The sequence below is a fragment of the Cucurbita pepo genome, chromosome LG03 (assembly GCF_002806865.2).
Source record: "Cucurbita pepo subsp. pepo cultivar mu-cu-16 chromosome LG03, ASM280686v2, whole genome shotgun sequence".
Lineage (NCBI taxonomy): Eukaryota > Viridiplantae > Streptophyta > Magnoliopsida > Cucurbitales > Cucurbitaceae > Cucurbita > Cucurbita pepo.
Window position 1 is genome coordinate 7,490,793 of NC_036640.1, and position 72,089 is coordinate 7,562,881.

General features: G+C 37.2%; 5 protein-coding genes across 7 annotated transcripts; 3 read left to right on the forward strand and 2 right to left on the reverse strand.

Moving 5' to 3' along the window:
- Positions 1-12,415: 12,415 nt before the first annotated feature.
- Positions 12,416-13,447, reverse strand: LOC111789827. Its single transcript, XM_023670529.1, has 3 exons — positions 13,189-13,447; positions 12,712-13,105; positions 12,416-12,575 (listed from the first exon to the last, which is right to left on the reverse strand). The coding sequence occupies exons 1-3, from the start codon at positions 13,445-13,447 to the stop codon at positions 12,416-12,418; spliced, it is 813 nt and encodes a 270-aa protein (XP_023526297.1).
- An 11,460-nt stretch (positions 13,448-24,907) lies between these two features.
- Positions 24,908-28,707, forward strand: LOC111790106 (O-fucosyltransferase 27-like). Of its 2 annotated transcripts, none has more exons than XM_023670915.1 (10): positions 24,908-25,285; positions 25,533-25,617; positions 26,317-26,387; positions 26,477-26,565; positions 26,651-26,894; positions 26,972-27,084; positions 27,149-27,239; positions 27,321-27,449; positions 27,526-28,079; positions 28,148-28,707. In XM_023670915.1, the coding sequence occupies exons 1-10, from the start codon at positions 24,959-24,961 to the stop codon at positions 28,611-28,613; spliced, it is 2,169 nt and encodes a 722-aa protein (XP_023526683.1). In that variant the 5' UTR covers positions 24,908-24,958; the 3' UTR covers positions 28,614-28,707. The 2 variants fall into 2 exon arrangements, with proteins under 2 accessions (XP_023526683.1, XP_023526684.1); XM_023670916.1 differs by having other exon boundaries at positions 25,061-25,285; positions 26,361-26,387.
- A 7,844-nt stretch (positions 28,708-36,551) lies between these two features.
- Positions 36,552-39,665, forward strand: LOC111789908 (transcription factor BIM2-like). Of its 2 annotated transcripts, none has more exons than XM_023670625.1 (7): positions 36,552-36,823; positions 36,960-37,065; positions 37,704-37,773; positions 37,856-37,951; positions 38,285-38,715; positions 38,968-39,085; positions 39,188-39,665. In XM_023670625.1, exons 1-7 carry the CDS (start codon positions 36,772-36,774, stop codon positions 39,293-39,295), a joined length of 981 nt encoding a protein of 326 aa, XP_023526393.1. In that variant the 5' UTR covers positions 36,552-36,771; the 3' UTR covers positions 39,296-39,665. The 2 variants fall into 2 exon arrangements, with proteins under 2 accessions (XP_023526393.1, XP_023526394.1); XM_023670626.1 differs by having other exon boundaries at positions 38,288-38,715.
- A 1,057-nt stretch (positions 39,666-40,722) lies between these two features.
- LOC111789810 (U3 small nucleolar ribonucleoprotein protein IMP3) lies at positions 40,723-42,672 on the forward strand. Its single transcript, XM_023670508.1, has 4 exons — positions 40,723-41,008; positions 41,101-41,208; positions 42,039-42,113; positions 42,269-42,672. Exons 1-4 carry the CDS (start codon positions 40,875-40,877, stop codon positions 42,501-42,503), a joined length of 552 nt encoding a protein of 183 aa, XP_023526276.1. The 5' UTR covers positions 40,723-40,874; the 3' UTR covers positions 42,504-42,672.
- A 4,269-nt stretch (positions 42,673-46,941) lies between these two features.
- On the reverse strand, positions 46,942-48,097 carry LOC111791327 (gibberellin-regulated protein 14). Its single transcript, XM_023672618.1, has 2 exons — positions 47,846-48,097; positions 46,942-47,765 (listed from the first exon to the last, which is right to left on the reverse strand). The coding sequence occupies exons 1-2, from the start codon at positions 48,012-48,014 to the stop codon at positions 47,113-47,115; spliced, it is 822 nt and encodes a 273-aa protein (XP_023528386.1). The 5' UTR covers positions 48,015-48,097; the 3' UTR covers positions 46,942-47,112.
- Positions 48,098-72,089: the final 23,992 nt, after the last annotated feature.

Sequence of the window (72,089 nt, forward strand, 5' to 3'; positions counted from 1 at the left end):
CCAATTTGTCCGAGACTGGAGGCCACCCCTAAGATGATTAGAGATAGGTCCCTAAATCATGATTGCATGTGTTTGCATTTGCATGGCCCCTATAGTGGGGCCACTTACTGAGTATTCTTTGAAATACTCAGGCCGTGTGCCACATCATTTTTCAGGTAAAGGCAAGGCGCACTTGTACGGAGGACGGCGGCATCGCGAGCAGAGACTGTGGCACGTGCATAGGGTAGATTCATATTTAAATTTCTAGTCTTAAGTTAGAATAGGTTGTTTTGCATTTCATTGTTTTAAATTATTTTGTATTTGTTTTTGTTTTCTCTAAATTTCAGTATTTCATATTTAAACACGTAAGACCATGGCTGTGTTTTCCAGAGAAGAAGTTGTTTTAAACTTTTTTTTTTTAAGTTTACGTTATCAACTATGTTCATGTAAGAGTTATATTTCCGCATTATAGATGAGCATGAGACGTTAGTAGCGACTCTGAGTATGTGGAAATTTAGGGTCGTTACAGGGAGAGTGTTGAAATGAGTATTTTTAAGACTCACTATTTTTTTCAAAATGTTTTCAGTTAAAGACAAGGCTATGAAACAAAAATATGGAGTATTGTTAGTGTCCCACATTAACTAAATAAGGGGATGATCATAGGTATATAAGTGAATAGAGAAAATGATGGGTATATAAAATGAGGGACATTATCTCATCGATACGTAACTTTTTTTAAAAATCAAAAGTAAAACGATGAGAGCTTATGCTTAGTCGACAATATCACACCAACGCCGAGACTCCTGAATACTTATGTGAACTTTTGGTATTAATAATCTCTCTCCCTCACTTTTGAAAGAGAAAGAAAACAAGAACATGGGAGGCCACGCCCTCGTGTTCTTCAAACCAAACCAAAAAATATTAATGTATAATTTAAATATTGGCATTGATTAATTAAAGACATGTTTATATATAAAACATACATATTAATTTTAATTGTATAAGAAATTAAAAGGGTTTTAGTAATTCGATAAACAATCACTTGCAATGTTTCCCAAAGGCTCTTAATTTGATGCTTTCATTTTGGTTTCCTCATTCCTCGCTCTCTCTCTCTTCCACCTGGTCATCATATTCTCAGTATCCAATGCTTTCTTTCATTACTTTATTAACCTTCTTCTTACTATTAAAATAATAAATAAATTTTTTTTTCTTTCAATATTTTGAGTAATATGGTAGAATTAAGCTGTAAATAGTAAGTTTATGCTTTTTTTTTTCATAGATAATATACCCCTATGCTCTATTCTAACCATTTCAAATTGTTTAGTAGGTATATGCCATTCTCAAGTTGACATTAGTTTAATTTACGAGAGTAATGATCAATACTTTACTTGAAATATAAATATAAGTGTGGGTTCAACACATATGTTTGGAACAATGCATAAGATCACGATTCAATGCTCTATGGTTCAACGCGATACGATTCGGTTCAGTCTGTCATTGCATTTTAAGTTGAATGAAGTATTTATTTTATATTTGCATAAGTCGTTATTTATTTTATATTTGCATAAGTCATTATAATGATAGTCATGAGTTATTGAAACTGAATGATGAGTAATGTGTGATGTACAAATAAGTGATGAATGATATGGATGTCACTAATGTGAGTTACGAGTTATGATATGAGTATATGCTATGTTATACATAATTATTGCACGAACATAAGCTTACTCATAATCATACCTAGGAAGGATTTTGTGGAATGAAATAAATACAAGGTCAATTTTTTTTCCTGGATCCAAGAGAAGTCAGAGACATGTTGATATGAACCAAGACATCAATCATGCAATATAAACTTCAAGACAAATGTGAAGAAAATGTTGCTCAAATTATCACATGATGTTACATTTTATGCTATATTAAAAAAGAATCCAACTTCATTTATTTTTGGATGGTTATAAAACTTGGGGATGTTAACCTATAGTTATGGTGTTTCCATATTGTATTTTAAAATTGTTATTTACTCTAAGATTACATTTATACCGTGACTAAATATAATTACAAAGTATGAAGGTTGTCACTCTTTAAATGACTCGTCAAAGATTAAGAGTTTTCATTAGTTTTTTTTTTTTTTTTTTTTTTTTTTTTTTTTTTTTTTTTTTTTTTTTNTATACCATTTAGGTCAGATGCTTAGAATCATTCAAGCTTGAGATGATCAATACTGCTCGATTCGAACCTCAAACTTGTGTTTTTTTCTTGAGATATTTGATCAGTTTTTTTTCTTAAGATATTCGATGAGATTCTTGGATATATTTAAATCAAATTTTCAAGGGTCGCAATCATTTGAAATGAAATGAAATTAATTTAAGATTTTCTTTTCGCATTTGTGCACGAAGAGCTTGCATATAGGTACACTTGATTCGTTTCAATTGGGTAGGGTTTCCCTCCCTACCACATATTGCATTTATTTACGTTTTTTTATCAAACAGCTGAGACACTTATTGATTAGTTTTAAATATTGAACCTTTTTCAAACATTTTAAGATAAAAGTAGGAGGATCGAGAATGGTTGAGGTGTACTAGAAGCCATGAAACCATTCATTTTAGATAGCTTCCACATTTTAATTATTTTTATGATAAAATTAAAATATAATTAATAGAAAACCCCACTAAGAATATACTTAGAAAGTGATAGGTTTGTGGGGGAGAAAGGAAATTTTAGGGTTGAATAGTAAGAAACATGAACAGCTGTGTGTGTGTGTGGTACCATTTTGAATCACCCAAAAATAAATAAATAAATAAGAAAAAGATTCGGATGCTTCAAAACTAGAAAAGAGGAAAAACAAAGTTTGACCACAAAAAATGGTAACAAAAATATAATTGATTATTTATAAAATTAACGAAGAGCATAGTTAGGTGAGTTATTAGGAAACAACATTCCAAGTTGTGTAAATCTCTGACTTAAACCTCTTCCAACCCATTGACCTAGCTACTCCTATTTTTCCATTTAATAGGGCCCTAAGCTAGCTGTGTTTTGGCTACAACTTGAGATTATACTAATATTTCTCATCATCAACAAACCATATCTCTTCCTAATATATAAAAATTACCTCCTCTTAAATTCAAACACGTGATTCTCAAAAGAAAAAAAAAACATAACTTTTTATCGAAATAGACCCGCTACCATGTGTATGATGTAATCTTTTTATGTAAAAACATTCATTTAAAATACAGTTACCCTAACATAGGTTTCATGGTCTTTAACCCAACATCGTCATCAACCGTACATGGGTGTCTTACCTTTACCTAAAATATAAGAATAGTACAATACTTTGAGTATTTTAAGAAATATCGAGGAGGTGACTCCACTGTTAGAGTTAGAGAATGCTGAAATATAAGAGTAGTACAAGACTTTAGTATTTTAAAAAATATCGAATAGGTGACCCTACTATTAGAGTCAGGGAATGCAAAAACATGCTATATGAATGAGGCCTATCATTTAAAATCGTATTCTCTTAGGTGGCTTTTAGTCCGGGTAAGTCGGATGTGTAATGTTTCTCTACACACGACCCACACGTGCGAGTATGGACCTAGCAGACGGGCTTGCACACCCCTTGGGCGTACTAGTCGGGGCTAACTCCTCTGGACTGTAGCCGGACCCCCAAGGTACAACGATCGTCGTGCACCATGTCAAACATGATGGTCATTTCAGTCTCATAGCGTACTCTGTACTCATCATAAAAAGAGTATTCTAATGCATGTGAACGTACAATTATGCATAAGGTCCCCATACACTTTCTATTATAAATAAATCATGCAAGACAACTACATACATTCCTTATATATTATGTGATCTCATAAATCATTTCATTTATAACATAACTTTTCAAATAGTAGTTTAAGACTTGTCCAATTATTGGGGGTAAACAAATATCTAACATACTTATTCTATCTCTTTTTTTTTTTTTTTCTAAATTGAGTCTATTATTTCGTATTTAAAATTCTTAAAATTAAAAATAACGTGGATTTTGATGAAATCTTTAAAATTGAAAATTATAATTGAATTCTATTAACTTTTTATCTATAAAAAGTTTCGTTAATTTTTTATTATTCTAAAATAAGTACATATTTATAATTTGTCTATATAATTAATTAACAAATTCTATTTTTTTTTTAATTTAGATTTAATATTTATTAAGTGTCTAAGAAATATAATGTCTATTAACCTATTTTTATTAGATACTATAACGGTATAATATGTTTGAGCAAATTACTTATAAAAATATATATTTATTAAAATATTATTTTCATACAAACATTCAACACTTTCTAAATCTTTTTTTTCCCTTCACATTTTTTTTGTTTTTTTAATTCTGTTCACAACTACTTTTGACTTTTGGTTTATTTTAACCATTTTTTTTTTTAATTATGTCTATTCATTCCTGATATATTTTTAATCGATTTTAATTAGTTCTTACTTTTTTTTTTTTTCTAAAAAAGGTTAGATCTGATTTACTTGTTCCAACCTAATTTACCGGTGGAGGAACAAGTAAATTTTCTTCGTATTTAATTTCTAATTAAAATATAAAAAATTATAAAAAATTTAAGATAAAATATGAATACAATGAATGGTAAATTTAAATTCAATGGTTGAAATAAATAAATGTATGTTTCACTAACTACCCTATAAGTTTGATTAAAAAAAATAAACATTTAATAAACGAATCGAACCAACTCAACTTAAAAATTTTATAGTTAAAAAAATTTACGAAGGTGACAACTAAGAACACTCCTATGAAATGAGTGGTATAGATATATATATATATATATACACGAAAGAGAGAAGTATTTCTAAGCATGCATGGTAATACGAAACCCAAGCTTCAAGTTTTGTCCAAATGTATACTTTATTGAATTGAAGACTATATGGAATCAAAGGAGACATCTTTTTTACCCTTTATAAAAATAAAAAAATAAAAAAAGAAAATAAAAAACCCTTCTCATGATTTGTTTTTATAAATAAAAAGTTGGGTTTTGTTTAGATTTTCTAAGCTTATGCAGATACCAAGAACAAAAAAAGTATTTTTTTAGGGTTTTTGTGATTGGAAACCCTAGAAAAGCTTTGACTCTTTTGCCTTTCACCAACACAACACTGTTTATATAAAACAAACAACCCTTCATGGATCTCACTCTTTTCCCCTCCTTCCATCAAACACCCCAAAATCACAAACAATCCATAACTGACCCAAAGATGAAGAACATCACCACCATCTTCTTCACCTTACCCATCTTCCTTCTCTCTCTCTCTCATGCTCTCCAAGGTATTACACAACTTACTTTCTTTATTCTTTCCTTAAAAATCCACTTTTTTTCTCAAATCTCCCGCTTTGTAGATCACATTGATGCACCATTGCTGGCTATTGGAGCTCAATTTTCTGAATCCTCTCTTCAAAAGGTGATTAATTAACCTCTCTTTCACTAATTTTACAATTTCGAAAACCAATACTCTAATCATTTTGTTTTTCATTTTTAGGAGGAAACCCTTGTGGGATTTGATGCCATGAACATGAGGAAAATGGGGAGTGGAAGAATGAGAGTGGCAATAAACAGGATAATGAGGAGAGAGAGTACTACAAATGATGAGAGAGAAGAAGAAGATCAAGAAAGCTCAAGAATTTCAGGTGTCAAAAATTGTAACTTGGAAGATGAAAAGGGTGATTTTGGAGTTGGTAGTGTAAAAAATTGTAAGAATGGTGGTAGGAAGCTCAATGTTGCTGGCTTTGTAACATTTGGTGCAGATTATAAAGGGCCTCTACACCACCCTCCTAAGCATAATTAATCACACCCCCTTTTATAGGATCTTTTTTGGTTTTGTGTTAGCTACTTAAATGGGTCCAAATATATATACATATAATATTTTGTAATATCATCAAACCACAAAAAGAGTACTCAAAATCAATGCTTGTAAGTATTTAGCAATTCATATGGTTTCATGCAGGACAAAACACAAAGAGCTCAAACAAGTTTCATCAAACCTCTCAACTTAACCATCAGGTCTCTCTCTCTCTTTCCCTCTCTCAATTTTGTTTTCCCACTTCAATTCTAAGCTCACATTTGTTGTGCAGGACACTAGTGAGGCAAAAAGATGGAAGAATTCAAGCAGCTCCAAGAGGGTATCGAGGAGGGAGGAAGAAACTCAAAGGCTTGTGAAGGCAGCCAGAGAGATAGCCAATTTGATGCACAAAGATTATAAGGATTGGGGTCACCGCAAGCCACCCATCAACAATCGTGAACCTTTGCATTAAGTGTTTGAAATGGCTTAGCTTAGATTTATAGAAAATTTAGGCCTTAATTTGCATACCCTTTCTTTAGCGTAGCTACAATATGATATAGACATGTATAAGTACAAGTTATCCTCCAGGTACCTTTTTTTTTTCCTTCTTCTACTTAGTTATATATTATATTACATAGAATGCGACACAAGGAACTACAAGAACAAGCAGTATCTATATATTATAATGTATATTAACTTGCCTCTGTGAGTTGTTTAATTGTGTGTGTGTAGCAATATTTCTGTATATTTTGGTTAGATATGATGAATGATTGAAGTTAAATTAAGCTGTGGAGAAAATTTGAGGTTAAAAATTAGAAGTTTGAGGAGTTGTTTAAGTGAACTAAGGTTATTTGATGTTAATTACAAAAATGATATGTTTTTCATTTAAAATTTGAGTTGCCAGCCCTTTCTTGTTTTCATCTCCTCACCCATGCAAGCCCAACACCTTCGATCTTCCGCGACTTCATCCCTTCCGATGTGGGACTGTCGCACGTAATAGTATCGCCACCAGTAAATAGCTCACTCCTCTCGCTCTCTCTCTCTCTCTATATATATATAGTTTCTCAGCCCCTCTCGTTGAGATGTGATTCAAACTCTAACATACCACGCATCTTTAGAAAAATATCAATCTTTAAAGGTTTGCTCATGATATATGCGACTTGATTTTGTGTACGAATAAGAACTATCTTCACAATTCTTTCATTTGACGACTCTCGAGGAAAATGAAAACAAACATTTATATGTTGCTACAATAATTTATAACAGAATTTTTAGAAAATTGAATGGTTGAACTATTATTACAAAAAATTGTAGTAGGCTTGACAGGTACAAGAACGAGTAGCAACAAATTCTGCTTCGGTAGTAGATAGAGTCACCCCAGGTTGTTTTCTTGAAACCATGAAACAACTCCTGTACTTAATAGCCTGAAGTGCTCTTTCCATCTTCTATATCACCAACATAACCACTATCTATAAAAGTACTCAACTCTTCATTTCCTCCCTCCCTATACAACAATCCAAAATTGCTAGTACCCTTCAAATATCTCAACACCCTTTTTTTTTTTTTGCTACTTTTAGATGTTCCATGTATCTGCTAATGAAACTAACCACAAACATTATATTTGGTCGTGTCGTAGTTAAATACATCAAACTTCCCACTATCTGTTTATAAAGTGTGTGATCTATCATTAAACCATTCAAATTTTTCACAAGTTTTGTACGTGAAACAATAGGGTCGGGAGCTGAATTGCATTCACTCATTCCAAACCTCTCCAACACTTCCTATACATATACTTCTTTTGACGAGTAAAAATTCTATTTGAGATTTGCATAACTTCAATATCAAGAAAATATTTCATCTTTTCAAGATTAATCATATCAAATTCATCCATCATAGACTGCTTAAACTTAGCAAACGTATGTTCATCGTTACTAGTAAAAATTAGATCATCAACATAGAGACATACAATAAAAATTTTACCGTCTTGATGAACAAAGTGTGCTCATAAGGACATTTTTCGGCTTGCTTCACAAAATAAGACTCTACTCGACTGTATCAAGCTTTAGGAGCTTGTTCAATCTGTATAAAGCCTTCTTTAGTTTGTATATCTTATGCTCATTGCCTTTCATATCCCGGTGGCGGCTCAACATAAACCTCTTCTCTTAGTTCTCCAATATAAGAAGACTGACTTTACATCTAGTTGATAAATTTTGCAGGCATCTCTTTGCTCTTTAACATATATCTGGTCATCTCTACAACCGTTCGATTACGCCTTTCTACTACGTCATTTTGCTGTGGTGAAAATGTTGTAGTAAGAAATCTCTTCATGCCTTCATTCTCGCAATAGTCTTTAAAAGCAGTAGATGCAAACTCTCCTCCATGGTCGGTTCTAAAGCTCTTAATCTTCTTGCATTTCTCTACCTCCACACTAATCTTGAACTTTTTAAATATCATCCGTGTTTCATTCTTGTTTTTCAACAAAAACACCAACATAAATCGTGAAAAATCATCCACTAGTAACATAAAATATATGTTACCTCCATGAGTCATTGGAGAAATAGGTCCACATAGATGTCAATGGACGAGATCTAATGACTCCTTCACACGATATGTTGTTGTTTGCGGAAAAGGAGTCTTATACTGCTTTCCAATTAAACATTCATCACAGAATTGATTGACCTGAGTGATTTTCGGCAACCCTTCAACCATTCTTTTGTCATTTAATTGCTTTAACGAGTGAAAATTCAGGTGTCTTTTGTCATTTAATTGCTTTAACGAGTGAAAATTCAGGTGTCCATGAAAGTAAAAAACAACAGAAGCGGGAAAGGAGCAAAGACACACAAATTAAACTTATCTCCTTTTCCTGTGGTGTGTCACTAACTTACACAATTTTCCTTATATAATAAAAAAATAACAAATTTCTTGCTACAAATCAGCAACCACTCATGATATCTCTTAAACTAGTTTCACTCTTCCACTACTCCCACTCACGATATCTCCAGCAATTTTTTTTAATGGAGGAATGAACAACAAAAATAAAATAAATACAAAATAGCTATTTTTAACCAAAAACTTACCAAGCAAAATAAATAAATAAAACAAGTTTATAACCAACAATCACTCATCTCAACTTGTTTAACTATGCTTAATCGACTTTCTTCAAGCCAATCTTCTCTCTTAACTCTAGGAACCGTTGTCTTGCTAACGGCTTTGTCAGAATATCCGACAACTGTTCATCTGTGTCCACATATTCCAGTTTAATAGCTTCAGTTTGCACACACTGGCGAATAAAATGGAACCTGGTATCAATGTGCTTACTTTGATCATGGTAAACAAAAAATTTCGTCAACGCTATAGTTGACTTGTTGTCAACATTAAGCTTGGGTTTTACTTGCAGTTGACTGATGTTACTCAAAATCCTGTCCAACCATACTTCTTGACATGTTCCAGGAGTTGTGGCTATATACTCAGCCTCGCATGACTACAAAGCCACCACCTTCTGCTTCTGTGATACCCGGATTATTGGATTTACTCCCAAATAGTACAACATCCAGTTGTACTCTTCCTATCATCAATATGTCCAGCCATATCACTGTCGCTAAATCCTACCAGCTCCACATTCGATAACTTCTTATAAACACAATCGAAACTTAGAGTACCTTTCACATACCTCAATATTTGTTTTACTGCTATGAGATGTGAAGTTGTTGGTGCCTCCATGTATCTACTCATCACACCAACTGAGTAGGCTATGTCGGGCCAGGTATTAACCAGATAGTGTAAGCTTCCAATAGCACTTCTGTAAAGTATTTTGTCAACCGCAGGTTCTCCATTCCCATGTTTGCTCATCTTCATTCTTGGTTCCATGGGAATCGAACAAGGATTGCACTCCCCCATTCCTAGCTTCTCTAGGATTTTTCTTGCATATCCGGCCTGACATAAAGTGATTGATTCACTGCTTTGTCGTACCTCAATATCCAAGTAATAGCTCAAAAGTCCAAGATCGCTCATCTCAAATTTCTGGTGCATCTCTTCCTTGAACTTAGCTATAACTTGTTTGTTTGAGCCGGCTATGATTAAGTCATCCACATATGTGCCGATAATCATTGCTTCAACTCCATTAATTTCCTTGTAGAGAGCATATTCCTGTGGACATCTAACAAAACCAAGTGACTGTAAACATTGATCAAGTTTCAAATTCCAGGCCCTCGGAGCCTATTTTAATCCATACAAGGCTTTACGTAGTTTTAATACCATGTTTGGATTTTCCTTGTCATCGAACCCTTCTGGTTGAACAACATACACCTCCTCTTCTAACTCGCCATTCAGAAAAGTTGTCTTCACATCCATGTGATGTACTTCTCAGTTTTTAATGGCGGCATAGGCAAGAATTAATCTCACTGTTTCTAATCTGGCTAATGGTGCGAATAATTCACTGTAATCTACACCAAACTGCTGTGCATATCCCTTTGCCACGAGTCTAGTCTTATGTTTCATGATTTTTCCATCTGAGTTTTCTTTAATTTGAAAATCCATTTGATGCCAATTGCTTTATGATTTTCAAGTCAGTGAGTTCCCACATTCTGTTCTTTTCAATGGAGAGAATCTCGGACTTCATGGCATTCCTCCAGTTTTCATTCTTAGCCGCTTCTTCATATGAGGTTAGCTCCTCTATAGAAAGAAAACAAAGACCCACTGCTTCCTCCTCACTTCGTTATATCTTTTAGAGGCCTGAACTTTTTCGGCATCAACGAGCTTGATGATGATGCATTTGAGGTACTATCTGGCGTTGATAAAGTTGAGGACGAATTTTCCCTTTGCCTTTCATCTGGATCAACTTCAATTTGTTCAATATTCCTCTCCTCTATTCTACTATGTTTTTCTGAAATTTGAACGGTGAAAGTTCTTCTTTGTTCATCATCACCGTTTGTTATTTCTTCCCAACACCACTTTTTCTCCTCTTCGAATAACACATTCCTGCTCACCATAATTCTGTACTTTTGTGGATCCAATAGTCTGTAAGCTTTTGTTCCATCTTTATATCCCAACATAATTGTCTTTACACTCTATCAGCAAGTTTAGAAATGTGAGAATATATATTCTTGCATGAGCAAGACACCAGAAGATTCTAGAGTGATGAACCTTCGGTATCTTGTCAAACCAAGCTTGATACGGTGTATCATCTACAACTCCTTTTATTGGCGATCTATTCAAAATATACACGGCAGTTTTGACAGCTTCTCCCCAAAATTTTGCAGGCATCTGTTTGCTCTTTAACATACATCTGGTCATCTCTACAACCGTTCGATTACGCCTTTCTACTACGCCATTTTGCTATGGTGAAAATGGTGGAGTAATAAATCTCTTCATGTCTTCATTCTCGCAATAGCCTTTAAAAGCAGTAGATACAAACTCTCTTCCACGATCGGTTCTAAAGCTCTTAATCTTCTTGCCTTTCTCTACCTCCACACTGATCTTGAACTTTTTAAATATCATCAGTGTTTCATTCTTGTTTTTCAACAAAAACACCAACATAAATCATGAAAAATCATCCACTAGTAACATAAAATATTTGTTACCTCCATGAGTCATTGGCGAAATAGGTCCACATAGACACCCATCACAGAATTGATTGACCTGGGTGATTTTCGGTAACCCTTCAACCATTCTTTTGTCATTTAATTGCTTTAAAGAGTGAAAATTTAGGTGTCCATACCTCGCGTGCCAGAGCCAACCACCGTTACTGATATCTGTCATTAAACATACCTGATCCGCAAGCTTCAACTGTGCTACATACAATCTGTTGGATTGTCTGGTCACCATAATAATCAGGTTCCAAGCCTTGTCATATTTCTTCATCACACTGTCCTCTATGACAATTTTATTTCCACTCTCGTCCAGTTGTCCCAAACTTATTATATTGCTTTTAAGTTTAGGTATGTAATAGACTTGCGATAAGATCAAGTGCTCATCGGTTTTGTATTTGAAGAGCATTATTCCTCGACCACAAATGTCTATTACAGATTTATCACCAAAACATATCTTTCTAACAACAGATGCGTCTAGCTCACGAAACACCCTCCTTTGTTCTGACATGTGGTTGCTAGTGTTGGGAATCAACTTAAATGAAAAAAAAAAAGGTAGTTTTTTAATTTCTTTATTTTTAGGAAGGCTTTTGAAATTTGAGTTGTAAAAGGAAGAGGCCAAAGAAAAAATGAAGGGCAAACAATCATTTTAGGAGAGAGTGGGTTATGGGATAGCCAATTTTAGGTTTTAGAAAACCTATAAATTAATAGGTTTTCCCTTGCAAAGAGAAGTTAGGGCAAGTAGAGCAAGAGTTACAGAGTTAAAGTATAGTGTAATAGAAAAGGGTTTTGAGAATTTCTTTGTCTCCTTGTCTCTCCCGTCTTGACACCTCCTTCACAGTTTCGTGAGAGTTATCTAAATGAGTTAGTTTCAGAGCGAGCGTCTATTTTCTACAAGTTGGTATCGGAGCAGATTGTTATTTTCTACAAATTGGTATCAGAGCAAATTTTAATTCTACAAATTGGTATCTAGGTACCAGGAATTTTCAGCTCCAATATTGGCTGGTGGCAGCACTATAGTTTCATTCAACATCAGAATCAGGCTCTTTGTCATGTGTGATTTTAATTTCACACGCCTCTGTCATCCGCAATGAAGACTCCTCATCCTTTTTCATCTCTATCAAGTTGAGTTGTTCGTCTTCTGTGGAACACTCTGATGCGAAGTGTCCCATCTGCTGACACCTGTAACATTTAATTTTACTTTTGTCGAATTTCTTCTTCTGAGTTTATAACTCTCCTTCATCTCCTCGATGCCAGTCACTTCTCCCACGGCCTCTCCATCTTCCACGACCTCGTTCCCTGCCTCCTCTAGAACTACCTTTGATCCTTCCATTCTTTCTTTGAGGATTTTGCATTCTCTCGTTCCTTCCATTCTGCACGAGTGAGGAGAACGGTTTCATCTTTTTCTCCAAACCCTTGTAACCTTTCTTCATGTGCCTTGAGTGATCCAATAACCTCATCAACGGATTTCGTTTTGAGATCACTGAAATCCTTAATCGTTGAAGTGATTTGAAGAAACTTTGCATAGGTGAATCGTAGAAGTTTCTTAACTACTTGGATATCATCCACAGTATTGCCGAGGCCTCTTAATTTGTTGACAATAATGGTTAGTTTTCCAGAATACTCATCAATACTTTCTGAATCACCCATCCTCAACGCTTCAAACTCCCGCCAGAGAGTCTGCGCTCTAACTTCTTTCACTCTTTCCGCACCTAGATTCATATTTTTGAACATGATCTAGGCTTCGTTGGCCGTTTTCTTGCACCCAATTGTAGCAACGTATCTTCTCCAATACTTTGATAAAGAGCTGCTAAAGCCATCTTATCTTTGCGGTTATATACTGTTTCGGGTGACTCAATTGTTTCCCAAACACCTTGTGCCATCATAAATACCTCCATCTTAATCGCCCAAGCTGCATAGTTGCATTTTGTCAATATCAGGTATTTGAATGCGATAGATCCCTCCTTTTCTTGAATCAGTACACTCATTTCGTTTGAGGCATCATCTTCTATCGCACCGATGCTTTGGCTCCTATCTCTCGATTCTTTACTCATTTTTTGATCTCTCTCCCTTCTTGACGGCTCAATCTCTAGGTGAGACATGATTGAAAACAGGCCTTCTTGTAGAGCTCTGAAGGGAGAAGGAGCAACACATTTATTTTTATGGTGCTTTACTAAGACACCATTTTCCTTATATAATAAAAAATAACATATTTCTTACTACAGACCCACTCTAACTAATTTTACCCCCAAAAACTCCACTCTTCCCCTCTTCCTTCACTATGTCTCTAGCCTGTTTAATCTTTTACCCCCAAAAACTCCCCTCTTCCTTCACTATGTCTCTAGCCTATTTTGATTAAACGACTTGGATGCAATCTACCACAAGAATTATTTAAAACTACAAGAATTGTTTGAAACTTAGAAATGATAAAGATGATGTCAAATTTAGAATTGTTTGAAACTTCGAAATGATAAAGATGATGTCAAATTTAAGGGCTCGTTCGAGCTCAATTTCATTCCTAAAAGATCTATCTTTTACCTACCAATTTGTGTGGGTATTTATAGTCCCTTCAAAAACTCCACCATCCATCAAATATCCACTAAAAATAAGTCATTTGACAAGTAACTTCCCACCATTTTACTAGTGATTTATGGAATTAAAATAATTAATACAGTTTTCAAATGTGCTATTTATAGCAACCTCATCCTCCACTCCCATGCAACAAATATTTACTTTTTAAACTCAGAGATGGTCTTCCTTGATGGAATGAGTTTGTAACACAAAAGTTAACTTAGTCTATCTAATTTTATAATAAAGAATGAATACTTATGGATCTTCTTGGTCTTTGATTCCGTAGTAGGTCTAGTCGGAACATTTGAAACACCATGATTCTTATTATCTTTCCCTCTTCAAAAAGATTTATCAGTAGGAAAATCATCGCCAATAGAAAGAGACGGAAGTCAACAACATTGAGAGTAGAATGTACAGAATATTCTTCCAGAAGATCAATTTTATAGCCATTGTTATTAATTATTTCAAGTACTTGGTTAAGGTCATCCCCGTTGAATGTAACTTTGTCTTCCTTATAAGCATCGTTCCTTGCGAAAATGTACCCAAACCCAGTCACTAGGTTAAAAAATGAGTTCCTTCTGTCTTTTGTTAATTCTTGAAAAAAAACTTTGAAATTTTGTTTCTCAATTCTCTCCTCCACCTTTTTATGCAATGTTTTGATCAAATTTGTCTTACTTGTGGCGCTTCATTCACAAAAATATTAGAAGGAATAGAAAGCAAATCTGGAGGCGTAAGTGGATTAAATCCATAAACAACTTCAAGAGGAGAACAATGAGTAGTACTATGAATTGTTCTATTATATACAAACTCTATAGTGACAAACATTCATCCCCAAGACTTAATATTCTTAGAACTAATAGCCCTAAGCAACAATCATAATGTTCTAAACCACCTCAATTCGTTCATATGTCTAAAGATGACTTGTAGTTGAAAATAACAATTTGGTACCCAATTTATCCCACAATACTTTCCAAAAGTGGTTTAAGTGTTTAAATATTTGACATCCCTATCAATAACAATAATTGGATGCCATGTAATCTTACTAATTCTCTAAAGAATAAGTCAGCAACATGCTTTACTTCGTCTGTTTTTGTTGCATACAATAAAATAAGTCATTTTACTAAATTTGTATACAACAAAAGGAATAATATCTTTACCCTTTTTAGGGTGCAGAAACCAAAAACAAAATCTATAGATTAGTCCAAAGTTCATTAGTTACATTCAAAGGATCATGCAATCCATTTGGTTGTGATGTAGACTTAGCTTCTTTACATTTAAAATATTGACTATAAAATTTATAAACATTGTGCTTCATCCTCGGCAAAAAAAAAGTGTTCATGCAACATATTATAAGTTCTATTAATCCCAAAATGTCCCATTAAATTGCCCATATGCTTCTTTTTACGAGCAAATCTCTTATAGAGCATTTAGGAATATAAAGTTTACTTTTCTTAATTAGAAATTCATGGACAAAATGTATAAATAGTTTCAAGGTCTTGGTAATCTCTGTATAACTCTTTAATATGCTCAAATCCAAAAAAATTTGCACGAAGAGGAGTAAAGGGATTGTACCTTCTTGATAATGCATTAGCTACCACATTATCCTTATCTTATTTATATTTTATGACATACGAAAAATGTTTCAATAAACTCCACCTACTTTGCATGCCTACGGTTCAGTTTGTTTTGACCCTTTAGATATTTCAAGTTTTCATGATAAGAGTGGATCACAAACTCTCTACGTCATAAGTAGTATTGCCACACTTGCAATGTACAAACTAAAACAAACAATTTTTTTTTATCATAGGTAGGATAGTTCAAATGCTTTCCATCAACACCTATGCCCAAACAACTTGCATCACATCCAATTTTAAAAGTTTGATCAAAGTTTGGCAAGTCTAGTAAAGATGCATTCATTAATTCTTCTTAAGGTCATTGAAGGCATCCTCTTGCATTTTCCTCCTTTAAAAGCCACATTCTTTTTCAATAAATCATTCAATGATGAAGTTATGGTGCTAAAATCTTATATAAATCTTCTATAGAAGCTAGCTAACCTATGAAAATTTCGAACTTCATTTACATTTTTTAGTGTTGGTCAATCCTTAATTGCTTTGACTTTCTCTTCATCTACTTCTACTCCACTTTTACCCATCATCAAGCTAAGAAAGTTAACTTTTTCAGTGCAAAAGCTACACTTGTTAATATTAGTATAAAGTTTTCATTGGTTAAGTGTTATTAAACCTAACTTAACATGCTCCACATGCTCAAGCAAAATCTTCAAATAAATTAAGATATCATTAAAATACACCACAACATGTTTTCTCAAATATTCTCTCAAAACATGATTCATTAAAAGCATAAATGTACTGGGAGCATTAGTTAGCCCAAAAGGCATAACAAGTCAATCATACAATCCAAACTTAGTTTTGAAAGACGTTTTTCATTCATCACCTACAAGCATTCTAATTTGATGATATCCAGATTTCAAATCAATCTTGGCAAATAGATATGAACCATGCAATTCATCAAGTATAACGTTTAGCCTAGGAATAGGATTTCGATACTTTACAATGATTTTGTTGATGGCTCCACAATCTACACACATGCGCCAAGTTCCATCTTTCTTTGGCTAATAAGACGGGTACAAAACATCGACTCAAACTTTCTCGTATATAGCCTTTCTCCATGAGATTCTTCACTTGCCTCTAAATTTATTTAGTCTCAATTGGTCTAGATCTATAAGTTGGCCCATTAAGAATAACAGACCTAGGAATGAAGTCTATTTCATGTTCAATACCTCTGATGGGATGTAGTTCCTTAGGTATTCCATCTTGGAACACGTCCTCAAATTCCTGGAAAAGAGATTGAAACATACTAGGCAAAGACAAATTATTTTCTCTAGAGACCAAACATCCTTCCTTGTACTAAATACAAATATGATTTTTTTATGAAAAAGTTGCTCTTCTCACCCCTCCAACTCTAGCTAAACAACTCACTTTTTTTTTTCAATTTCATCTCTTATTTCATTATTCTTTCCACTATTTTTTTCTCTTTGATTTTTCTCTTATTTTTTCAATTAATTCATGCTTTTCTCTCTATTCTTTTTCCTCGAACTCCCTTTTTTTTTCTCCAACTTTAATTTATCAGCAAATATCTATTCAAATAACCATCATACATGACCTTCCTATCAAATTTTCAAGGTCGACCAAACAATATATCTCTAGGAAGCATTGGTAACATTACAAAAGAATTTCATCTTTATATTTTTTCCATATTAAAAGATATTAAAGTGTTGATCCAATATTTTACTACGAATCGTGACTCAAAAACGACAATGACGTGTAGTGTGTATGCATGAAAATCAAAGAGAATACATCAATTCAAAAATGATTAATTTCATGAGAAGAAAGTTGCAATACAAGAAATCATTATGTGACCAGTTTAGACAATGAAAACATGAAACATAGTGTGTACAAAAAGAAAGACTGGACTGATGCCCCGGGACATGTTTCCCTATGTGACAATCCATATCTCTCAACATGCCCTCTCTTGAGCTAGCGCCTCACGCACCTGAAGAATGAAGATATAGTAAGGATGAGTATAAAAGTTATACTCAGTAAGGCACCTACTTGTAGACTCTTATCCCATTCTAGGCTTAACAAATAAACCTGGGCTTCTCATTGGCTCTAGTTCGTCTGGTTCTAGTCTTAGCCTCTTGGGGCTTCTTTGGTTCTCCGTCCTTTCATTTAATCCCTAAGAGCTTCTTATGTCGAGCTATAATGACTGGTGTCTCTCTATGAGACGCTACCTCTGCATGGCATTTTGAAACTATATGGTATCTTACCTAGGGGTGTGCAGCTAATGGGTTGTACGATGTGGAAACACGTTTCCCATTCGAAATGGCTAGGAACAATGAGAACTAATCAGAAACCTCTGGTCCCCCATGAAGCTATAGATTTCGTTCACATAACTAGCAGCCTAAGAACACTTCTAAGGTACTTTGTTTGTTGTGACCATCTGTTAAGCTCGTGGGGAAAGGTTAGGTCTAAACTCAGCGACTTGTCACTCAAACCACGAATCCCTAGGCTTATCATAATAACGATTCATAAGCATTATCTTAGTGTGCAAATGTCAAGCATTAATATGGTGTGCAAAAATCAAACATCTAGATACATCATATATATTTCATGCAAAATATGTGCTGAACGTAGAATTCACAAATTTCTCATCCTTCTTTCAGCATGAATAATCTTATACATATTAAGCGAAAGTATAAAGCATGATTAACTTTTCATAATACTTCATCTTATCACCTAAGCTCATATCATGGAAAATCTAGCCATCTAAAGTAATTAAACTAGCATGTGTGCCCAAGCAATTCCTACAAGTATTTCTTCTGGTGACTTACTCGGTTAATGCGTGTTCTTTAATTTAGTGTTTCTATGGAAAAATGGTGTCCAAAAATATTGATTTTCGTCAATTAGGTCGTAAATCACATAAAAATATTATTATAATTGAAATCAGCTGAAAATTGGGCAGACAAAAGTCAAACGAATCAAAAAGAGCCTTACACGTGCTGACCACGCGCCCTCACGCACCGGGAAGAATCCTAGTCGTAGGCGGCATACGTGAGTACAATGCATGGGTATTGTCCGTGCAGTCGCAGTTCATTGGGGTCGGTTCAAGTCAGTTTGGTTCACGGGTTAGCTGGTTCGGTTCGCTTGGATTGGACCGCAGGTTGGTTTAGGCAGGCAGGTTGTTGGTCGAGTCGGATCAATCCGTGGATAAGGAGTTGGTTAGGGTTCAGGCGACACGTGTCATCGTTTCACTAGAGTTGCGTTGCTCCAGCCGACATTTGACGCGTATCTCCTGCCAGTGCCTGTCGCGTGTCATTCGCCTTGTTATGCCACGCTTCACCACTCGACGGTCGACATGTGGCTACGAAAAAACAAATTTCTCTTCCCTCCTGCAGATTAAGAACATATTCCGATTAACTTCCTTATTTTCTCATTTTCATAACTTTAGATCTAGAATCCGTCTCAAGTTGATTTCTTCAGTAAAGTTCTAGATCGTATTATAACCTACGTTCTGGTAATTTTTTCTTGAATTATGCTTAACCATAGAAAGAGTTCTCCGATCTCAGCTTTTCCGGCAAAGTTTATTCACGAAATCAGTGGAGGATCTTCCCTAGATGAAGATATCAAAACTTTAGAACTCTATTCACACAAGAAAACCTCAAATCTAAAGAAGAACATTTGAGACCTTACCTTGCGGATTCCTCTCCGATCTTGACGGAAAAAAGAACTTTGACCACATGAGTCCTCCTTTTCTGTCCCTTTGTGTTAGTCTTGGTCAAGAGTGAACTTCGATGGTGGTTTTCCGACAATATATTTGGCGGGTTACTTTTCTTCTCTCAACTTTCTTTCTTCCATTTTTCTCTTTTGCAAGTGTTCTAGGGGAATTCCTCAAGACCAGTCTGACTTTGACCAACTGTTATGTCTGAAAGCACGAAAACATTATATTTTTTTTAAGCGTTACAAACTCTCCCCTCCTTAGAAACTTGCGTCCCTGAAAGTTGGCATCTCTTAGAAGAGTTCGGGATAGGCACTCATCACGTCTTCTTTCCGTTCCTAGGTTGCCTCCTCATCACGGTGGTTACCCCGTGAGTTAAGGATCTAAATTGAATGTTTTGTTTAAGAATCAAATAACATTAATATAACATACTAAATGAACTTCACTACCCATGAAATTTTAATACTAGGCATATTATAACACGTTAAGGTTATAATGAAATTTGGTGAACATTGGATAAGGTTAACTGATCATGACGCCCCTAAGATAATTTACTTTAGATTCATGGCTCAAACGACCTCCAAATGGCATGAAGCTTATAAGAGACCTTACTTTATGATTTTCTAAGGATTATGCATAGTTTTAGAATCGTTAGATCATGTTTGGGGCTCGAACCAAGTTAAAGGTGGTAAATGACCAAAATGTCCCTACATTCCTAACCGTTAATTTATGAACCAAATGAACTCCAAATGATCTAAAAACTTATATACAACCTATATTCAAGGTTAAAACAGATTATGCAAGATTCAAAAGTGATTGGAGCATGTTTAGGGGCTAAACCAAGGATTAAGGTAAGATGACCTAAATACCTCTGAGATAATGATAACCTATTTCAAGGTCCAAACACCTTTCAAATGACTCATAACAAGGTCCAAACACCTTTCAAATGACTCAGTTAGGAGTATAAATTAAGATTTAAGGGATATGATTAAAATGCCCCCATGGTTAACTCTAGTATTTATGCTTGTAAATTATTTTCAATTGGGCCTAGAAGTTTAATATGACTCATGTTGACTTTAGGGCATTGAATATGATTAAGAATCATGATCAGGGTGTGTTACTTCATGTCGCACTTAGGAAAGTCCAATGTTAAGTAATCCAAAGGTTATCCTAAGTCAAGATGAGCTCTAGGTACATCATTGATTTTTAAGTAATTAATATGCTACCTCATTATAAGTTTTTGGGTAGCCCTTGGTTTCTAGTAACTAGGAGGCTACCCTATCTCGAAATGAGCTCAAAGTTAGCACTAAATTTTTAAGTAATCAAGATGTTATCTCATGATAAGTTTTAGGATAACCATGGGTTTTAAAGTAACTAAGAGACCGTCCTAATCAAGATGAACTCAAAGTTAGCACTTGACTTTTAAATAATCAAGATGCTATCTCATGATAAGCTTTTGGATTGTCATTGGTTTGTAAGTAACCAGGGAAACTCTAATCAAGATGAGCTCAAAGTTAGCGCTTAATTTTTAAGTAATCAAGATGCTATCTCATGATAAGATTTAGGATAGTCCTTGGTTTTTAAGTAACCTTGAGGCTAGCACTAAATAAGCTCAAGATTAGCACTAAATTTTAAAGTAATCAGGGTTCTACGCATTATAAGCTTTAGATACCTTTCGATTTTTAAGTAATCAATATGTTATCCTAAGGCTATGATTCAGGTAAGCTTTAGGTAGCCTTTGATTTTTAAGTAATCAATACACTACCTTAAGGCCATAAATCAAGACAAGTAAGTTTACCACACACCCATGCCCTAAAGTAGCACGATGCAAGCTCCAAACCCAATAAGATATGAAGATTGAGTGGTATCATTAAAGAACCAAGAACCAAGAATCAAGAATCAGGATAAGGACAATGACAAGGACAAGGACTAAGATCAAGCATNGTATATCTGAATTAATTTAAACTAGCCATAAGTTGCACTAAATTCTGACCGCCTCCCTAAGCTTATTTCTCAGAATTACGAGAGCCTTACCAAAATCTTCAAACTTCACTTTGGCAAGTACTGAGTAAATATGGCTGCAACTTGCTCATTAGTATGTATTTTCTGCAATTCAACATNATCAAGTTCAAAAGATAAGAACTAGAATGTGGATCAAGATCAAGTTGAGAACAAGAACAAGAATATAACAAGAAAGAGTTTGGTACCCTAACATACCCTTAAGACATGATTAAGTGCCTAAAAGTAGGCTACTTATTGAATTTTTGTACTTATTCCTATTTTCTCATATTTTCCAAGTGACAAGATGGAGTTGGTCAAGGATGGATGCAAATTTGGAGCGAGAATCGTACAAAACTACATTGTGTTTTAACTGTTTAGGAGGCCAAATNAGTTAATTTGAATTGGCTTATTGAGAGTAGTCACCATTTCTGAATAAGCTTCCTAAGCCACAAACATTCTTAAGTAGCCATAGTAGCAACTACATTCTGCTTCTCTTAAGTAACTGAGCTCATTTTTCAATTTTTCAACAAGGGAGAGTGTCTCTGAGAGTTGGTTCTTAAATAATCCATCTCAACTTGTGCAGACTCAGCTATGTTACTTTGGATTTGGTCAGATTCAGACACCATGTTCAGCTGGACCTTGAGCCTCTGAACTTCATTCATGGTGGAGCCCAATGCAGCATCATCCATTGCGTGTTGCTTCTGAATAGCTTCGAGTTCGGACTCCCATGCTCGATCTCGATCTTGAGAAAGTTTGTCCAGTTCTTGAACACGATCTTCCTTAGAAGCTGAGAGCTCAAGNATATATTTAAACTTTACTTTGGATTTGTAAATAAACGTATTTATATATTGTTTTAAACAATATATATATATATATATATATATATATATATANTACTTTTTGTGTGATTTAGATGCGCTCAGTTGATCACTTGTTTTCTTCAGCTCCTCCTAGAGTTGAGAAAGCCGTGATTCCAATTCAGCCACTTTGCTAGGCCCTTTACTCTTCTTTTGACAATGTGGACGAACATTTGATAGAAGAGTTTCGTTTCCAGTTGCATGATGAGAACAACCAGAATCGACAATCCATTCTTCATCAGTCTATAAAGGCATGAGCATCTGTAAAGATATCATCTTGATGTACAGCTAAAGTCACATTTGTTGGTTGGTCAAGAACCTCAATAGTTAACNTTTTATATTTTCAAATATATTTTAAATCAGTCAATATTTAGGACGACAATCAAATTATGACAATAGTAATAAATAAATAAAAAGCATCACTTAAAAGGCAAATTATTTATCTAAAACATTAAAAGATCAAAAGCACGTTATAATTACCTAAAAAGTGATTCTTTTTAAACAACCAACATGTCTTTATTTTTTAAACATTTTTTAACAACTAAACTTTGTTCATATGGTAAATGTTTCAATGACGGAATCAAACAAAAAAAACAAAAAAAAAAATTGAGTTGAGTTGGTTTGGATTGCCTAACCATTTTTTTTTTAATTTTTATTTTTGATAAAAGTAAAATATTGTTATTTAAAATATCTATTTATTTATTTTCAAACATTTTAACTAAATTTTAATCTATTTTTTGAAAATTTAAATTCTAAATAGTTAAAAGTTNACCAGTGTTCCCAAAATGGATCCAAAGAATTTTTACTTTCATGTATCGCATTTGCTTCTAATTCATGCATTTTGACTCGACAATTTGGCTTAATATGGCCTGGCTTTTCGCAACGATCACACACCACTTTCACCCGACAATCTCGTTTGAAATGGCCAGGTTTTCCACACTTGTAACAAACTTTAAATGGCTTCTTTGATGACTCCTCATTTCTGAATTGATTCTCATTGCTTGACAAAGGCTTTGAATGAAAATTCTGTCTCCTTTGATCTTTGACATACAACACATCTTCTGAATTTGGGGAAAGCTCATTGTTGCTAGTCATTTGCTTAATCAAATCTTCCTGATTAGAAAGCAAATTCTCCAATAACTGTAGGCTGATTTTCCCACCCTTGTATTAAGGAAACAAAGGGCATAAAGTATTTTCGTAATCCACGAATAAGGTAACGCAGTAATCGAGCATCACTCACTAGCTCCTCTGCATCTAATTCTGAAATTTAAGAACACAGATTTTTTACTTTCAAGAAATATTCTTCAATAGAAAAATTACCTTGAGTTACCATAACTAGTTCATTCTCTAGAAATTGCAATCGAGCTATATTTTTCTTAGTGAAAAGTTTTTGAAGTGTTTCCCACACTTGCTTTGGTGACTTTAAATCACGAATATGATCAATATATTCCTTGTTAATCAAAGTTCGCAAGGTAAATAAAGCTTTTCCACATTTGATCTTCCATTTTCGGCGTAATTCAGCATTTTGTGAAGTATCTGATGGAATTTCTCTGTCATCACCTTCAATTAAATCCCACAAATCTTGTTTCTGTAGATAAGATTCCATACATAACTTCCAATAATTATAATTATTGCCAACAAGTTTTTCCATAGCTATACCCATAGAAGCACTTCCACCATTGTTGCCAACCAGCTTTTCCATAGCTATACACATAGAAGCACTTCTATCATTCATCTCGTTGAGTAATAATATCAAACCCTTGGTTACTAACTTGGTTGTGATAGCAACTGACACAATATCTATCACTCAAAAGTGTGAATAGATCTGAAAATATTATTAGTGAAGAAAACAATTAAGAATGAGAAATAGCATTGGGATTGAAGATTGAATGTTCATTGATATTCACAACATTTAAATAGAATATAATCTACCGACTAATATCTACCAATAATGAAAATATAAACTAAATCTTGAGAATAAAATAAAATATACTACTAATCAAATAAGGATTAAGGAAAAAATACTAGGGGATTTACGAATATATAAATATATTCCATAACTAATATATTATCAAAATATTAACTGATTATGAATATCTTCACTAATTCAAACTAGCAATAATAAATTCTAAAAATAAAAAAATTAATTTAGAATTGCACTTTTTATATATATATATATATATATATATATATATATATATATATATATATATATATATATTTATTGGTTATTATAAACTTTTTTCGATTTTATTCATTTAAGATATATATATATATATTACACAAAAATTTATAAATACTCTCAATATGAAATATAACTCTAATTTTCATTTATTTTTAATTTTTATATCACTAATCAAATTCTCTAATAATTTAGTATCTGAATGCCTTCTTTTAACTTCAACCATAGTCTATTAGTCCCCAATTTTCAATTCATGAGTATATTAGATCATTTAAGTGTCTTAATAATTCAAAAATTTATAAAGTTAAGAACCAATATTATCCGACACAAATGTTCATATATATATATATATTTGTTATTTAGGCAATAATTGGTCACTCTACTGAGCTAGTATGGCTATGAGCATTTAGGAATTGTTATGTTTGAAAAACGGTTGAATCCAAAGGGACAGACGAGAAAATCGAAGATACTATAAAAGCACAAAGTTACCCATCTATCGCACGTGAGAGACACAGAAGAAAACATGGGTGGTTTAGGTAATGATGGGACCCTAAGTTCTAATGTTTAAACCCAAAAAGCCACCATTTTTCCCCCATCCTTTATTACTTCTTCGTCTTCTCCAAATCAATCCACCCACGCATTCCTAATTACCCAAAAGGTTAATGAGAACTTGGGTGGTCAACCATTTTATAATTTGTACTCACTCTTCCACTACTGCACCTTCTTCCTCCTCTTCCCTTGGGGGCTCTGCCTTGTGGGGACAGAAATCTGAAGCGGCTATGAAAGGGAAGGGGGAGATGGTGTTGAAATCAAAGATGAAATGGGTTGGCTTACTGGGTATTGTTCTTTCAACTTTTTCCCTCTTCACCCATTTCTTCCTTGCTGGATTTACTACTCAGGATGCCATTTCTGAGCATCAATCCTCTGCTGCTGCTGTTACAATCTTCTCTTGGAGACCCGTCTTTGAACGTCCAGATTTCTCCCCAGCTGTAAGATCTCATCTCTTTCTCTTATTGTTTCTACAGATCTTTCTGTTTTTGGGGATGTGAGCTCCTTGTTTGAATTTGAAATAACATCAAATCTGGGTGTTTTTGTGTGATTTATGTAGTAACATGAGGCTTTTACATCCATTTTTAAGGCTTCCTTTCAAATGGGTATTCTGTTACTTTTTGGCTACATTTTACTTCATTCTTTGTTTCTAGTACCTTATATTTGCTGCTGTTTGTGTTTGTTCAGAGTCCTTTGTTTAGACGGCTTTGGGGCCCAGTTAGGCGGCTGGAAACTTTGCATCCTTATGCAAATCCCAGACAACACTATCCTGGTATGCCTTCTTCTGCAGCTTCATTTTCCTCTTTTGGAGAGCTTCAATTTGGTTGAAATCCTATGTTGCATCATGGATTTACGTGCTATTTGCGTGTCTGTGTGTCTGCTGTGTTAGAAATCACGGTATGATATTGTCCACTACGTGCATAACCTCTCATGGCTTTGCTTTTGGTTTTTTCAAAAGGCCTCGTACCCATGTAGATTAATTTCTTGCTTATAAACCCATGATCATTCCGTTAATTAGCCAACGTGGGATTCTCTCCCAACAATCCTCCCCTTGAACAAAGTATACATCATAGAGCCTCTCCTAAGGCCTATGGAGCCATCGAACAACCTCCCCTTAATCGAATCTCGACTTCTTCTTTAGAGTTCTCGAGCAAAGTACACCCTTTGTTCGACACCCGATGATTCTATTGACATGGCTAAATTAAGGGCATAGCTCTAATACTATGTTAGGAATCACGACTCTCCACAATGGTACGATATTGTCCATTTTGAGCATAAGATCTTATAATCATACCAATGTAGATTTATTCCTTACTTATAAACTCATGATCATTCCGTTAAGTAGTTAACATGGGACTCCCTCCCAAAATGCCATTCTCCTTGATGTATGCATGTTGCCTTTCAACTCAATAAAGCTGACGATAAACGATGTATTTGAAACGATGCATTCCTGAACTAATCATGTCAGCAGATCCCTCATCACAATCAAATGGATTCATCTTTGTTCGTATACAGGGCGGATTCCACGAGATCAGGAATTCGGTAAGGATGCAATGCTTTGATCTTCTTTATGATAATCCTATCAGGTAATGATATCAAATTGAAGGAATTGAAAATGCTTGGCCTTCTAGATATGCGATGTTGTTGTCATTGCTCGGTTACTTAATGCTACCTTAGTAATTCCCGAGATTCAATCAACCACAAGCAGCAAAGGAATCAGGTTTGAACTGTTCCATTTTATATTACTTTTCCATTGCTCACAAAAATACCTTTTTAATCAAAGCTGTTCAATTATGTTCATGCAGCTCCCAGTTCAAGAGTTTTGCTTATCTCTATAATGAAGACCAGTTCATTGCAGCCTTGGCTAGAGACGTTAAGATCGTGAAGACACTTCCGAGAAATCTGAAAGGTGCTCGGAGGAAAAAGGAGATCCCACATTTCAAACCATCTTACTTAGCATCCCCATATTTTTATCGCCACCATGTTCTTCCTGTTCTGAAGAAGCATTCGGTGGTCGAACTTGTCATCTCCGACGGTGGATGCTTGCAGGTAACTTTTTATAACGAACATCTCGGTGGTCGAACTTTTCGAAATGTCATAGATTGTACTCTTTAATGAACATCTAGGCTATCCTTCCGCCTGATCTTGAAGAGTATCAGAGATTGAGGTGTAGAGTTGCCTTCCATGCTCTTCAATTCAGAGTGGAAGTTCAGGATCTTGCCACTAAAATTCTGCATAGGTAAGTATTTGAAATGTTTTGAACGGTTCTCGAAACGGTTCTTCTTACTCGAATTTTTTCGTAGGTTAAGAGCTCCAGGCAGGCCGTTCGTAGCCTACTATCCTGGGATGACAAGAGAGGCCTTGGCGTATTATGGTTGTGCTGAACTGTTTCAGGTACATTATATCTTAACCTTGATTATGCAACTGATACTATCATTTTAGTGATCTATTTTTTAAACTTGAAATGAAATTCAGGATGTACATAATGAGCTCATTCAGCACAAAAGAGTGTGGATGCGAAGGCGTGGGATCGTCAAAGGGAAGCTTTCGATGAACTCCGAGGGGCAACGACTAAATGGTTCTTGCCCTCTAATGCCAGAAGAGGTAAGCTATAGTTGTTTGGATCAAATGGTTAGATGAAAATGGAGAATTTGATGTCATGAATATTCACCTTTTACAGGTCGGAATTCTTCTCCGGGCTCATGGATACTCATGGGACACCATTATATATGTGTCGGGCGGAGAAGTTTTCGGTGGACAACGAACCTTGATTCCTCTCCATGCTATTTTCGAGAATGTCGTTGACAGGACTTCCCTTAGCACCCCATGGGAACTTGGTAGGCTTTATGGTCGTGAGATTAACGTCGGAGGAAACTATCCAAGGTCTCCACCTTCCGTATTGAAGGAGTCGAAGCCTGATACGTGGAAGAGTGACGGTCCACGTCCTCGCCCGTTGCCACCTCCGCCAGCTAGGCTGAAATATCCACATAACATAGAAGGTTGGTGGGGTTGGGTGGCTGAGAGTGACATTGAGCCTGAAAGTACTGTAATGGAGTTGAGAACCAATGCCCATAAATTGCTTTGGGAAGCTATTGATTACTTTATATCTGTCGAAGCCGATGTTTTTATCCCCGGGTTCGATCGTGATGGCAAGGGGCATCCGAATTTCGCAAGCTTAGTGATGGGCCATAGACTTTATCAGTCAGCTTCACTTAAAACATACCGGCCTGATAGGTATATGTTCTATATTGATATATTCGCCGTTGACCCGAGTTAACTTTACGACGCTTTTGTCAATGCAGAAGAGAAGTGGCAACGATCTTATCAGAAACCAGAGAACAGCTATATCATGCAAACTATACATGGCTGAGATCGATTCGCCAACATCTAAGGAAGTCGTTACTCGACGGACTGATAGAGGCATCAACAATAGTGAAATCAATATCTTTTCTATCACATCCAGTTCCTGAATGTTCTTGCTCAAGACAGGACTCAGAAGAGCATGCTTCTTCGAGTCGTTTGACTCATTCGCACGCTCAGGCTGGTGGTGTAGGAGTTGTGCATCGTTGTCCCGATTGGATGCGAAGTGAGTCGGGACTGCGATCGAAAGATAAGCAAACTGAAGAAGATGGCGACGAAGATGAACCAACATCAGAATCATTTTTTGGGTACAGGAGTGGGAACAGGGTAGAGGGAAATGGAGAGATGATGAGTAAGGAAGCAATTCTGCTGAACGATCAAGAGGAACTTGATGGTGGAGAGAGATAAGAAGGAAGTGAGTTGCTTGGAATTGGTAGCAACAGTTTTGTAATGCACACATGTGTCGGCACTAACTAGTTGAATGGTTCTAGAGTGTTGAAAATAGCCCCGCTCTGATACCAATTTATAGAAATAAACGCTCATTCTAAAACTAACTTGTTAAAATAACACTCACGAAACTACGAAGAAGATGTCGAGAAGGGAGAAATAAGGAGACAAAGAATTCTAAAAACCCTTTTCTATTGCCAAGTAGTTTTGGTTATCTACACTTTTCCTCTTTATCTCATAAACCCACCCTTTCTTAAAATGATTAATGGCCTTTTATATTTTTTTTCTTTTGTCATTATTTTCTTTTACGACTCAATTTTAAAAAACTTATTAAAATTAACACAATTAAAAACTACCTTTTTCATTTAAATTTAATCCCAACAAAACTCCCCCCATAAACTTAAATGCACCTGTTATCTGTCATGCCAATTATCTTATTGTATTTGTTGAAAAGTACTTTCGGTAGCGGTTTTGTAAAGATGTCCGCAACTTGATCCTGACTTGCCACATGCAGCAATTCTACGTTTCTTTCCTTCACATGATCTCGGATATAATGAAATCGAACGTCAATGTGTTTGCTACTTTCATGGTTCACTGGGTTCTTGGCCAACTCAATTGCTGATTTGTTGTCAACTTGTATTACGGTTGCACCTCGTTGCTTTAGCTCCATCTTACTCAACAAATTTCTAAGTCATATTGCGTGACACACACACCAAGATGCTGTTACATACTCAGCTTCACACGTCGAGAGTGTCACGATCGGTTGTTTCTTTGAAAGCCAAGTAAATGTTGTGTTGCACATGAAAAATACATAACCAAATGTACTTTTCCGATAGTCTATGTCTCCGCACCAATCACTGTCAGAGTAACCGACTAACTTATAATCTTCTGTTTTTGAGTAGAATAGCCCAAGTGACACTGTTCCTTTGATATATCGTAGGACTCGTTTCATCTTCTAATGTGAATAGATTGGCTCCACCATGAACCGGCTTATTATGCCGACACTTAATGAAAGATCTGGCCTTGTGCATGTAAGATAGCAAAGACTTCCCACCAGGCTCCGGTACCTATTTGCATCTACTCGTTCTCCTTCATCATACTTTGAGAGTTTTGTACCTGGTTCCATTGGTGTTGATACCGGGTTGCAATTTTTCATCTTGTACTTCTTCAAAATCTCCTTTGCATATTTCTCCAGTGATATAAAAATACTTGTCTCTCCTTGTTTAACCTCCAAACCGAGGAAAAACTTCAACAAGTCCAAGTCTGTCATCTCAAATTCTCGTGTCATTATGCTTTTGAACTCTTCTATCATTTCATCATTGTTACCTGAGAAGATGAGGTCATTGACATAAAGAGCGACGAGTATCACATTACCTCCACTCTTCTTTTGTGTAAAGTGAATGTTCGTGGGGACATTGCTTGTACCCGTTCTCCTTGAAGTATGTATCGATGCGAGTTTTCCATGCTTGCGGTGCTTGTTTCAACCCGTAAAGCGCCTTCTTCAATTTTAGTACCTTCTTCTCTTCTCCAATTTTCATGTACCCGGGAGGTTGTTCGAGGTATACTTCTTCTTCAAGCACACCATCCAAGAATGCTGACTTGACATCCATTTGAAAAATCCGCCATTTGAATTGAGCTGCTTTGGAAATGAGCAATCGAATTGTCTCCATTCTAGCGATAGGAGCAAACAATTTATCATAGTCGATTCCCGCCTTTTGCTTATATCCCTTCGCAAGAAGTTACGCCTTGTACCGCTCAATCTTGCCTTGAGCATTCATCTTTTTCTTGAATACCCACTTCACACCTATAGGTTGACTTCCTTCCGATAATTCTATCACTTCCCATGTGTTGTTGCGATGAATCGCTTTAATCTCCTCATCCATGGCAGTTTGCCACTCGTGTCTCGCACCGCCTCTTCAAAGCTGATATTTTCAGCATCTGCCAGAAGACATACAAGGTGTACCTCATTTGTTGAGTCATACAAATCTCGCAAACTTCACATTTTGGGTTGTCGTGGTTTATCTTCATCATCGAAAATTTCGGAGTCTGTTGGTGCACTTGTTGGTGCAGTGACTGATGATTCTCCAACTTCGATATTGACTTCCGTCGAATTGTTCTAGTCTCATTCGCTTGCTTCATTTACTTGCACATCGCGACTCACTATCACCATTTTGCTAATCGGGTCAAGTAGTTTGTATCCTTTTGTCTTCTCATCATATCCAGTAAAGATATACCTTTTGCTTTTGTCTTCGAGCTTCGTTCTTCATTGATCCGGTATGTGAGCATAAGCCACACTACCGAACACTTTGAGATGATAGATTGTATGCTTTTGTCCGCTCCAAGCCTCTTGTTAGATAAAACCTGAGCTTTTCTTTATTTAGATTCACACGATTTCATTAGTTGATTGAATACCTCCGTTTGACCATTTGACAAACACGTCAAATGGAATACCGATTTCATTAGTTGATTGAATACCTCCGTTTGACCATTTGACAAACACGTCAAATGGAATACCAAAGTTTAGATGGCAATTTTGTAGGAAGTGTCACAAATTTAGTTGGCCACTCTCCCGCCATTTTTAGAATAAGTTATATTTAAAAAGGTAAATCTGTTCAGAAGATTTAACTCTGATTTGAAGTAGAGTCAAAATTCCAGCAATTCTCTCCATTTGTTATTTTATGCGTTTTATTTTCTTCCAACAACTTCCCGTCAACGATCTCCTCTCACCGAAAAGAAAAGGATTTTCCTGACCGATTATCGAAAAACAACAAGTGGTATCAGAGCCCGGTTGAAGCCATCGGTGGTATATCATTGCGGAGGAGCCAACCTTATCAATAGTCAAGTTGAATAGCTCAAGTGATTAGAGCGTCGACCTAACAACGCACAGGTTTCAAGTTCGAGTAGAAGAAAATGCAAAGCACGAAAATAAACACATCGTGGGGTCCATCCCGAGTAGGCTCGCTCACACTCCTCCACGCCGCCGCCAAGTGCCGGCTTCTCCATCGCCACCACAAAGAGGTGGACGCCGCGATGACGTGCGTCAAGTTGTCGTTGAGTGAGTGATATCAGGGAGACAACGACCGCCATCATTCAGTGGACCTTGTTGATGCGCGTCAACCTACAGGCGCAAGGGTTATGGCATGCTTGCGCCTATGGCATGCTCTCGAGCCAGAGGAAGGAGAAACAATTGAGTGAGGATCATCGGCTGGCGTTCGCCGCCATATTTATGATCTGTGCGGAATACCAAAGTGGATTTCCCTGGCCGATTATCGAAAAACAACACCTCTTGTGGTGTTTGATCATCTAACTTCGCATGTGGACATCGATTCTACTTGCAGTACTCCTTGAAAGTCGGCGAAGTATACTCGCCACCTCTATCAGATCGTACCAGTTTCCTTCTCCACCATTACTTTGAACTTTTTTGAACACCTCGAATGCTTTTCCGTGAGTAATCATCGATAAAGGAAATGAAATACCTCTTTCCGCTGAAGGACTCGGGGGTAATTGGTCCACATATATCTATATGGATCAACTCGAGAGGTTGTTTAGCCCAAAATTCAGCCTTCTTTTGAATTGAGGTTCTCGCATGCTTGCTGAGCACACATTCTTTACAAAATTTTCCTTCAAAGTCCATGTTTGGTAGCCTATGTACCATATTCTTTTTCGCTAACTCTTTTAGGCCGCCATGATGTAGGTGACCAAAACGGAGATGCCACAGTGATGCCTTGTCTTCTATGTCAACTCGCAAATACTTTTCTCGTATGGTTCTTAAGTTCAATTTGTACATTCAATTTCTTCATATCTCGACTTGAGCAACCAAACGCCCTTGCTTATCCTTCAGGTGTAGCAGGCGGTCCTTTAAGAATATCGAGTAACCTTTCTCTGTGAGTTGCCCCATACTCAATACGTTGGTCTTGAGGTCTGTACGTAATAAACATCTTGGATTGACCCCATTACACCATCCTTTTGCAAGAAATGTATCGTACCTCGGCCTTTGACCTCCACCTTTGACGCATCTCCAAATGACACGTGACCATCATCAATCTTTTGCATCTCTTTGAATAGGTACTCATGATCGCACATATGGTTGCTTGTCCCTGAGTCGAGGTGCCACAGAGTGTCGTTGTTGATGTTCTCTTCATCTTGAGCCATNTATCTTTGTTAATAGTGGTAGCGGCATTTGTCCCATCATGTTCGCTATCGGCTCTGATACCAATTTGTTGATAATAGCAAGCCGCTCTGATACCAATTTGTAGAAATAAACGCTCGCTTTGAANCCTTCCACCCTTTTACCGGCTCGACAAGCTTTTGTAACGTGCCCCATTCTGCCACAATTGTAACATTTTTTAGAGTTACAATTATTTGCATAATGGCCATATTTTTTACATTTGTAACACTAGATGTTGGAATTATATCCTTAACCGCGTTCTTGATTGCGTCCTCTTCCACGCCAATTATCTTGGTTCGACTGTTTCTTCTCCTTATAATTTTCTTCATTTCTGCTGTCTTGACCTCCTCAACCATTCCCGCGACTTCCACGACCTCTACCTTGAATATTTTGAGAGTAGAGTACCTTTTCATCCTTTATTGATGCTTTGGTTTGAAGCGCTTGATCGAGTGTCTTCTCCTTCTTTTTCTTACGTTACTCGTGTGCCTCGAGAGAACAGGCGAGCTCATCGACCTTGAACGTTGCTAGGTCCTTCGACTCTTCTATCGCACATACAACATTCTCGAAGTTGTCGGTTAATGACCTCAAGATCTTCTCCACAACCTGTGTCTCGGGTAACATTTCTCCATTTCAATTTAGTTGATTTGTCACGGTCTGAACGCGCGTAATGTAGTCAGATACATTTTCTGACTCCTTCATCTTCATGCTCTCCAACTCACCACGCAGAGTCTGGAGACGCACTTGCTTGACTCAATTGGTTCCTTTGAACATTTTTTCTAAAGTGTCCCACGTTTCTTTTGAAGTAGTTGCCCTTACACTCTTCTCAAAGCCCAACTCGTCAACAGCCCGGAACAACATGTATAATGTTGCCTTATCCTTTGATCGTAATTCTTTTAACGCCTTGTTCTGCATTGCCATATAACACGTGGTATCCTTCGGTTCTTCGAGACCTTCTTCGACCACCTCCCATGCATCTTGAGAACCGAGAAGAGCTTTCATTTGGATGCTCCAATTCTCGTAGTTTATCTTTGTTAATAGTGGTAGCGGCATTTGTCCCATCATGTTCGCTATCGGCTCTGATACCAATTTGTTGATAATAGCAAGCCGCTCTGATACCAATTTGTAGAAATAAACGCTCGCTTTGAAACTAACTTGTTAAAATAACACTCACGAAACTATAAAGGAGATGTCGAGAGAGGAGAGACAAGGAGACAAAGAATTCTTACCTTCTGTTGTCTATACTTTTGTTTTTGCTCTTTTAATCTGCTTTTTACTCTCCAACACAAATTAATCTATAGGTTTTATAAAGGGGCTCAAAATGGCTATCCTATGAACGGTTTTTTTTTTTTTTTTTTTTTTTTTTGAGACTTAATTTAAAAAACGTACTAAAATTAACAAATTAAAAACTACCTTTTTTTATTTATTTATTTAAGTTTATTCCCAACCTACAGCACTGAGTTCAGCCGTCTCCATATCATTTTTATTTTGAAATCTTCTGAAGCATCTACTCTGATTTGAACAGCCAACAGTGTAATTCATGTAAATTTTCTTGTTCATCCTTGTTTTGAAGGGAAAATCAGGGGCTTCTGGGCTTCTTTCACAGCTGTTTTTGTGGGGCAGTAGTTTTGCATAGCCAAAATTAACTAAAATGGGTCAATAANATGACCTCAAGATCTTCTCCACAACCTGTGTCTCGGGTAACATTTCTCCATTTCAATTTAGTTGATTTGTCACGGTCTGAACGCGCGTAATGTAGTCAGATACATTTTCTGACTCCTTCATCTTCATGCTCTCCAACTCACCACGCAGAGTCTGGAGACGCACTTGCTTGACTCAATTGGTTCCTTTGAACATTTTTTCTAAAGTGTCCCACGTTTCTTTTGAAGTAGTTGCCCTTACACTCTTCTCAAAGCCCAACTCGTCAACAGCCCGGAACAACATGTATAATGTTGCCTTATCCTTTGATCGTAATTCTTTTAACGCCTTGTTCTGCATTGCCATATAACACGTGGTATCCTTCGGTTCTTCGAGACCTTCTTCGACCACCTCCCATGCATCTTGAGAACCGAGAAGAGCTTTCATTTGGATGCTCCAATTCTCGTAGTTTATCTTTGTTAATAGTGGTAGCGGCATTTGTCCCATCATGTTCGCTATCGGCTCTGATACCAATTTGTTGATAATAGCAAGCCGCTCTGATACCAATTTGTAGAAATAAACGCTCGCTTTGAAACTAACTTGTTAAAATAACACTCACGAAACTATAAAGGAGATGTCGAGAGAGGAGAGACAAGGAGACAAAGAATTCTTACCTTCTGTTGTCTATACTTTTGTTTTTGCTCTTTTAATCTGCTTTTTACTCTCCAACACAAATTAATCTATAGGTTTTATAAAGGGGCTCAAAATGGCTATCCTATGAACGGTTTTTTTTTTTTTTTTTTTTTTTTTTGAGACTTAATTTAAAAAACGTACTAAAATTAACAAATTAAAAACTACCTTTTTTTATTTATTTATTTAAGTTTATTCCCAACCTACAGCACTGAGTTCAGCCGTCTCCATATCATTTTTATTTTGAAATCTTCTGAAGCATCTACTCTGATTTGAACAGCCAACAGTGTAATTCATGTAAATTTTCTTGTTCATCCTTGTTTTGAAGGGAAAATCAGGGGCTTCTGGGCTTCTTTCACAGCTGTTTTTGTGGGGCAGTAGTTTTGCATAGCCAAAATTAACTAAAATGGGTCAATAATTTGCATTGACCACAACCACCACCTTTCTTATGTTATTTGCATTGCCACGTAATAATATTCTTCTAGTGAAATGTTGATTCTTCTAGACTATGACCTTTGTCGCTCCGCCATGGTCACCAATGCACACGCTAGTAACATCTCCCAATGTATGACGCGTGCTATAGACAAGTTCCATCTAGAGCATCTTGTAGATTTGGCAGTTCCACATGTTTTTTTGGTGCTGTGAAGCTCGACCATTGAACTCCTCCTCTAGTAACCTATGTGATCATCCCCCTCGCTGGAAAGAGTTTGTGGAAGATTATGAAGAGTGCTATGGTAGCAGCACGTGTCACAAAATTTAGAATCTTATACACCACTGCAGGGTGTACGAACCCAGTTGTTGTTGAGAGTGTTTCAAATTAAAATCTATGACACAATAGACTTGGACATATGAGCGTCAAAGGAATGAAGATACTGGTTGCGAAAGAATTTTTTGAAGGTCTGAAATCTGTTGATATGAGTCCTTGTGAGAGCTGCATTATGAGCCAATAGAAACGAGGGAGCTTCACAAAGGCTACCAAAGAATTGAAGAAAGTGCGGTTGTAAATGGTCCACACAGACATTTGGGGATCATCTCCAGTTTTATCACTTGCCAGATCAAAGTTTTATATCACATTTATCGATGATTTCAGCATGAAAATGTGAATTTATTTTCTAAAATACAAGTGTTTGTCACGTTCAAGAAGTGGAAAAGTGTAGTTGAAAATCAGACCGACTTGAACATCAAATGTCAGAGCTCAAATAATCCAATGGATTAAAGGCCCAAAGGCCCAAAAGCAGGCTTCTAAGCCCAGACTCAAACACAGTCCCAATTGGATGCAACTCTAAGGTCGGTGCTAAATCGGCGCAAATTAGCAGTCGCCACTACCAACAGAAGCCTTGCAATTATTTCAATAATTCCAATATAAATAAATATTAAAAAAAAAGAAAAAAAAAAAAAGAAAAGGAAGAAACATATATCGAGTTCTAAGTCTCCACCCTCTCCTCCAGTTCTAGGGCTTCCATTGCTCTCCAACTCTACTCTCAACCTTCTTCTACTTCTTTTACTCTGCCCTTCGAATACTTCACAGTATCCCTCCCTTTCCATTTCTTCGTTTCCTTACCTTCTTCTTGGAGCTTTCAAATCTAAGGTTCCAGGCATTGTTTCGCCACTGCATTCGGATTACCAATGGTGAAGTCTTCCAAGTCCGTCCACGAACGCTTCCAAGACGACGGGAATGGTATCTCTCTCTCTCTCTCTCTCTCTCTCTCTCTCTCTCTCTCTCTCTCTNTAGTTTCTGGGTTTTGAATTGAATCCTCAGTTTTTTATTCTTAAGAAATGAAATGGTTCATGAGTTTCATTTTTTTCTTTTACAGAGTTGGGAGTGAAAATTGAGGGGAAGAGTGGTGATAGCAAGGCGAGTGGTCATCGGTCTAAACACTCTGAGACCGAGCAGCGAAGGAGAAGTAAAATTAATGAAAGGTATGTTGCTGCTGCTTACTGCTTATACTTCAATTTGTACTAAAAAGTTGTAATGCTATTCTAATTTTATTCTTTTTTAAGGAAAAAAAATAAAAAATTGGCTTTTTGTTTTTCGGCTTTTTGAGCTGATACACATGGCTTTTTGGATACTTCAGCATGTCTGAGGGATACGTGTATTTCTGTTGCCTCGTTTGAGTTATGTTATGTGAAAATAAAGTGAAGCAGATTTGTATGGTTTCTCAGTTAAATATATGGGATCATGGGTATTCAGATGTTAAAGCAACTCGTATATGTTTTTGTCGCGTTTGGATATTAATTGGAATTCGCTTCAAATTTTACTTTGTTCAGGATTGTTGTATGAACAGTAGCACATTGACTTGCCACACTCTGTTTCCAATGAGTATTATTTTATGAAATCATTTTCTTAGATACCCTAGATGCTGCCGCATTTCGCTCCATGAAACGATATGTATAAAAATTTAGTCGACCTTGTGGATTATTTTCTTTTGAAGTGTTAATGGATTAGTTTTCAGGATATTTTCTCTTTAATTTTTTATATGCCCTTTTGTTCTGGGTTTCTTTTAGGATCTTCGTGACAATCTCACGTTTTTGTGAAATATTGTGTTCTGATGGGTCAGATTTCAGATTTTGAGAGACCTCATACCTCAGAATGATCAAAAAAGAGACAAGGCTTCATTCTTGTTAGAGGTATGTCTCGCATATTACCAATTCTAGTTTTGAGATTCCTTGTTAGTTGGATAAATTAATCTTTGACATATTTGTACTTCAGGTAATTGAGTACATTCAATTTCTACAAGAGAAGTTAAATATGTACGAAGGGTCATGCCAAGGTTGGAGTTCAGAGCCTTCAAAATTGGTTCCATGGGTATAATCTTCTTCTTGATTGACTTTTGTTTTCACCTTGTCATTCTCTTCTTCTTGATTGACTTTTGTTTTCACCTTGTCATTCACCAGTTTGGTGACTTTCTTGCTTCTTTTTTCTGGAAATTGAGTTAGGAAGGTCCCTTAATTATGCTTTTCATGTTAGAAATCGTTTTACAATATTGTTCTTTCTTTTGAGATTATGAGAGTCGTGGATGGATAAGTAACTCCCCTTATTAATGAATGAAACTGCGAACAAACACTTAAAAGCTGCCCTGGCATGTTTGTCCTCCAAACTCTGAAATATCTTGTAATTTGTCTAATCGACTTCTGACAGAAGAATTATAGAGCTGCTGAAAGTTATGTTGATCATTCCCAAGTGGTAAAGCGGGGTTCCAATCATGAGAGCGCTGTCGTTTTTTCCCAAGCAATGCTAACAAATGCACCGAATGTGATGAATGCTGACATGGGTCCTGCTGCAGTACTAAATGCGGTGGATCATACCCTTGTCTCTGCTACTCAAGGACTCCCCATGAGCATGCATGCACAACCAATTGTATTTGAACCTGTTGGAAGAGGTAGTTTATCAACCGAGTCTTTGGACGAGCCTGCATCAGGATCAGAGAACATCTCTTCCAAGACCCAGACCGAATTATTGCAGGGTCGAACCCATGCCACTACTGGTTTTTTGAACCATGCTGTTAGTGATCAGGAGGATCTTTCTGTGGAAAGTGAAATGGAGGGTATCTCAGGTGTCTATTCCCATGGGTGAGCATCTGCCATGAGTTTTATATGAATTGTGTCTGACCTTCGTGATATAAAATTTGGAAGATGCTGCTTCTTTCCCTCTGTTAGCTAAATTCAAATATTCTCGGCACAATTGTGAAAACGTGTAGTTGCCTTGTCTGCATGAGGCAGTTCCTTGGTATAACTGTTCTGAATGTAATTTAATCCATGTTCTGGTTTTAGCCCTTTAGTTTTCTTTTGTATTATGATTGACATGGTTTCTGTATTGAGCAGGTTACTAAGTACCCTGACCCAGGCCCTACAGGCTTCAGGCGTTGATTTGTCACAGACCAACATCTCAGTGAAAGTTGATGTCGGAAGACGAGCAAATAGATCGTTGTCCCTTTCAGAGGTTCAAAATCTTCACCTTGGCCTTTTGAAGTCTTTTCTTCTGCTAGCTAGTTGAATTGATGTGATGTTGTTTCTAATGTGATGTGATCCATTATTTCACCAGGATGACAAAAAACAATCTTTGAACAATCAAATGACGGCACAGAGTTTACATGGCTACTTCAGTGAGGACTCAGAACAAGCTCACAAGAAGCTTAGAACAGGGGTGTAGTGTGTTACTCTGAGCTGCTTCTTTATCTTACCCCTGTGCCTTCTTTGTTCTCTTCCATCTTTGAGTGTGATATCATTATTATTTTTTTTTCCTTAAATGGGTGGGTGGGGGTGGTGTTTTGGGGGATAATCTTGGCCATTTTTTTTACAGGTCATGGTCTGTTAGCAGCAACTGGGATTTCTTTGATTGTAGATGTCTTTCTCCTTGGTCCCAGTTGCTGCAAGGATACAAGGTTATGCGTGTTTTTTTTTTCTGAAGTTTAAGTTATGATAGAAAAGCTTGCATTTTGTAATGTATTGTAGCCTGTAATTCTCCAGATTAATGAGATCCCCTGAGAATATTTTTAGTTGCATGGTTTATGAGGTTAAAATATTTGTATCTCTATGATGCTTTTATTTCAGATTGGATATCTAACAGTTCTTAGCGTCTATGATTTTTGTAAGAAAACAACTCTCAGCTGCTCTCATTTAGTTGAGTCACCCATTGTTTCTGTAAGTCCCTGAGAAGAACAGACACCAAATTGTAAGGAACAGATCAAAAAGTGAAAGATGCTAAGAGCTTAGAACTTGGAACATACTTTTTGGTGGAAGAAAAACGAAGATTGAAAGAGCCACAGGAGAGTCTAAATGGCAACAACGAGAAGGCCAAGTAATTAGGAACTTCGGCCGCCATAGTTCCCCTAATGCCATAAGCTGAACAAAACAAGTCCACAGAAGCATTGTTGCCATTGCCCTCGTCTTCCATAGCTTCATTCTCGACCTCGAAACAGTAACCGACAACCTTGTCTTCATCAGAAAATGTAAACTCCATTTCCCAATCATGAACGTAATTACTCTTCTGGTCAGACTCCATTTTTGAACAACCTTTCTTCCCAGCCCCTCACTGATTGGTCTCCAAAGGGGTGGAACCCAGAAGTAACTCAATAAAACACTACCTTATCTAGATTAGATATGCATACGTACATAAACTTAACCCAAATTATACTTTTGTGATCGATTACTAAAAATTATGGAATATTTGTAATGGCCTAAAATGTTGAACTTAATTCAACAAGTCTAACTATCTTGAATTGACCATACTTGAATTGAACGATGACTAAATTCTAAAACTTAATTATTTTAATTTAACTCTGATTAAGTTTCCTTACCTTTGGAGACGTAATTAATTAATTAATTTAAAAATAATTCTAAAGACGCATGAAAAATATATTAGATTTGTTTTGGTGTCACCCATATTTGAAGATAATAATATAAATGAGAGCCAAGTCTCATTTGTGGGCTCATGGCTATGTAGTTACCCCTCCTCAGCCCAATTTCTTAGGCCCACCACATAAAGGTGGGCTCAACAACATACCCTTACTGCCCAAGGCCCACCAAAATGTTTAGGGCTTTTGATTCTTTAAACCCTAAAATTTTGTTATTTTCATCTCTCTGCCGTCGCCCACAAGCTTTTCCTTCCCACTCCCACTCTCTCTCCCTCTTCTGTTCTCCCACGTTCCCTTCTCCGGCGAGACTCCTGTTTGTTCGACACCAAGACGTTCTTGAGTTGCCAAGTGTTTTGAGGTGAAACAGAAGAGCCGATGAGGAAGCTAAAGTTTCACGAGCAGAAGCTTTTGAAGAAGGTTAACTTCTTAGAATGGAAGAGAGAAGGAGGTCATAGAGAAACCCAAGTGATGCATCGCTATCACATCACCGGACGGGATGATTACAAGAAGTACTTTCCGCTTTCTTCTATCTTCTTCTATTTCTACCGTTTTCTTTGTGTTTACCGCTTTCATTTTTATTTTGTTTCATTTGATGTTTTAGGTATTCGAGCATATGCCGGGGCGTCCAGAAGCTGGTTAGCATGTTGAAGAAGATGAACGAGAAAGACCCTTTCCGATTGGAATTAACCGAGAAACTCCTCGAAAAGCTGTGAGTTTTTCCCTCCTTTTGGCTATAATTTTACACACAATTTCCTGCATTACATTAAGCAAGTTTGTCGTCTATTTGTGTAAATTAGTGATGAGAAGAAATTTATGGCATGTTGTAAGACTGCTCATTTGATCACTGCTAAAATTTCCCCTTCTAGCTTAGAGGTTCTAACAATTCAAGGGATAGGTATGAGATTGAGAGGAGTCATTACATTCGAATCCTCCAGCCACAATTGTGTTTGTATTAAAAAAATGAGCCACATTTGTGTCATCGATGCAAACTTCTCTGATGAAGCATGAACGAATTGCTGATCATGTTACTCTTTAGGGTTTATAGAATGAAGGGTTTGTTTCTTTTTTCTTCTATGAATGATTTAGACTTTAGTTGTCCATCTTACGCCTATACCTATCATATTGAAGATGCTATCAACGTTCCACTGGACTTATCAGTACCTTTTCCTCTCCTATATTGCTTAAGCCATTTTAATCCTGATATCTTTTTGCTCAATGTTTTCAGAACCACTTCATTTCTTCAATCTATCTAAGATTCTGGACTAAATGGCATAAGAAACTATCAATATTCATCATGATTAATGTATGTTATAATCTTCTAATGCTGAAATCATTTTAAACATATCAATATTCATCAAGAGGCCAAATCCTTTTTTATAGATGATCCTAATCTGAATGAATAATTGCATGCTAATCTGACTAAACTGAGATGAATTAATACAATCCTGATTATATATAACCATTTCTACTATTATTTGCAACTTTATCTGTAACATATTCCCACCTTTTCTCTCCTGAAAAAAAAAAATAATATAACAGGTACAATATGGGCGTGATACCAACCCGACAGAGCTTGAATTTATGCGATCGCCTGTCAGTGTCATCCTTTTGCAGGTAAAACGAACATCCTGCAGAAAACAATTCATTTCTTCTTTGGAGTTTTTCATGTTTTCTACTGCTAATAGCCCAATATTACCAATACATGAACCCTCATCCTTTTGCTGCATATTATTTTGACCTCAACCCTGTTTTCCCCTTTCTCGTTGCAGACGGAGGCTGTCGACAGTACTGGTACGTTTGAAATTCGCCGAGCACTTGAGGGAAGCTGTTACATACATTGAGCAAGGGCATATTAGAGTTGGTCCAGAGACAGTTAATGACCCAGCATTTCTAGTTACAAGGAACATGGAGGACTTCATAACATGGGTTGATTCATCGAAGATAAAGAGAAAGGTTCTACAATACAACGATAAGTTGGATGATTTCGATGCAATGAACTGTTGAGAGATGAGTAGTTCTATCCAAGTTTTGGTTCCTTTTTTTGAGCACCTCATCTTGTATGAATCCTTTTCTCCCCCACCCTTTTAAGACCTAATTTTGTGTTATATAAGGCCAACGAATTTGGATAAATTTAGGTCGTATTGATATATTTGATATCTATTTCTATTTGTTATAGACTTCATTAATTAGAACAATAGTAATGATGTATTTATTAGGAAATTTCTATGTATTTTGTTCACTCCATGATGACTATATATATTTTAAAAAATATAACCAACCTTATTTACTAATATATTAGAAAAATATTATCATATTTTAAAAAATTGAATGGTACATTTAATTTTTTTTTAATTAACAACGAAAAGAAAATATTACAAATGCCAAACCATGCCAAATATATAAAGTCAAGATTTAAGACATTACTATAGGCATGATGTGACCTTTTTAGTTAGAACATTCATAAAATGATGTCATGAACTTAAACCGATATCCTAAACTTGTAAATAAAACTACAACTACCTTAAGATAGGTTCTAAAACTACAACTACCTTAAGATAGGTTCCATGGTCTAAACTACAACTACCTTAAGATAGGTTCTAAAACTACAACTACCTTAAGATAGGTTCCATGGTCTTCAACGTAATGGGTGGAACATGAGTGTCTTGCCTTTACCTGAAATAGAATAATAACAAAGGTTATGACCACATGCAGAATGAGGAAGGTTGGGTGGAACATGAGTGTCTTGCCTATAACAAAGGTTATGACCACATGCAGAATGAGGAAGGTTGGGTGGAACATGAGTGTCTTGCCTTTACCTGAAATAGAATAATAACAAAGGTTATGACCACATGCAGAATGAGGAAGGTTATGACCACATGCAGAATGAGGTCGAGATTATGACCACATGCAGAATGAGGTCGAGAAATACCCATTTTTGGGTCGAGAAATGCAAACACATGTAGAATGATGAGACCATCATCTAAAATTGTCTTCTATTAGGTGGCTTTTCTACAAATTAGATATGAAGTATTTCTCTACACATGACCTACATGTGCGAGCATGGGTTCCCCAGGCGAGCTCGCATACTCTTTGGGCTAGCTCTTCTGGATTGTTGCTAGACACCCAAAGGGAATAACGACCATTGTAGCATTATAATAAACATGATNGGATAAATTTAGGTCGTATTGATATATTTGATATCGATTTCTATTTGTTATAAACTTCATTAATTAGAACAATAGTAATGATGTATTTATTAGGAAATTTCTATGTATTTTGTCCACTCCATGATGACTATATATTTTTTAAAAAATATAACCAACCTTATTTACTAATATATAAAAAAAATATTATCATATTTTAAAAAATTGAATGGTACATTTAATTTTTTTTTAATTAACAACGAAAAGAAAATATTACAAATGCCAAACCATGCCAAATATATAAAGTCAAGATTTAAGACATTACTATAGGCATGATGTGACCTTTTTAGTTAGAACATTCATAAAATGATGTCATGAACTTAAACCGATATCCTAAACTTGTAAATAAAACTACAACTACCTTAAGATAGGTTCTAAAACTACAACTACCTTAAGATAGGTTCCATGGTCTAAACTACAACTACCTTAAGATAGGTTCTAAAACTACAACTACCTTAAGATAGGTTCCATGGTCTTCAACGTAATGGGTGGAACATGAGTGTCTTGCCTTTACCTGAAATAGAATAATAACAAAGGTTATGACCACATGCAGAATGAGGAAGGTTGGGTGGAACATGAGTGTCTTGCCTATAACAAAGGTTATGACCACATGCAGAATGAGGAAGGTTGGGTGGAACATGAGTGTCTTGCCTTTACCTGAAATAGAATAATAACAAAGGTTATGACCACATGCAGAATGAGGAAGGTTATGACCACATGCAGAATGAGGTCGAGATTATGACCACATGCAGAATGAGGTCGAGAAATACCCATTTTTGGGTCGAGAAATGCAAACACATGTAGAATGATGAGACCATCATCTAAAATTGTCTTCTATTAGGTGGCTTTTCTACAAATTAGATATGAAGTATTTCTCTACACATGACCTACATGTGCGAGCATGGGTTCCCCAGGCGAGCTCGCATACTCTTTGGGCTAGCTCTTCTGGATTGTTGCTAGACACCCAAAGGGAATAACGACCATTGTAGCATTATAATAAACATGATGATCATTTTAGCCTCATAGTGTTCGCGTCCATACTTATTAAAAAAGGAATATCCTGACGCACGTAAGATACAATTATGCATGAAGTCCCCATATTTTACATGGTAATAAATCATGCAAGATAACCCCATTTTGTCCTTACATATTACACTTAGTAATATGCGTACATAAATTCTTATAAAATCATTTTATTCCTAACATAACTTTCAAATCAAGACAAAAGGTTTCAAATCAAGATAAAAGGGCTGTGTATCGAAAATTTCCTTATTTCAAAACATATCATAACATGTCAAAACATACCATGACCTAATATAACATATCATAGTACATCATGACATCTCATCATGTCAAAACATAACATTTCATTTATTTCATAATGTTATTTGGCAAATCATATAGCGACACATATCATAACATCACATATCAAGCATATCACACATATGACACGTGTAGGACCACTAAGCATGTGTCATTATACGTAAAGCAATTCTTCCAACCAAATCGACAATAGAATCACTTACTTGGTTGACCTAGACCAAAGCTGCTACAACTCTTTAATGCTAACTTAACGCTGCTATCTGATATTTAATAGTACCAAAGAATTCTCACCAATCATAAATTAGAATTCTACTATAAAATTTGACTTACCTAATTTTGCATAAAATAATTTTAACTTGCTAAAAGTAATCATACTGAAACTAGTAAAAATTGGTCCGAACGTATCAGACCCAAGTCGCCAGTCTGGAGTCGTTAAAAAATGTATTCTCCGACTAGCTTTGAACCGCTCAAGTGAAAGAAAAACCAAGGACCATTTGTTTTATTGTAAGGATAATATTGCAATATACTTACCTGAATTCGAGGAAGAATATAAAATGTATGAGGTGCAATATAATAAGATATATATTTATATTTATATTTCCAATACATATTTTTAAAAATTAAAATAAGATGGGATAAGTAAGAATCTATCCCCACCACCCGCCGCACCGCCTCTTGGATGCAAAAACTACAAACATGTTATAAAAATATATGTTAAAAAATCTATGACCACTANACAACCCCATTTTGTCCTTACATATTACACTTAGTAATATGCGTACATAAATTCTTATAAAATCATTTTATTCATAACATAACTTTCAAATCAAGATAAAAGGGTTGTGTATCGAAAATTTCCTTATTTTAAAACATATCATAACATGTCAAAACATACCATGGCCTAATATAACATATCATAGTACATCATGACATCTCATCATGTCAAAACATAACATTTCATTTATTTCATAATGTTATTTGGCAAATCATATAGCGACACATATCATAACATCACATATCAAGCATATCACACATATGACACGTGTAGGACCACTAAGCATGTGTCATTATACGTAAAGCAATTCTTCCAACCAAATCGACAATAGAATCACTTACTTGGTTGACCTAGACCAAAGCTGCTACAACTCTTTAATGCTAACTTAACGCTGCTATCTGATATTTAATAGTACCAAAGAATTCTCACCAATCATAAATTAGAATTCTACTATAAAATTTGACTTACCTAATTTTGCATAAAATAATTTTAACTTGCTAAAAGTAATCATACTGAAACTAGTAAAAATTGGTCCGAACGTATCAGACCCAAGTCGCCAGTCTGGAGTCGTTAAAAAATGTATTCTCCGACTAGCTTTGAACCGCTCAAGTGAAAGAAAAACCAAGGACCATTTGTTTTATTGTAAGGATAATATTGCAATATACTTACCTGAATTCGAGGAAGAATATAAAATGTATGAGGTGCAATATAATAAGATATATATTTATATTTATATTTCCAATACATATTTTTAAAAATTAAAATAAGATGGGATAAGTAAGAATCTATCCCCACCACCCGCCGCACCGCCTCTTGGATGCAAAAACTACAAACATGTTATAAAAATATATGTTAAAAAATCTATGACCACTAAAGTCAACCCTACAATTCAGGATTTAACTAAATCCAAGTTTTAGTGGCTAATAAATCAATAAATGTATATTTTAATTCTTATTATTTATTTATTTAAATGTTATATTGATGGAATTTCTTTTAAATTATCGTGTTCTTTTTAACCTTTTAGGTAGAATCCAAAAACGTATTGTACTAGTAACTTAAATCGTTACGAGTTTACTCGTTCGTTAACTAAGCAAGGTGAGGCCGGAAAAGTGAATATTTTGTGTTGGGTTGGAAGAATATGAGAATGGATATACTTCATATTCTAATTCAAAGTTTAAATAATATTAGAAAAAACCCAATATTGTGTTCTTCCACTTATTTCAGATATTCTACTTACTTACTCCACGATCACACCTCCTCACATCACTACAAATTGTACCCATTAACCATAATTCAAATCATAAATCATCCTTCATGGAATCTTTTTCACTTTTGGTGGACCAGACGGAATACCAGGGATCGGCGGCAGAAACGGCGGTATAAACGGCGGCAACACCGTCGGCGGAGGTGACGGCGGTGTTAAAATTGGCAACGGCGGCATAGGAATGACCGGAATCAACGGAGCTGGCGGCTGGAATGGGTTCGGAATCACCGGAGTCGGCGGTTCTAACGGGTTCGGGATCAGCGGCGCCGGCTGCAGGGGGTTGGGCGGCAAAAGCGATGGCGGCTGAATAACCGGCGGAACAATCGGCGGAATAATCGGCGGAAAAGGAAGCTGAGGGTTAACTTGTTTGGCTTTCAAAATGTCGGTGTTCTTCCGATTGCACGAAGTGGGCTGTTTCAATGGCTTGAAAGCGAAATACCCAGCTGAGAAAACCCTGGTGCCATCTCTGATCTTAGAGTTCTTCAGTTTTAGAGAAGAGGAAGTAGCAGAGGAGGGTACAGAGCAGAAGGGGTCACTGCTTTTGATCATTTTTACAGAACAAGTTTCCATTTTGTTGGTGTGTTCTTGCTCAGAGAATGGCAACACTACTTTGAAATTTCCATTTTTGTTGGTCTTCACTTGCTCTTTGAAATTGGTTTCAGAGGTTTTATGGTCTCTGCATTCAACTGCAACAATGGCTCCTGCAATCAAAGAACATAACCTCAAATTAGATGCGTCTTTAAGTGGTAAGTAAAGACTGTAAAAGAGAAATAAGAAGGACCTGAGATGAAATAGGTAGACTTGGAGAGGCGTTGTTGGGAACAAGTGTCGCAGAACACAGTGCCGACAACAACAGCAGGCTTGTTGCTATGAAGAGAGTGAGAGAAGGCATTATGGGAAGTGAGGCTCAGAAACAGAGCAAAGAGAAGCAGAGTCCAACCCATCTTCATATTGCACACAATTCTTAGAGGAACTGTGAATACAAAGCTTAACCCTCCTCTCCTTTTTATACCAATCTTTCAAAAACCAAGGCCCCTCTCTATCCCTATCTAAATTCCCATATGGGAGTGTTCTGGAAACTCTGACAAATGAATAAGAAGAAGAAGAAGAATTGTGAATGATTCACATAATTGGGAATGGGACCATGTTGGTTCACGAGACAATTAGAGTCACCACACATACCAATTTTAACTCTTTTCATCTAATTGTCTTCTATGTCATTTAACAGAAATTGGGCCCATAGATGAATGTTCTTTCCACTTTTACAACCTTTCACTTCACTTCTTGTATTGTAGAGGAAGTAGGCAAAAAAGAATGACTGCACAAACACTTTGTTCAGAGTTTGAATCTCATTTAGAACGTTCGTGTTGGCGATGAATCAGCAATCGTAACGGGTCATATGCATGCATGAACATGAGTCATGTGTATGAAAGTAATAGAATTGAGTCCAAAGCTAATCAGGTTTCACTTTCCACCCTCAAAATTGAAATTTTTTATTTTAATCCTTTAAGTTTGAAGTTTATTTGCTTTTGCGTCAAATCAAGGCGGTTCGTGAGCGTGTCAAGATCGAGACTCCATATAGTTGAAAAAGTATACAACAAGCTTGGAGCTGCCACAAAAGGCAAGACAAATGTAAAAGAAAGAAAAAGCAAAATGGTAGAAAAGTGGAGAATGGGGGAATATTTGTAGGCAGACATAAGAAGAAAAGAGGTAAAGTATGAAAACATGAGTGAAGATGATGATGTTCTTGGGTGTTCACGGGTACCAATACGAAGAGCAGAGACAATGGGCAGTGTCTTCATCATCACGGGCTGTTCATATCTATAAAGATTTGATTTTTGTGTGTCTTTTTGTTGAATTCCATTTGGTTTCATTTAATGTCTACCTTGTCCAATTCTGTGTTGTTGTCTTCATTGCAAATTAGAGCGACAGATGGCTACTCCTACCTAACGCCCGACTCACATTTTATCTCTTATGTCTCATTATGATATTGCTGAGGCAGATTCACACATTGCATTCCCATTTCGAACAGTTTACTATTACGTAAACCAATTTCCAATTTGACATACACAAAATTTGAGGAATAATAAACATATTGAATTTCAAGTTCCAATTTGACAATGAACTTATTTATAGAGTGCAGCTATTCTAATTTCATGCCACGCACTTACCAATTCTCTCACTTATTTGCAATCTTCCAAGCTCTTCTAGGCGTTCAAGACAACCACTTTTGTGCCGCACATTTCTCTCTATGCCTAAACTTGGGCAATATTGGAAATGAAAGACAAAAAAAGGTTAACTACTAAATGAAGTAACAACCTTTAATGAAGAACATTTAAATGATAAAATCTTACTTATAGCAAGGGTTCCAAGTGTAGAGACAATTTTGGTAGTGTGAGTGTTCATGGTGTAGGAGGAAGTGCTCGGGCAAGATGTTTAATTACTCGATTGATAAATTTGGGTCCCCACAAAATTCCATGTATGGACTCTAACATGCGTGTGTTAGGGTCGCACAATATTAGCTAAAGATTTATATCGATGAGTCAATCTCAATTTTCCAACATCAACGTATGTTAATATGTTTTCTGGAATCTTTGAACCTTCTATCTTCTCCAAACACATTACTACTTTCCACTAACCTAAGAGTGAAATGATATCATCTTCTAGTGTGATTTGTCTTTGATAGACCATGTTCTTCACGAACTGTATGACACTCTAACTATCTACATGAAGAAACTTCTCGCACTTGCCTAATTCTTCTAGATAGTCTTTCATCCATATCATCTCTTTTTCAGTATTAGCTATTGCCACGTACTCAATCTTAGTAGATGAAGGAGCAATACAATTTTGAAGCTTAGACATCCAACTCATCTCATCATCCATGAAAATGTTTGCTGAAACCACCACACCTAAATGGTGGTGAAAGTTCTCTATTTATAATCATTAACTGTACTAAGAATTATGGTAAATTACAAATAATATGAAAAGAACAATAAAAGGAAAGAATAATAAATGAATACAATATATTTGCCTTTAATAAAAGGGCAAATATGGTAAGCCGTAATGTAAGATATTTGCCTTATAATAAACGATCAACTATCCTTAACACCCCCCGCAAGTTGAGCATCGGATTTGAACGAACGTGAAACTTGGATCTGAAAAACTCGAAGAGAGATCGAGAAATACTTTTCGTGAAGATGTTAGCAACTTGGAGATGGGAAGGTACATATTGTGTGCGAAGTTTGCCAGCGATAACAAGTCCTCGAAGGAAATGATAATCTAGTTCAACATGTTTGGCTCGCTTGTGAGAAACGGGATTAGAGCTCAAAAAAATAGCACTTTTGTTGTCACATAAGAGTAAGAGTTGCTGTGAAATAGGGATCTTGAGGTCATGCAAAAGATGCGTAACCCAAAGAAGTTCAGCAGCACTCGTGGCAAGAGCACGATACTCAGATTCACAGTTGAAGAGCGAGACAATAGGTTGCTTTTTGGCACTCCAAGAAACGAGATTGTTACCAAGATAAATAGAATAGTCGGATGTAGAACGACGAGAATCGAGACAACCAGCCCAGTCAGCATCTGAATAAGCAATTACCGTACTAGGAACAGTGGATGGATGAAAGGTAAGACCAAAGTGNCATCGGATTTGAACGAACGTGAAACTTGGATCTGAAAAACTCGAAGAGAGATCGAGAAATACTTTTCGTGAAGATGTTAGCAACTTGGAGATGGGAAGGTACATATTGTGTGCGAAGTTTGCCAGCGATAACAAGTCCTCGAAGGAAATGATAATCTAGTTCAACATGTTTGGCTCGCTTGTGAGAAACGGGATTAGAGCTCAAAAAAATAGCACTTTTGTTGTCACATAAGAGTAAGAGTTGCTGTGAAATAGGGATCTTGAGGTCATGCAAAAGATGCGTAACCCAAAGAAGTTCAGCAGCACTCGTGGCAAGAGCACGATACTCAGATTCACAGTTGAAGAGCGAGACAATAGGTTGCTTTTTGGCACTCCAAGAAACGAGATTGTTACCAAGATAAATAGAATAGTCGGATGTAGAACGACGAGAATCGAGACAACCAGCCCAGTCAGCATCTGAATAAGCAATTACCGTACTAGGAACAGTGGATGGATGAAAGGTAAGACCAAAGTGGAGTGTTCCTTTGACATAGCGAAGAATACGTTTTACAGCAAGAAAGTGATTTGCAGAAGGGGCATGCAAGAATTGACTGACAGAATTGACAACATAGGCAATATCTGGATGCGTAATAGTCAAGTACTGAAGGGCACCAACAAGAGATCTACAAAGAGTAGGATCAGAGAAAGGAGGACCATCAGCAGTCAGGTGTTGAGAAACAACCATGGGAGTGTGGAATGGTTTGCTATCGAGCAACTGAGCACGAGTAAGAATATCTCGAGCATATTTTAACTGACTAATAAAGAGACCATCAGGAGTGGGTGAAGCTTCAAGACCAAGAAAGTAACTGAGAGAACCCAAATCTTTGGTAGCGAACTCAGAATGAAGCTTGCGAATAAAGCTGTCAATAAGAGATGAGTTGTTGCCGGTAACAATAATGTCATCAACATAAAGAAGCAAATAGATAATGTTAGATTGCTGATGAAAGACAAAAAGGGACGTGTTAGCTCGACTGCAAGAAAAACCAAGTGTGAGAAGAAATGAGCTAAATTCGTGGAGCTTGCTTTAAGCCATAGAGGGCTTTCTTTAATAGACAAACATGAGTGGGAAATCGAGGATCAATATACCCAGGAGGTTGTTCCATATGAACACGTTCAATAAGAGTTCCATTGAGAAAAGCATTCTTGACATCAAGTTGTCGAAGAGGCCATTTATTTGTGACTGCAATAGAAAGCACAACACAAACAGTAGTAGCTTTGACAATCGAACTGAAAGTGGCAGTGTAGTCAAGACCAGGAACCTGAGTATAACCTTTGGCAACAAGACGAGCCTTGAAACACTCGACGGATCCATCAGGCAAATATTTAATACCAAACACCCATTTAGAGCCCACGATGTTGGTGTTGGCAGGGCGAGGAACCAAAGTCCAAGTATCATTTTGTTGTAAAGCTCGAATTTCTTCATCTATGGCAGCAACCCAAACAGGATTCTAAGTTACAGATTTGAATCCTTTTGGCTCAATGGATGCAAGAAGAGCAGAAAGAAGTCGTGATGAGCCCAAAATACCAATATTTGTTGGATGATGAGTTTTGAATATACCAGCTTTGGCTCGTGTGATCATAGGATGAGAGCCTAAAGAAGAGGAATCAATAGTAGGTTCAATAGAGGTCAGGTCAGAAGTCGAGGGTGGCAAAGCAGAACCTACAGTAGAAGTATCAACCTGCACAGACTCATCCACAAGGTCAGAACAAATATCACACGAGGGTGAACTGGATCGAGGAATGTGCAATGATGAAGTGGTAGGGGGGATGAATCAATATGATAAAGATGTGGTTCCAAGAAATTTGAAATATAAAGAGAGGAAAGAGGTTGGGCCTGGGAGCTAGGGATAACAGGAAAGTGAGTTTCGTCAAATTGAGCATGGCGGGTGATATATAGCTTAGTGGTGGTGGGATCAAGATAGCGGAACCCCTTATGAGTAGAACTATAACCCAAAAAAAATACAAGAAATGCTGCGGGGAGAAAGCTTGTTAGGCATATAATCACGCAAGTAAGAATAAACACGACAACCAAAGGGATGAAAATTGTCATAATGCGGAGAGTAGCCATAGAGGAGTTCAAAGGGTGACTTACCTCCAAGAAGTGAAGTAGGCAACCAGTTGATAATATAAGCTGCAGTATTGAAGGCGTCAACCTAAAAACAAGGAGAAAGATGAGAGTGAAAGAGAAGGGTCAAGCCAGTCTCAGTTACATGACGGTGTTTTCTCTTAGCACGACCATTTTGAGCCGGTGTATATGGACAAAAGAGTTAATGGTGGATGCCAGAAGTACGTAAATGAGTTTTGAAACAAGTGCTAGTAAATTCGGTACCTCCATCGCTTTGATATACCTTGATACGAGAAGAATATTGATTTTCCACAAATTTTTGAAATTGAAGAAAAATATTAAAGAAATCAGATTTAAATTTTAAAGGGTAAAACCAAGTGAATTGAGAATAATCATCAATAAAAATAACATAACAAAGAAACCCGAATTTGATTTGACAGGGGAAGGATCCCAAAGATCACAATAAATAAGATCTAACACATGAGACGACCTACGTTCATTGCGGGAATAAAGCAATCGATGACTTTTCGCAAGCTGACAAGTACTACATAGTGATGGAGAAGGCAATAAAGACGTAAGAGAAAGATGACTTTTTCTATTTAAAAAAGAAATAACAGAATGATTCACATGACCCAGGCGAGCATGCCATAAATCATATGAAGCACGTAAAAATTTGTTTCGAAGTACTGAAATAAAAGCAGGGTTGCCGCGCTCCAGCACATATAGCCCTCCATCTCTTTTACCGGTTGCCACCACCCTTCCTGTTTTACGATTGTGGATAGTAAGAAGATTATTAGTAAATGTAACGGAGAGAGGAAAATCAGACGTTAATTTACTGATTGAAAGAAGATTTTTAGTGAGATGAGGGACAACCAAGACATCTAACAAGTGAATATTTGGGACAGGAGAAAGAGTACCGATGTGGGTAATGGGTAGGGATGTACCGTTTCCTATGATCACAGAGTCCTTACCCGTGTAATTTTTAGACTAATCCAAANCAGGGGAAGGATCCCAAAGATCACAATAAATAAGATCTAACACATGAGACGACCTACGTTCATTGCGGGAATAAAGCAATCGATGACTTTTCGCAAGCTGACAAGTACTACATAGTGATGGAGAAGGCAATAAAGACGTAAGAGAAAGATGACTTTTTCTATTTAAAAAAGAAATAACAGAATGATTCACATGACCCAGGCGAGCATGCCATAAATCATATGAAGCACGTAAAAATTTGTTTCGAAGTACTGAAATAAAAGCAGGGTTGCCGCGCTCCAGCACATATAGCCCTCCATCTCTTTTACCGGTTGCCACCACCCTTCCTGTTTTACGATTGTGGATAGTAAGAAGATTATTAGTAAATGTAACGGAGAGAGGAAAATCAGACGTTAATTTACTGATTGAAAGAAGATTTTTAGTGAGATGAGGGACAACCAAGACATCTAACAAGTGAATATTTGGGACAGGAGAAAGAGTACCGATGTGGGTAATGGGTAGGGATGTACCGTTTCCTATGATCACAGAGTCCTTACCCGTGTAATTTTTAGACTAATCCAAAATAGATGGGTCGGCGGTCATATGGGCCGAAGCCCCAGTATCCAAAAACCAATCAGCAGCATCGGGTCCAGCAATAGAACAGGACGTGTTTAAGGCTTCAGCAAGGTGAGCATGAGTAGAATCAGGTCGAACATACCGTTGGTTGCAGCGGTTAGCATAATGGCCCTCTTTGCGACATATTTGGCAGTGAGGTGGTCGACGACCTTGACCTGAGTGGGTTCGTCCTCGATTAGAAGAGTTGTTTTTGTGGAAATAAGAACCACCTCGTTAGTTGCTAGAGGAAGGAGGGTGGCTTCCATGGGTGTGAGCACGATTAGTGACTGTGAATGCTGTAGGAGTGGAGTCGGAGAACTCAAGGGAGCGCTGAAACAACTCAAAACTTTTAGCTTTAGAGACTAAATCTGTAAAACAAGGGATAGGGGTGAGAGCCATCTGAGCAGTAGAAAAAGCTGAAAAATCGGTGCCGAGTTCAGGAAGAAACCAGTGCACTTTATCAATGTCCTCGACGGGTGTGCCAATGGCATGAAGTTGGTCACAAATTGTTTTGAAGGCACGGGCATACTCAGCAACAGGTTTGGTGCCACGTTTCATCAGCTGCAAGTCATCCTTGAGTCTCAGTTCACGAGCTTTCGAATGATGGTTGAATGTAGTTTCCAACGCAAGCCAAACATTACGTGTAGTGGAGAGACCAACGACAACAGCAATGGATTCCTCGGTGAGAGAGGAGAGCAGGAGACAGAGAAGTCGTTGATCGGCTGCTCTCCATGCCAAATATTTGGGGTTGAGTGTTGAGGAGGTTTCTGGTTCAAAGCGAGGTGGTGGAACCATAGTTCCATCAACATAGCCCAACATGTCTTGACTCCCAAGAAGAGGGAGAAGTTGGCGTTTCCAAAGAAGATAATTGGATGAAGAAAGTTTGATGGTGATCATATGGATTAGAGTATTGAAAGGAAGAAGATGATAAGAGGATTCGAAAGCCATAGCGAAAAAAGGATCAAGGTTGTTAAACCGAAAAAAGCTCTGATACCATGGAAAATGTTTGCTGAAACCACCACATCTAAATGGTGGTGAAAGTTCTCTATTTATAATCATTTAGAGTATAGAGAATTATGGTAAATTACAAATAATAGGGAAAGAACGATAAAATGAAAGGATAATAAATGAATACAATATATTTGCCTTATAATAAACGGTCAACTATCCTTAACAATTCATGACTTGCTCCCACTTGGTTGTATCCTCTAATTATTGAGCATCATCCAAGGACTTTGGTTCCCCTTCATCAATCAGCAACAAATGAGCAAAGTTGCACTTCCGAGGGTCATGAATGGTGATTATTTCCATAATCGTTGTAATTTTTATTAACAAAGCTCTAGGAGAAGAATTATTCCTAACCTTTTTATTACCCTTCAAGTCTCCTTGCTATGGAACTAGAGTATCAAAGAGAATTTCATTGCTTCCTCTCTTCTCCCGAATAAGAGAACAACTATGTATGTAAAGTAGCTAATTAAACACCCATGTGTAAATCATTAACAACAACTCTTTAATAAACTAAAAATCATACCGTCAACATACTTAAACTATATAAAACTCTCTCGCCTCTCCTATAAAGTTTATCCCTCCATACAAACTGAATTAAACAGAGGAATTCGCATCTCAATCATGTAAAATTGATGGAATGAGAAAAGAGAATAAGGAAATAGAGAGTTATCCCGGTTTGTTGTCATTCGTCAATGAAAGTTCCCTTCCCTTGAGCTCTCACGTCCACCTCTTTGCCCTAATCAATCCTTGTTGGTCTCCTTTCCCTTATGCTGTCAACAACTGCTGGATTAAGATTTTCTTCTTCTTCTCTGGTTTCACAGTAGTAGAGGCTGCTGTTGTCTAATCTGATTCCTCTCCCAAAGTGTGGCTCCTTCCTATTTTAGGTATCCTTTTCCTTTTATAATGCTTGTTTCTTTCTCATCTAGGGCTGAGAAAGGATAAAATTGTCCACCTAGGATGTTTCTAATTTGGTAGCCAATGATCCACGTGGGCTGCTGATGTGGATTAAAATCTAGGTCATCCCCGAAAAGTTTGCTTTCCGGATTGCTTCAGCATCAAGGTCAGCAATTTATTTCCAGATTTGCAAGCAATGTTGTTTCTAAATTTGCTACAGCATCATGGTTCAGCATAAATGTTCTAGAATTTTACCAAATAACTCAATTAAGTGTACAATTAAGCTCGATTTATGCAAATTGATCTTCTTTTCATATTAAATCGCAATTGACTATTTCATGTATACTAATTAGAATAACTGGAGCAATTAATGAGAAAATGGTAAGTATAAGTGTAAAATTAACAGTAAAAAGACTTGATATAAGTCTACTTTTGGAAAGTTATCACCTTCTCAAATATTTCATAGGGGATAAATAATATAAATAAGGAAAGGTAGAGCAATGAGGGAGACCTAAATAGAACGAAGAGAAAGACTTAAGCTCACAATCCACCCTAGCAACCCATCTACCCACATGATCACAATTTAAATCTAGAGTTTGGAACTTTTCACTATAGATCTTAAGTCCCGACATGACCTCGAAAGCCAAAGATATGGTTGGATATGAGGAAGGACTTCTCCTTGCCAAAGAAAAAGAAAATAGTATCATCCACTAATTGACGATGTGACATTGACACCCTATCCTTCCCCACCTCAAAACACTCAAGAATACTGTCTTCCATCCCTCTCGAGACAATCCTCCTAAGAGTATCCCATCACAAGTAAAAGAGAAAAGGCGAGAGAGAGGATCATCCTGCCAAAGGGTGTCATGTAATATCGCGAGTTTTAAGAAAATAAATAAAAGATTAAAAAAAAAAAAAAAAATTAAAAAAAAAAAAAAAAGAATGAAGGAAAGTAGAGGCACCCAAGTTGGAGAAGATGACCGTATAGTCAATGGTTAGTTTCTCAACTTATGTCCCTCTTCTTCTTCTTTCTTTTTTATTATTATTATTATTATTATTATTATTATTATTATTATTATTATTTTAACGAATTTGAAGCTTTATGGAGTGCGTTCTATAAGCCATCTTCACCGTTTCATTCTTTTAACTTAATTTAGGGCATATTGAGAAATTTTAGAGAACTTGAATTTCTTGAAGTCCCAAATCAAGCTCGAAAAGTCGACAAACAAGTAAGTAACCACATGGAGCAAGTTTTAAGAAATACGTGAAAGAGTCGAATAGGACCAATGCCCAATTATGCTATTGGATAATGTTATGTGCTCTTGAATACATATTATAAGTATGTTAGACCATGTGTCAAACCAAGAGAGATTAGAGTTTACTTGATACATAGACGAGTTCAGTTGTCACCTCATAGAGAATCTCAAGAGTCATAGAGGGTATACTACTAGCTACCTATAGTTGTGCTTAGTGGGGAGCCATGGTCTCATACTGTTCTAACCTGAGAGGGTATGAGAACAAGAAGATTACTGTTTTTTTCCTGAAAATGCGATGCAACATCATGTATTTTAATATCTTAGCCTCAAAAAGGTGATATGATAGATAGTTTAGTGTTCCTAAAATAGGTAGTTCACAATTCTAATCCGATGGCCGTGTACGAATAGACAGTTTACTATTTTTCGCTTGTAAAGGTGAAGCAACAAATAGTTTAATGATATTAGGAACAGAGAGATGTTGTCCGGTGTCATCACACTCTTACGGCAACGAGACTGATTGTGTGGCACTTCTTCTAACCCAGAGAACAAGTCAACCGTAAAAAATTTGGACTTCGCAGACAAAGTCGGCATATGCTCGAGCCTCGAGTCACGTTTATGAGAAATACTTTAGAAAACGTGAGCGAGGAAATGCATTTGAAAACAATTTGAAATAATTGAATCAAGCAACGTTATATGACTATAATCAAAGAAAGAAACACCATGACTTAAATAGCATATAACTTAGGGTAAGAAGAATTGAGGACTAATCGCATCACCCTCTAGTACATTTTGGGACATTTTAGCCCTGGCCAGTGTAGACATGATTTTGGTAACCGATCATACACCCTCGTATTGACACAACATGAAATAGTAAAGGCCTATCTACGATAAAGCATGTAAAAGGAATTTAGAACGGGCATCCGACCATGGACAACATATCCTAGACAAGCATGACTAGGACATTCGACATGTGGCCATAGGCAACACGCCTTAAACAAGCACGGCGGTGACATCCTCTCCCACTGAATTGGTTGACGTCCCTGTTAACCAATTCTTCGCGAACTCAATGATGTAGGTTGAGGCTAACTTCAGATGTAACGACCCTAAATTTCCACTTACCTAGAGTCGCTACCGTCAACATCATCTATACTCATATGAAGAATTAAACATTTAAAACTTCATCATAAAACATAAACTTCATATTAAAACACTATCGTGGACTTACATGTCGGAAACATCTTTAAAACGACAAAAAGAAAAGAAAAAAAAAACTAAACTAAATAAAGAAAGGTAAAACATTAAAAACACCCTATTCTAACTTAAGTCTAAGAAAGTAAGTACAGCTACCCTATGCATGTGTCATGGTCTCAGATTGAAATGTCATCGTCAGCCGTACAGGGATGCCTTGCCTTCACCTGAAATAGAAGTAGCACACGACTTGAGTATTTTAAGAAATACTCAATTAGTGACCTCACTATTGGGGTCAGAGAGCAAACACATGCAACTTATGATTAGGGACCTATATTAAAACCATCATAGGAGTTGCCTCTAGTATAGACAAAATTGGATGTGTAGTACTTCTCTACACACGACCCACACATGCGAGTATGGATCCCCAGGCGATTCGCACCTCCTGGATCCATCATAGTCTAGCTAGTTGTCCATTGCGACGTCCGGAGGTTAACAGATCCCAAGTATCATGCGAGTCATGATGATGATCATTATCATAGTGTACGCGTCCGTACTCATCATCATAAATCGAAAAGTATCCTGATGTATATGAGTACACAAAATGCATGAGGTCCCTATAATTTTCATCTTTAAATCATCTTTATGGCACAACCCTTAACACCGTTTACACATTATATTGGGATACTTTGAGGAAGAATAGAAGATTTAACCATTGGAGGAGATGGAATGACTAGGAATACTTTGAGGAAGAATAGAAGATTCATGAATATCATCGGAACATGAGATCTCATGATAATGTGTTATATCGTCTTGCATCTCATGTCGTCATAACATATTACATCATCATAATATATCATAGCATCATAACATATCATATCATCATAGCATAACATATGATCAAAGCATATCATATCATAATAATATATTATATCAAACACATGATAGGTGTAGGGGCCATTGAGCTCATGTCATCATGCATAAGAAAATTCTTTCGACTCTTCCAATAGAGGGGCCACTTACAAAAAGGTCACTAAGGTTAGGATCACATAAAATGGATCTATAGCTCAATGGTAGAGCATTTGACTATAGATCAAAAGGTCACCAGTTTTAACCAGGTTGGGCCCTTTCTTTCCATTTTGCCAAATTATGCTATGGTATAAACCATAATCTATGTTATGTTTTGAAATAAGTGTTGGATTTATGCCCTAAAGCCTCGTAATTAATTATTTAGTTTTTAACAATAATTTTTATTATTTTATTTGTAATTTAATTGTTATCCATGGTATGAAAATCTAAGGTTATTAATGTAATTTTGAACAGTATGTGGTTGACATACAAGAGGATCGTGTTGGAGTAATAACCTAAAGAGTCTATAGTATATGGATAAGGTTGGGTGCCTTATCCTAGTAACACTATTGATACGACCCACTTTGTAATCGTTACACATGATTTGATCCAAATTGTTCATGTGGAGACATGTAAGTGGGGGTATCCTATACAATGAGTTTGTATAAGACTGGACTAGAAATATTTAATCTCTCTTTGTAAATCCGTTAATTGAGAAGATTAATATTTCACATGATGATCATATGCGACTCGATCTTAATCCTGAATGAGTTATGAACTCCTGCCTGTGAGGGCTTGTCCTTTAATTTACATGGGTAAGAATGGTTCTTTTAGTCGATTCAATATGCCTACCATTTTGGGACTTGACCAAATAGGGAGTTGGGAACCTAATATCATGAGATGGAATTCACTCCTTTCCATATAAGAGTTGTTCTCGTAAGTACTGATTTTGGGGCTTGAACAATGGCCCCCACCCTCTCATTGGCCTGAGAGGGACTTGGTTTATGATTGGATCATAAAAAAATTGTTCATTAGAGAATAAGTGGTACTTAAGGTGAAAGATGTAATTATAGGGGTAAAACAGACTTTTGACCCGGCTATAATTATGAACAACTCGTGAATGATCGATTTATTTGTAATAATTATATCAATGGACATGACCTATCCTGCAGTGCATAAGAGTGCAACTTTGAGTCTACCGTGTAGTGACCTAAAGTTAATGGAAATTGATTAATTAAAGAGTTTAATTAATTAATTTTGTATCATTGGAGCTTATAATTTGTATCCATAAGATCCCCTAGCTAGCTCATAGTAACTATAAAAGGTTCAATTTATTTAAATGAAAATTTGAAGCGTTTAAATTGATATTAAATATATTAAATATATTAAATATAAAAGAGAAAATAAATTTAATTTAAAATGTCACATTAATATTTAATATATTAGATATATTAAATAAATAGAGAAAATATATTTAATTTAAAAGGTTCAAATTATTATTTAATATATTAGATATATTAAAAAGAAAAAATATTTATTGTATTTGATACAATTAAATATTAAATTAATTAATGTATTTAATAAATTAAATTAAAAATATATTTGAAATATGAATGAGATTCAAATTAATTAATATTAGGATATCTTATAATATTTAAATATGATTTATATAAGGTATAATATCCCAATATATTAAATATGCAAATATATTATTTGTCAAATATTCTCTGAGAGTCCCTTTACATAGACCCTCGGGTTGAGCCAAAGATATATCAATCTCTCCCACTTTCTCTGGAGAATGAAATTACATCTTCAGAGAATTCTCGAAACTCTTTCTTCTTCTCCAATCCCTTTGGGATTTTCTTTCAAGAAGCTCCCACAAGCCTTAGCCTTGTGTTTGAGTCATAGCAAGGAAGATCTTGTGTAATGTTGGAGAACTTCTACATGGTTGGAATACTCCAAGGAATCTTGCAAGTTAGGGTTTCTATCAAGGTAGAGTTCTTACTCTTCTATTTATTGTTTTGTTTTGATTCTTAATAAAAATCAAAACGGTTCCCAATGCTTCCGCTACGTGGATGAAGAGTTCATTCCCTTCAATAAGATGCACACCCTCCCTATATATCATATCATGGAGGCTATATTATGTATGAAAATAATGTATAAGAATTATGTACTCATAAAAATTGGTCCATAGTTCAGTGGTAGAGCATTTGATTGCAGATCAAGAAGTCACACCAGTTCGAACTTGGTTAGGCCCTTTCTTTCCATTTTTTCAAATTATGCTATGGTATAAACAAAACGCCATGATATGTAACGATAATCCATGATATCTTTTGAAATAAGATGCACAATCTCCCTATATATCATGTCATAAAGGCTATATTATGTATGAAATAATGTATAAGAATTATGTACACATAAAAATGGGTAGCATTTGACTACAGATCCAGAGGTCACTGCAAGCCTAGTTGGGCTATTTCTTTTCATTTTTTCAAATTATGCTACGGTATAAACAACGCAATGCCATGATATGTAACGATGATCCATGATATCTTTTGAAATAATAAGATGCATAACCTCCCTATATATCATGGAGGCTATATTATGTATGAAATAATATATAAGAATTATGTACCCATAAAAATGGGTCTATAACTTAGTGGTAGAGCATTTGACGGTAGATTAAGAGGTCACCCGTTTAAACCTGGTTAGGTCCCAGGTCCTTTCTTTCCATTTTTTCAAATTATGCGATGGTATAAACGAAATGCCATGATACACAACTTCCCTATATATCATGTCATGGGGGCTATATTATGTATGAAATAACGTATAAGAATTACATACCCATAAAAATGGGTTCATAGCTCAGTGGTAGAGCATTTGATCAAGAGGTCACCAGTTCAAGCCTGGTTTGGGCCCTTTCATTCCATTTTTCCAAATTATGCCGAAATACCATGATATGTAACCTTCCTATATATCACGTCATCGAGGTCGAGGCTATATTATGTAACCATCGAGGTCGAGGCTATATTATGTAACCATCGAGGTCGAGGCTATATTATGTAACCTGATTCCTATATATCACGTCATCGAGGTCGAGGCTATATTATGTAACCTTCCTATATATCACGTCATCGAGGCTATATTATGTATAAGAATTACCCATAAAAATGGAACTGGTCACCAGTTCAAACCTAGTTTTTTTTTTTTTTTTTTTTTTTTTTTTTTTTTTTTTTTTTTTTTTTTTNTATCACGTCATCGAGGTCGAGGCTATATTATGTAACCTTCCTATATATCACGTCATCGAGGCTATATTATGTATAAGAATTACCCATAAAAATGGAACTGGTNTTTTTTTTTTTTTTTTTTTTTTTTTTTTTTTTTTTTTTTTTTTTTTTTTTTTTTTTTTTTTTGAAGCTATATTATGTATGAAATAATGTATAAGAATTATACCCATAAAAATGGGTCTATAGCTCAGTAGTAGAGCATTTGACTGCAGATCAAGAGGTCACTAGTTCGAACCTAGTCACAACCTCCCTATATATCATGCCAACGAGGCTATATTATGTATGAAATAATGAATAAGAATTACATACTCAAAACATTGGGTCCATAGCTCAGTGGTAGAGCATCTGCAGTTCGAATCTGGTTGGGCCCTTTCTTTCCATTTTTTCAAATTATATATTATGTATGGTATAAACACAGGCCCTTTCTTTCCATTTTTTCAAATTATATATTATGTATGGTATAAACAGAGCAATTCCAAATTAAATTATGTATGGTAATGCGCCCTATGCACAACCTCCCTAAATATCATGTCATGAGGCTATATTATGTTATGGGTCCATAGTGTCACAATCGCATTTTTAATGATAGCTGACTTGCGATTGTGCGGCACTCACTTTCCAACGACAAGTGAGCTAAGCCAATTCGTTCTTGCGTGGCCTGGCCTCGGTTTTAAGAGAAGATTTTAGAAAGCAAGGGCAGAGAGAGATTTTCGAAAGAGACGTTATATAAGCCAGCAAGAGAGAATAACAACAGCGAGAAGGTTTTAGACGTTATATAAGCCAGCAAGAGAGAATAACAACAGCGAGAAGGTTTTAGACGTTATATAAGCAAGCAAGAGAGAATAACAACAACCAAGAGAGAATAACAACAGCGAGAAGGTTTTAGACGTTATATAAGCATGCAAGAGAGAAATAACAACGGCTTATGGTATATAACCTTGGGTAGGGAGAAGTTGACAACTAGTCGTATCCCCCTATAGGACATTCTGAGGCATTTCATGTCTGACAGGCTTAGACATGATATTTCTGAAACGTCATACTTCCTAGAAATATAAAAGTAAAACACTAGAATATGAAAAGACATAAAGGGTTGGGCTTGTCATGGGCATGCGGCCATGGGCAACACGCCTTGGACGAGCATGACTGTGACATCCTCCCCCACCTAATTGGTTGACGTCCTTGTCAACCGACTACTTTCAAACCTGTCGATGTGGGTGGCGGGGGAGTCCAGATCTTCGGCACGTTCCCAGCTGGTTTCCTCTGTAGAGAGATTCTTCCATTTGACAAGGAATTCACGAATCGTCCGTACGGGTCTTCCTATCTTCCTAACCCTGTCGGCTAGGATCTCCTCTATTTCTTTGTTGTCTCTTTGTTTCAGATCGATGCTCGGTCTTGTGATTACATTTCGCTGGTTGTCGTCCGGGTCAGGGTGATAAGGCTTCAAGTTGCTCACATGAATTACTGGGTGGATTTTCATCCATGTGGGTAGTGCAACTCTGTAGGAGGTAGCCCCGATCTTTTTGAGGACTTCAACTAGGCCTTCATATTTTCGAACTAGTCACTAGTCCTTTCGGCTGCGAAATCTGATCTGTTCTGGTCTCAACTTGATAAGGACTTGATCAAGCTCGAAATTGAAGGGGGCGACGCTTCTTACGCCCACTTCTTCATATGCTTGGAAGCTTTCTCTAAATATGTCCGGGCTATATTTGTTGTCTGCTTCCATTCGCTTGTGAAGTTTTGAGCTTGAGGGTTTTTTCGTGCATAAGAATGATCAATAATATGTGGTAAGGCCGGTTGTCATCCACTTACAATTTCGAAGGGGCTCTTCCCCATAGACGAGCTCGTTTGACAATTGAAACAGAATTGGGCCACATCTAGCAGTTGTATCCAGTTCTTCTGGCGAGCGTCGATGAAGTGACGTAAGTATTCTTCGAGCAAGCAGTTGAATCGTTCCGTCTGTCCATCGGTTTGGGGATGGTAGCTCGAAGAGATGTTTAAAGTCGTTCCCAAGAAGGCGAATAGTTCGGTCCAAAATGTGCCAATGAAACTACCATCCCTATCACTGATGATGCTCGACGGAATGCCCCATAACTTGACAACGTGTTTGAAAAATAATTGGGCTGTTAGTTCAACCGAGCATAATTTGGGAGTGGGAACAAATGTCGCATATTTCAAGAACCGATCTACGATAACCAAGATGGCCTCATATTCTCCGACTTTTGGGAGGTGTGTTATGAAGTCCAAAGACACACTTTCCCAAGGTCTTGTTGGCATAGGTAGAAGTTCCAAGAGTCCCAAGACTTTGGCTTTCTCGACTTTGTCCTATTGGCAGATGAGGCACGTCTTGGTGTACTGCATGATATAGTCCCACATATTCAGCCAAAAGTACCCATTTTTTATTAGGGCATACGTTCTTTGCCACCCAGGGTGTCCTGCCCATAAGGTATCATGACATTCTTGAATGAGTTTCTTCCTCAGTTCTCCCGTTCTTGGGACGTATAACCTGTTTCCTTTAGTCATTAGAAGGTCTCCCTCGACCCAAAACTATCGTGTCTTCCCAGCTTTAGCTAGTTCAACGACGGCTTTGGCCGATGGGTCTTTGTGTAAATGTTCTTTGATGATGTCGCGCATCAATCCATTGATCTTACTTAAATGAATATGGGCTAACATGCATAGGGCCGCATGTTCGCCCTTCCAACTCAGTGCATCGGCTGCTTGATTACTCTTCCCTGCCTTGTGTTCGAATTTGAAGTCGAATTCCGCCAACGACTCTTTCCACCGGGCTTGTTTTGCCGTTAATTTTGGTTGATCGAAGAAGTGGCAGATGGCGCTGTTATCCGTCTTCACTATGAACTGTGATCCCAAGAGATATTGTCTCCAGACTCGTAGGCAATGAACTACAGCCAGCATTTCTTTTTCGGAGACAGTGTATCTCCGTTCGGCATCATTGAGCTTTCGACTTTCATAAGCGATGGGGTGCCCTTCTTGAATAAGGACACTGCCTAGGGCAAAGTCGGAAGCATCTGTTTCTATTTCAAATGGCTTTGTAACATCTACTAACCCGAGGATAGGACCCCTCGTCATGGTTGCCTTCAGATCTTCAAAGGCCATTTGACATTTATTTGACATCGAGGTATACTATGACATCGAGGTATACTATGACGAACTAATCCAAGTATTCGTAGAAAACCTGGTTCATTAACGTGCAAAACGTAGCTGGGGCGTTTGTCAAGCCAAAGCCAGGAACTCGAAGGCCCCATATCTTGTCACGCACGTCGTCTTGGACTCGTCCCCCTCGGTGATACATACTTGGTAGTACCCTGATCGTAAGTCCAACTTCGTGAAGTATTTGGCCCCGTGAAGTTGGTCGAACAAGTCGGATATTATCAGTAGTGGGTACTTGTTGCGTACCGTCACCTTGTTTAAGGCTCTATAATCTATGCACAGGTGCAACGTCCCATCCTTCTTTTTCTGAAATAGTAGGGGGGCTCCGTAAGGTGCTTTTGCCGGGCGGATGAATCCTGCCGTCAACAACTCATCTAGTTGTTTCCTCAATTCAGCTAGCTCAGGGGGAGCCATCCGGTATGCGTTCTTTGCTGGGGGTTTAACCCCGGGAAGNGCAATGTTTGTGGTAGGCTCTCTGGCATTATATCAGCGTAACTGTTTAGTACCTCCTTGATTTCGTCTGGGATAGTTTCCTCAGTAGTCACTTCTTCCATCAGTGGTATAACCATAAATGTAGGTTCCTCTCGTGTAAGCCCTCTTTTCAATTGTATGGCCGAGATCTTTCTAAGATTACCTGGCTGCTTAATGCTTGTAGGTATTACTGTGGGATTGTGGTCGGTGATCACCAAGCATTTCGCCAGTGGCATTGGGATAACTTTGTGTTCTAGGAGGAACTTCATCCCAAGTACCACGTCAAAGTCGTCCATGCAAACTACGACAAGGTCCAGCTCTCCTGTCCAAGCCCCTAATTTGAAGGGGACTCTTTTGGAAACTCCCACAATGGGCAAGGCCTCGGAGTTGACAGCTTTCATTTTTCTAGGGTCCTTTCCTATAGTGAGTCCCAATCTTCGGGCTTCTTTATCGGCGATGAAGTTGTGAGTCGCTCCTGAGTCTATCAAATTGCTCTTGCTCGGTCGAGAGTTTATTGTCGCATCTACAAACATGAGCCCTTTCTCTATTATCTCCTTTGGTTCGACCTTCCGTTGAAGGGCTGACAGGAATTTGAGCGCGCCCATTCGGGGGTTCTCTTGATCTTCCTTCTTGTCTAGCATAGTCTCAACTCTTGTGTCGTTGCTCTCTTGGATGGACACTTGGAGTGCAGTAAGAGAGGCCCGATGAGGACAGTAGGACACTTTGTGGGGGCCTTTACACAATATGCATTGTATAGGTGTTGTCGGGTGATTCCTTTGAGGGTAAGGTCCTCGAAATGTCCCCGCTTGGTTGTTCTGAGGAGGTCTATCTGTCCACCCGCTTGGTCTATCGTTACCTCCGTTTGGCCTGTTGGGGCTTCCATTTCGGTGACCTGGCGGCTTATATGTTTTGCCTCCAGTGTTTGGGGCCTGTGTTGTTTTCTTTGGTGACTCGCCTCGTTCCCATAGTCTAGGAGTCTCTCGGCGCTGGCAATTGCGGTAGCTAGGTCTTGGACCTTTTTCTCGTGTATTTTTGTTTTGGCCAACGGTTGTAACCCATTTATAAAGAAGAACACCTTGTCCTTCTCTGATGTTTCCCTAAACACNTAATATAGTCCCTTATGCTTCCAGTTTGCTTTAGGGCTATTAGTTTTTCCATTGCTAGATGGTCTACGTTTTCAGGGAGGAATTGGTCCCTCAACTCTCTCTTGAGGTCTTCCCACAAGTCTATGGTGTACAATCCATTCTCGATGTCTTGTACCTTCAAACGACACCAAAGTTTGGNGCCACCAAATTTTGGCGTCGTCTATGAGATACATCGAGGCTACTGTCACCTTCATGTCGTCGGTACAAGCCAGTGTGGCTTTGAAGTACTGTTCGACATCAAAGATAAAGTTCTCCAACTCTTTGGCATCTCGGTTCCCTTTGAAAGGTCTAGGTTTGGGAAACTTCAGTTTGTTGGATCCTGTATTAGTTTGCCCAGTCGAGACGTTCTCCACGGCTTTCATGGTCACCTCAATTCGGGTGCTCATGGCGGACATCTTTTGTTACATGTCATCGATCGTTGTTCTGAATTCGTCAGCTAATCCATTGAACAAACTCATCATTGTATTTTGTAGCACGTCGAACTCTTCGCCACGTCCCTCCTTGTGTGCGACAGAGCTATCGGGGCTACCAGACGGTCTTGGGCTGCTCGTAGGAGCAACCTTTTCTTCGAGTGAGGTCACTCGAAACATCAGTTCTGCGATTGGCAACCCATCCAAGCGGTTACCCATTGTGTCGATCTCTACGACTTTTCCACTCAATTCTTTCACCCGTGCTTCCAGGAAGCGGATGGTGTCAGGGACTTCTTTGAGGAACAACATTTCCTCCTCTATTAAGGTAAGTCGGTCGGCTTGTGCTTTGGTTGTCGACTTTGTCGTCGACATGTTCTCGATCTTTGCTATTTTATGGAGCTTACAAAGCTCTGATACCACTTGTCACAATCGCAGTTTTAATGGCAGCGGACTTGCGATTGTGCGGCACTCACTTTCCAACGACAAGTGAGCTAAGCCAATTCGTTCTTGCGTCGCCTACGGCCAAGCGACGTATGCTCGAGCCTCTGGCCTCGATTTTAAGAGAAGGTTTTAGAAAGCGAGGGCAGAGAGAGATTTTCAAAAGAGAGATTTTTGAAAGAGACATTATATAAGCAAGCAAGAGAGAAATAACAACGACTTACAGTATATAACCTTGGGTAGGGAGAAGTTGACAATTAGTCGTATCCCCCTATAGTACATTCTGAGGCATTTCATGTCTGACAGGCCTAGACATGATATTTCTAAAACGTCATACCTCCTAGAAATATAAAAGTAAAACACTAGAATATGAAAAGACATAAAGGGTTGGGCTTGTCATGGGCATGCGGCCATGGGCAACACGCCTTGGACGAGCATGACCGTGACACATAGCTCAGTGGTAGAGCATCCCATAAAAATGGGTCTATAGCTAAGTGGTGACAGATACACTACCAATCCTAGGTCATTATGCTTCTACAATATTTGATTCGTGTTCCACACACTTTTTTATATCGGTTCATTTTGTTGCACAAGTAGGGTTCAAACTAGAACCCTTACTGCATGTATTGTATGTAAGTACCCGCGGGGTAGACTTAGTAGCTAAGGATAGAGTAAAAGATGGCCAAGTAACCGTAGCCGATCGAACTCTAAGCATAGACCTGATAGTAGTTAGCGTGAAAGACTTTGATGTAATACTAGGCATGGATTGGTTAGCTGAAAACCACACTAGTATAGACTGCATAAAAAGAAAGTGATATTGTCACCGCTGTCGGGACCCAACTTTAAGTTTAAAGGTACATGCACCGGGACTACCCCAACGGTAGTCTCGATGATGAAAGCTAAGAGACTAGTTTAACAAGGGGATTGGGCTATATTGACATGTGCTATAGATATAAGAGGAAAAGAAAATATCTTAGACACTATACCGATAGTGAACGAATTTTCGGACATTTTTCCGAAAGACCTACCAGGAATACCTCCTTCCCGAATGATAGACTTTGTCATATAACTCGAGTCAAGAATTGGGCCTATTTCTAAAGCACCCTAGTATGATGCCAGCAGAGTTGAAAGAACTCAAGGCTAGTTACAAGATCTACTGGACAAAGGCTTCATCCAACCTAGCGTATCCCCTTGGGGTGCGCCGATGTTGTTTGTCAAAAAGAAGGATGACTCAATGCGCCTATACGTTGATTATAGAAAAGAGGACGATAAAGAACAAGTACCCCCTCCCTTGTATAGAAAACCTATTTGACCAACTTAGGAAGGCGATGGTATTCTTCAAGATAGACCTTCGTTCGGGGTACCATCAAATTAAGATTAAAGAGGGGGTCGTATCAAAGACTGCGTTTAGGACAAGGTATGGTCACTACGAGTTTGTAGTGATGTCATTTACCCTCATCAATGCCCCAGGTGTGTTTATGGAGTTAATGAACCGAGTGTTCAAGGAATTTCAAGACACGTTCGTTATTGTGTTCATAGAAGATATCCTAGTATACTCGAAAATGGATCAAGAACACCGAGAGCACCTCTAAAAGTCCTAACCACCCTGAGAGAGAGAAAAAGTTATACACTAATTTCTCCAAGTGCAAATTTTGGTTGCGACAAGTCTTGTTCTTGGGACACGTGGTATCAAAGGACAGAATCCACCCTACCAAAATTGAAGCGGTTACTAAGTGGAAACGCCCAACAATGGTTACAGAAGTGTAGAGTTTTTTAGGACTAGCGGGGTATTACCGAAGATTCAAGCAGGACTTCGCGAAGATAGCCCTGCCACTTACAAAACTAACAAGGAAGGGCATACCATTTAGGTGGAGTGATGCGTGTGAGGCAAGCTTTCTAGACCTAAAACAAAGGTTGGTAACAACCCCAGTACTCATGGTACCAGAGAGTTTAGAGGGGTTCTACATTGATGCTTCTAAGAAAGAACTAGGATGTGTGTTGATGCAACATGACAAGATTGTTGCATACGCATCCCATCAATTAAAGGAATACGAGAAGAATTATCCCACACACGACCTAGAGTTGGTCGTAGTAGTGTTCGCATTAAAAACTTGACTACACTACCAATATGGAGAGAAAATCCAAATTTACACCGACCATAAGTGAAATATTTCTTCACCCAAAAAGAGTTGAACATGAGGCAAACGTGGTCGCTGATGCCCTAAGTTGAAATACGGCACACTCATCGACCCTCATTACTAGCGAGGTACGAGTAGAAAAATTTTGAGCGAGCTAATATAACTATAGTGATTGAATCAGTCATAGCATAGGTGTTTCGAATCATAGTACAACCCACACTTAGATAAAGGATTATTGAATCCAAACGAGAGGATTATAAGCCAGCTAGCATAGGGTCTAGTGGACAGGTTCTCTAAATTCTTAGATGACAGACTGATGTGTCAAAGACGCCTATGTATCCCAACAATAGAGGATTTAAGGAAAGAGATATTGACGGAGGCTCATAACTTGCAATTTGTTATACATCCAGGCGGTACTAAGATGTACCAAGATCTAAAACAGCACTTCTGGTGGCGAAGTATGAAGAAAGACGTAGCAAAGTTTGTGCGCAACTGCTTAGTATCAACAAGTAAAAGCTCCCAGAAAAAAGACGGTGGAAATATTACAACCCTTGAATATACTGAAGTGGAAGTGGGAAAATATAGCCACGGACTTCATAGTAGGACTACCCAAAATACTAAAGGCCTATATGGTAATCTAGGTGACTGTCGACAGATTGATAATGTCGGCACACTTCCTACCAGGAAAAGCAACATATATAGTCGATAATTGGGCTCAGATGTATGTGAAAGAGATAGTGAGGTTACATGGAGTTCCAGTGTCAATAGTCTCAGATCGAGACCCACGCTTTACGTCGGCATTTTGGTACAGACTCAAGAAAGCATTGCTTTACGTCGGCATTTTGGTACAGACTCAAGAAAGCATTAGGTACTCGCCTTGACTACAGTACTGCCTTTCACCCGCAAACAGATGGTAAAACGAAGCATTTGAATCAGATTCTAGAGGACATGCTACGCGCTTGCGTACTAGATTTCAAGGGAAGTTGGGATCCAAATTACACCTGATGGAGTTCTCATACAACAACAGCTTCCAAGCAACCATCGGGATGTCTCCATTCGAGACCTTATATGGAAAATGATGTAGATCCCCAGTATACTAGGATGAAGTGGGCGATAGAGAATTGGTAGGACTCGAGTTGGTTCGAGTCATCAATGAGGCTGTTCAGAAAATCAGAGCTTACCATTCAATGTAGACAAAAAAAACTACATAGATGTGAGGCATAGGAGCTTAGAGTTCAAAGTAGGAGACCTAGTATTTCTAAAAGTGGCACCAATGAAGGGTGTCTTGAGGTTCGGCCGTAAAGAAAAATTGAACCTTCGATTCATTGGACCCTTCAAAATTCTTGAGCAAAATGGTCTAGTGGCATATAAACTAGCTCTACTGCCCTCCATCTCAGTTGTACACAATGTATTCCACGTGTCAATGCTAAGGAAATACATGACGC

Coding starts and splice junctions, on each gene's coding strand:
- LOC111789827 (XM_023670529.1), bottom strand. CDS start 13,447: ATGAGTAAAGAATCGAGAGATAGGAGCCAAAGCATCGGTGCGATAGAA. Junction 13,106..13,188: donor TTTAGCAGCTCTTTATCAAA/GTATTGGAGAAG, acceptor ATATGAATCTAG/GTGCGGAAAGAGTGAAAGAA. Junction 12,576..12,711: donor AAAGAATGGAAGGATCAAAG/GTAGTTCTAGAG, acceptor TAAATGTTACAG/GTGTCAGCAGATGGGACACT.
- LOC111791327 (XM_023672618.1), bottom strand. CDS start 48,014: ATGAAGATGGGTTGGACTCTGCTTCTCTTTGCTCTGTTTCTGAGCCTC. Junction 47,766..47,845: donor GTCTACCTATTTCATCTCAG/GTCCTTCTTATT, acceptor CTTTGATTGCAG/GAGCCATTGTTGCAGTTGAA.
- LOC111789810 (XM_023670508.1), top strand. CDS start 40,875: ATGAGGAAGCTAAAGTTTCACGAGCAGAAGCTTTTGAAGAAGGTTAAC. Junction 41,009..41,100: donor GGACGGGATGATTACAAGAA/GTACTTTCCGCT, acceptor TTGATGTTTTAG/GTATTCGAGCATATGCCGGG. Junction 42,114..42,268: donor TCAGTGTCATCCTTTTGCAG/GTAAAACGAACA, acceptor TTCTCGTTGCAG/ACGGAGGCTGTCGACAGTAC.
- LOC111789908 (XM_023670625.1), top strand. CDS start 36,772: ATGGTGAAGTCTTCCAAGTCCGTCCACGAACGCTTCCAAGACGACGGG. Junction 37,952..38,284: donor CTTCAAAATTGGTTCCATGG/GTATAATCTTCT, acceptor GACTTCTGACAG/AAGAATTATAGAGCTGCTGA. Junction 39,086..39,187: donor GATCGTTGTCCCTTTCAGAG/GTTCAAAATCTT, acceptor TTATTTCACCAG/GATGACAAAAAACAATCTTT.
- LOC111790106 (XM_023670915.1), top strand. CDS start 24,959: ATGAGAACTTGGGTGGTCAACCATTTTATAATTTGTACTCACTCTTCC. Junction 25,286..25,532: donor GTCCAGATTTCTCCCCAGCT/GTAAGATCTCAT, acceptor GTGTTTGTTCAG/AGTCCTTTGTTTAGACGGCT. Junction 26,895..26,971: donor CCGACGGTGGATGCTTGCAG/GTAACTTTTTAT, acceptor ATGAACATCTAG/GCTATCCTTCCGCCTGATCT.